The sequence below is a fragment of the Henckelia pumila genome, chromosome 2 (genome assembly GCF_033568475.1).
Source record: "Henckelia pumila isolate YLH828 chromosome 2, ASM3356847v2, whole genome shotgun sequence".
NCBI lineage: Eukaryota > Viridiplantae > Streptophyta > Magnoliopsida > Lamiales > Gesneriaceae > Henckelia > Henckelia pumila.
Window position 1 is genome coordinate 8,067,221 of NC_133121.1, and position 72,089 is coordinate 8,139,309.

At 35.0% G+C, this 72,089-nt stretch overlaps 1 long non-coding RNA gene and 1 pseudogene across 1 annotated transcript; one reads left to right on the forward strand and one right to left on the reverse strand.

The window, feature by feature from the left end:
• Positions 1-2,258: 2,258 nt before the first annotated feature.
• On the forward strand, positions 2,259-4,523 carry LOC140879620 (uncharacterized). Its single transcript, XR_012149473.1, has 3 exons — positions 2,259-2,393; positions 3,051-3,285; positions 4,387-4,523. It is a non-coding gene; the product is annotated as an uncharacterized lncRNA (long non-coding RNA).
• Positions 4,524-18,657: 14,134 nt separating this feature from the next.
• Positions 18,658-21,537, reverse strand: LOC140877160 (uncharacterized; annotated as a pseudogene).
• Between the last annotated feature and the right edge of the window lie 50,552 nt (positions 21,538-72,089).

Below are 72,089 nucleotides of genomic sequence, written 5' to 3' on the forward strand. Positions count from 1 at the left end.
TTAAATCTTCAATTCCATAAATATTCAAATCGAATATTTATTCTTTTAATTTAAGAATTCTCGGAATTTAATTCTCAAAATCCACATATTCTCAAATTAAATATTTTCAGCTCGGAAATTAAATCTATCATTTTCATAACTCCTCAAATCAATGTTAGCCCATAATATGGAGTTTAATTCTCAAATTCCATAATTACTAATTGACTATTTTCGGGCCTTACATTATGAATGCATATTTAATGGAAAAATTTGAAGCACGAAGTATGTTTAATAAAATAATGATATCAAGATAAATTAATAATATTTTTTTGAAACAAATTAATTAATAATAATAAATTTAAAATAAAAATAAAAATAAATATAAATATAAATATAAATATAAATATAAATATAAATATAAATATAAAAATAAAAATAAAATATAAATGTTTGATAAGTATTTTATAATTGGATATTATGAATTGAAAAGATTTAAATCAAGAATCAAATATATAATTTTAATATTTCACAGGGGTATTTGGTGCAAAAAAAATCAAAATGTTTGTTCAGTCGCATGAGGGGCGCGTTTGCAACAATCTCTCATATAAAGGGGCATGTGTGCTAATTTTATAAAAGGACAGGGTTGAAGATGCCTATTAAAATTTCACAGGGGAGAAATGTGCATTTTCAATATTTCACAGGAGTATTTGGTGCAAATAAATCTTTAATTATATGAATTTAATTTTGTAATCAAGATCGGGAATGTTTTATATTTTGTTATATTTTATAATATTTAATTAATTACGTGCTGAGAAATAATTAGTGATTTTTATTTACGAAATTTTATATATATATATATATATATATATATATATATATGTTTACATCTATATTAAATATTTTTTGAAGCTTTGGATTTTTTTTAATTATTCATGATTTTCAATTTATTTTGGAAAAAAAAATGTAAATGTATATATATGTATATAAAAAGATGCATAGATTATGGAATTTTTAATATATATATATATATGTATGTATGTATATATATGTGTGTGTGTGTCTTTGTGTGTGTGTGTGTAAAAAATACACAAATCTTATGCAATTTTTTAATTAAATGAATATCGTGGTTTAATTATGGAATTTTTTATTTTCGTTTTTAGCAATACGATTTTGGCAAAATTTTGCCAAAAATGGCGAAAATTCAGTTATTATATATATATATGTATATATATATTATCATATTGCAAAAATAGAATTCTTGGCGTAAAATTATATATAGTGGTCCGACAAATAAAAACCATGAGTTAAGACAAATATTGCCAACAACCACTCTTATTTATGGTTGTTTCTTAATTTCTAAGGTGAGTTATGCCCTTATTTACCATATTTAATTATAATTTTTGGATCATAAACTTATCCACCTTTGTGGATTTTATATTTAATAATTTCATAATCCAATAATAATAAATGAATTTGAGTGACAATGATAAAAATGGTGGCATGAAATTTTGGCTCCGTGTAAATGTAATTAAGAAATGACATACCATCATATCTTCATGAAATAGAACTGAAAGATAGAAAAATAAAATAAAATAAAATAAAACGAGATCAAATTTTATTTATTTATTTATTTATTGACAGCAAGATCAAATATTCAAAACCTATGGCCCTTTTTTTTTATATGCTTGATTATTTCTTGATTGTTTTGGAATCTCATGTTTGAAGTAATTATTGATCAAGATTGATTAAAAGTCACTCTAGCACATCGGCACCGATGAACACTTGAAATCTTTGGACAATGAATCGCTACCCATCAACCATCTGAGGTTACATTGGTGTTTGAGAGAATATATCTGAACATAGTTGTGTTGTCCATGAAGGTAATCGAACTGGAATAGATGCTATATGTTTATGTTCGTTATGCAATTTCATGTCTGATTCATTGTCTGAATTTGTTTTCTATTAGACCGAATTGTTTGTCTTTGTCCTCTTTCTCGTTAAAATTGTCATTGCCCGAGAAATAATTTAATTTTCGCAGATTCACCAGAAAATCGATTTTCTTCTAAATTAAGATTCTGTAATAAAGATTAATTAATTGCAAAAATTTATTGAAGATATTGTAATCAAGCATAATCCGCGAATATATTTTCATATAATTGTTTCAATATTATAAACATATTCATGGTGATAGTAAATATGGTTATTCATAGATATAATATCATTTATATATTTCGGATTCACGGATTTGAAAAGATCTGTGTCATTAATTTCACAAATAAATTTTTTTTGCTATATGACATGCTATTCTTTAACAACACACTCATGTAAGAAAAATGACTAACAAAAAATTTTATTTGCTTTGTGTTTCGATCTTTTTCGCCTTGATTGGACATAGATGTTATGCCGATGAACTAGTAAGTTTTTATTGTTTATTGGCAGTTTATTATGAATCCACCAAAGCCAAAAACTCGTTGATATGCCAAAAGATTCTTCTTATCTCAAAAAACATGAACAAAATTAATCCCTTTTTTTTTATTTCATTTCTTTCTATACTTTAACTATTAGCTTCTTTATATAAATAGTGGGTATGTGTGTGTATGTATATATATTAGTTTTGATCTCACGCACCTTAGGCTACGGGGGATCCACGTGCAACCCATGTCAAAACACAATTCCGATTATCTTGAAATTTTCATGGTATGGTTGTTTTAAAAATACGAATCCAACGATATATATATCATATGATATATATTTCAACCTCAGTGGTCGGAGATTTGAAGATGACCAAAAATTAGGTTAAATGTGCAATTTTTGGCCATCTTCACATTTTCGACCACCGATATTAAAATTTGTATCATATGATATATCGTTGAATTCACATTTTCGAGACGACCCTATCTTGAAGAAATTTACAATCGGAGTTGTTTTAAATATGGGTGCACGTGGATCCCCGCACCCTAGGTGCGTGATATCAAAACTAATATATATATATATATATATATATATATATATATATATATATAATCAGTTTATGGTGGTAATAATAATATTTATTTAAATTTTTATTTCAGCCACAAAAATATTGGTGCATTGTGTACGAATTTGGCCCTGATCAAAAAGGTGATGTGTTGAAATTTATGAATTTCGCATGTTCTACAATTGTCGATTGTGGACCGATTAAGCCTGGAGGTGGGTGCTATGCGGCCGGTAACGTAGGCTGGGCAGCATCGTTCGTTCTCAATTCCTACTATCGTTTGACGGGCAATTGTTGGAATGAGTTGGCGATTCTGTGGCCAGATGATCCATGTAAGAAAACAATTTTTTTAAAGTTATTTTTGTATACAGTATATACATACGTATACTGGATTTATTTTTAAAATATATAGTGGATATAAAAAAATTATAATAACGCATACATTTTATATCGTTACTTTTTAAATATATGAAAATTTGAATATTTTAATGGTTAAATTTTTTAGTTTTAAAAAAATATTTTTAAATTTATCATAAATATTAAACATATATTTAAAAATAAAATTTTTTATTTTTAATTTAGAAAAAAAATTGATAAACTATGTATAAAAAATGAACAGAGAATGTTGCGATAATTTAATAAAAATATAAGGATAATATAGGAAAAAAATATCAAAATAAGATATTTTTAAAAAAAAATTAGGGCTGAACTTACCTTTTTAAAAACAACTTATATCAAACAGATTATTTGGCAGCTTATAACATGTTTGACAAAAAAAATTGTCAAACAAACTTAAAGAGCTTACCAACTCTGAAACAGTTTATAAGCTGTTTTCAAGAGTTTGTAAGCTTTTCCAAACACCCGTATATAATTATATATGGTATTTGTACAAATTTTTTGTCTAACTGATTTGGAAATTTCTTGAATTTGAATAGTTCTGTACGTACAATTTTTTTAAAAAAGATTTTCTCTCTATTTTGTTAATGTATTTGATATCATATAGTGCGATTTTAAAATGATTATTATATTGCATACATTTTATATTATTATTTTTTTCTTGAACATTTTTTTATCATTATTTTTAAATATAAAGAAAATGAAAAAACTTGAATTCAAGAGTTTTATAAAATTTATTTTCATGGACCTTAGTATATGTTTGTGAATTAGTATATATAGTATTTATACTAAATTTTCGTTAAGTGAATTGAAAATTTCTTGAGTTTGAATAATGTGATTGCCAAATTTTTTTTGGAAAAAAAGATATTTAGGGTATATTAAATATATTGTGAAAATTAGCATATATTGTATTTGCATCATGAATAACACAATTTTTTTTACTAATTTTATATATATATTATGAGTTTTTTTATTTAAGTTATATATTATTAGTTTTTCAGAGATCCTAATTTTATCTTTATGTTTCTGTGTTGCAGCTTACGGAAGTTGTCATTATTTGTAAAGGTGAGATGTAATTTAATTGTTTCCATATAATAATATGAATCTTTAAATTTGGATATTCAATTAAAAACTTTTTAAAAAAATTTAATGACAAGTGATGTTGTTTGAAGTTTTTCATTAATTCTCAATTATTTATTTTTCTATTTCTATATGTATGGTTTATAATCAATTTTTAGGTTTTATTTGTATTAGATAGAGGCGAAGCCAGGATTCCAAACTAGGTGGGGCTGGCTCCTTCCCGTGTTAGTAATAATTATAGTGAATATTATATTCAAATCGAGCAAAACATTCTAAAATCTAATTATCGAAAAATTAAACCGAATACACAGAATTTTACTACAAAATGGAACAAAGTAGTCCAAATTTTTTTTATTTCAATAAAAAACTGAATTAACTGAAATTATAAAGTTTTTTTTAAAAAAAAATCAAGCTTTTACAAACAAAATTTCATATAAAAACTTAACTAAATAAATTTAAAATTTATTTTTAAAAAATATATATATACAAGTCTAGTTATATTAATTATATCCAATAAAATTTTATTAAAAATTCATAAAATTTATATCCTAATAAACTTTGTTAAAAATTTAATAATATTTTTTATATAAAATTTCGATTTCTCAGTTAACCAAATTAAAGTTTTATGTTAAAAATCGAAACGAAACTGAATTAATAGATATTTTAAAACTAAAATTAATTAAAATTTCGAATAAACACAAACCAAAATTTCAAATTAATTCAGTTAGTATATTATTTCGATTCAAACAGATATTTTTTCACGTTTATACTGTAATAGATGTCTGCTATATTGGTTAAATAACTTGATATTTTGTTAGTTTCTTCATTCCCTAAGTTAACTAATAGAAATCTAATCATCCCAAAAATTTTCAACAAAGAATTATTTTTCAAATCTCATAATTATTTAGTTTTTGGTTATTCTAAATCAAAAATAGCAATACATCAATAATTCTCAAATATTTCAAACAATTGATTATATTTCCCAAAATTCGCGACAATAAATTTTTAGGGTAAAAATTCAAACTCATGTACATCATTAGTCAATATTATGACAATTGAAATAATTGCAATTAAATATGCAACATAATTTTAGATATGTCAATTTTACCTCAAAATCGCATAATTTTGAAAGCTAGAATAATAAACCAAACAATAAATTGGAATGAATTGTGATTTGAGAGAGTTTTTTTATTTTTAATTTTTTAATAGCTAAAGCTTTTTTTTTTTTAAAGCATGGGGCTGCAAAAAAAATAAAAAATTAAACTATTTTTTTTTTGAAAAAATAGGTGGGACTAGAGCCCACCCTAGCCCAAGGGTGGTTCCGCCCCTGGTATTAGATCATTTGAAATCTATTACATTTGAATTTACTTTTTTTTTTTTAAAAAAAAAACACCGCCTGTTGTGACGGGGGGTTTGGCAGACCCCTACCAGTTTATTGAAAAAAAAAGAAGGAAATACAAGAGAGGGGGACTAGGCCAAGACCTCTCAAGAAATCATTACAACTCAAGAAATTTTCGATCTAGTTCTAATGTAAGGATAACTAGACTTATCTAATTTACAAATGCCCCGTAATCTACCACTAAACTGTCCCTGAGATATAGTAGTTGATCCCTGCAATCCCATATTAGCGAGCTCATCCGCTGCCGTGTTCGCTTCCCTGTAGATATGAGACTTGACAACTTGGAATCTTGACAAGATCTTCTTAATATGAACCAAAATATTTGTAAGATTCCAGCAGGTAGTATCCGCCTCAATAATCTTGAGCGAAACCATCAAATCAACCTCTAACCATAGAGGAAAATAATTCTTCTCCTGACAGATAATAAGACCCCTGTAAATCGCAGTCAACTCCGCTCTCATGTTAGAACCCAATTGAATATTATCATGAAAAGCCAGAATTGAGCGACGAATGCATGAATTGAGTTTATACCAACCCACCGGCGGTGGTAACCACTTAACAACAGTAATAATTGAGCGACGAATGCACGAATATTGCACCCCAAACACAATTACATTTGAATTTACTTTTGTTGTTAAATAAATTTAACAATAGAAACTTTAAACATCTTACTTATTTTCACTTCCACAATGATTTTCAAATTATTCAAATATTTTAAGGATTTTAAATTTATTGTTTTTAGCGCTCAATTATAGAGTAAATAAATGTAAATATGAATTTGATTTTCTTTTTTGTAAGTTATTTAAACTATGAAAATATAATATTTTCATTCAAACTCAATCTTAGTTTAATTGAATTTTAATTATTTATTAAAATGCTTATATTACTAATCTTTAATATTAATTACATTAAAATAAAATCTCATGCATCGCACAGGTGAAATACTAATTTATTTTCTAAAGATTGATATGATTACGTTATTTATTTATTTTTTTAATGTTTTTTAGAAGCTATTTCGTACACACACACACACACACATATATATATAGACACATTAATACTAGAATGCGCGCGTTGCATGTTTTACTAGTCCATATATTAACAAAAAATAAAAAAAATATTGAAAAAAGACAATATATAGAGGCATCTGTAGTAATAAACCACTACAAATGGTTTATTTTGTGCGATGTCACTGTCACATTAAAGGTTTTTTTAAAGGAAACACCGCCGAAAGTGGGGGGAGGGGGGGGGGCGCTGGTTAGACAGACCCCTACCTGTATATAAACTTAAATAAACAATACAAATAAATTCTAAAGGGGGAGGGGCACTAGGCCAAGACCACACCAAAAGGCTATACAATGGTAAAAGTCACAACAGAACAACTAGGGGATCAAATAAAATATAACAAAAACAACCCTAGGATATAAATGAATATAGACAAAAAAATCATAGAAAACTAACTAAATCATCGTCAACAGTCATCCTGTGCAACAAAAAGCCAGCAGAAATCCACAACTCGAGCTCAGCAAAAGCAAAATCAGACCTGAGGCACGAGAGGAGAGCTGACACTATCCTGATCTGGACTAGAGATCAGGCTACACTAGAAATATGTCCAGAAAATCACGATCAGCTGTAGAGTCACTGTACATTAGAGGTCTCCTAGTGATAGGCATGTCGTCAGCCAACAAAATTAAAAATTCCTACTCCCTAACAAAATGAGTATAATAGGGAGCATGATCGAATCCACAGGGAACATATATTTATGTCTTTCAAGGAATAACAAATAAAAGGGGGGTTTTTGGTTTTGAAATAAACGATACAAATAAATTCTAAAAGGGGAGGGGCACTAGGCCAAGACCACACCAAAAGGCTATACAATGGTAAAAGTCACAACAGAACAACTAGGGGATCAAATAAAATATAACAAAAACAACCCTAGGATATAAATGAATATAGACAAAAAAATCATAGACAACTAACTAAATCATCGTCAACAGTCATCCTGTGCAACAAAAAGCCAGCAGAAATCCACAACTCGAGCTCAGCAAAAGCAAAATCAGACCTGAGGCACGAGAGGAGAGCTGACACCATCCTGATCTGGACTAGAGATCAGGCTACGCTAGAAATATGTCCAGAAAATCACGATCAGCTGTAGAGTCACTGTACATTAGAGGTCTCCTAGTGATAGGCCTGTCGTCAGCCAACAAAATTAAAAATTCCTACTCCCTAACAAAATGAGTATAATAGTGAGCATGATCGAATCCACAGGGAACATATATTTATTTCTTTCAAGGAATAACAAATAAAATGGGGGTTTTTGGTTTTGAAATAAAAATAACAAATTAAAAAAAAAAGTGAGAATTTAATAAATGAAAAGAGCAAATAATTAAAAGAGAAATTCAAATATTTTACCAACCTCTGATTCAAGGAATTTCCGTATTTCAATTATATCATTGGTCATTGGCTAACAAATAATTTATTCATGCAGTTCTAGCAATTAACCTTAAAATCATAGGGATAGCCACTAAGATTTTTGTGTTCTCCTATTTTAATTAACCAAACCCAGCATCCAGTCAAAACTTATCAATAACCAACTGGGCACGATAGCGTTCCATATTGATTAAAAATAGCCTTTCGATTTGTGAAAACAGTTAATCCTAAAATCTAGCTAACAATCGAGATAGCTGCAACTATTAAATCTAGTTCCGTTAATTTATTTAGATCAAACATGCTATGATATCACAACACATCTAATCTATCGCTACTCAAGTACCAATCATTCATGACAAATACGGATCACTGAACTCATGATTAGCAATAGAAAATTATAAATCAAATTAATTTGTCAGATTAATCGACCCACAACTTTCATGAAATAAATCATAAATTAACAAATACTAGAAACAGACAAGAATATCAATTCAAACTTAAAACCTCACAGTGATAAATCGAAATACAAGAAATATTCCTTGAATCAGAACTAAAAACTTAGCCAAGCATTATTGGCTTCATAATTCTCTAGAAAAAAATAAAAGATTAAATCTAAAAATTATGAAGAAAAAAGAAGAAGAAAATTTTTCTCTGCCTGGCCGTTTCGAGCATGCAGAAGAACAAGAGCAGAAATCTGTCTCCTAAAAAAAACTAAAATTAACGTGTAACTCAGAAAAAGGTGAAAATAAAATCCCAAAATTTTTAAAAAGAGATAAAGTCTAACTAAAAAGATAATGTAGAGATATTGTTTTTAAATAGAGAATCTCCAACTATCTTTATTTATCTAAAAATCTTCTCTTCAAAATTCTTCCATAAACTAAATACCATATTTATAATTCCTAAAATATGGTATTTTCTTCTCAAATTCTGAAATCTTCAACTCCCACAAAACAGTAACATCGTAGTAACTCAGCGCGTCCACGCCTTGCTTCAGCACCTCTTCTAGTTTGCTCAATTTCTCAAATTTCTCTTGGCAACTCTAAATATGATAGAATTCAACTTTTTAGCCCAAATTTTGTCTAAGATCATCAAAATTACTCTAACTACAAAACACAACAAAAATGCACCAATTAACATATGCAACAAAAAAAAAAAACCCGAGAAATATGATACTAAAAATATAAATATTATGAGCTTATCAAAATCTCCCACACCTAAACCATGCTTGTCCTCAAGCATATAATAGTTCAGTCTATCATCCCAACTCATCATCCTCCTTTCTCTTCCTCAACCAATCCCAAACAAATATTAATGCATCTCATGTATCACTCATTGCACTCAACAAAAATATTTTTGGTTTATATCAAAGAAAACGCTCATGTCAAAACATAGAAGATTTTTAACTATAAGCTTGCAAATATATCACGTCTTTCCCACCAAATGAATGAATTAAAATGCATGATCAAAGGACATAAAGATGGTTGTAACGGGGCTAGGGGTAAGGTAGGATAAAAAGGATAAAATGGCTAATAGAATTGAAATAATCATATAAAACCTTCCACAAACACCAATCCACCCAATTATTCATCTGCAATCCATAAAAATCTTAACATAAAAAAAAATCATTCATCACTCTTCATTTTTTCTTCTTTCATTCTCTTCTCTTTTTTTTTTGTCTCTTTTTTTTTGTTCCCGTAATTTTTTTTCTTTTTTTTTATTTTTTCAGCATTCTTTTTTTCGGGAATTTGAAATGTAAAAAAGAGAATTATAAGACTCAGAGCATGAGTAACTAAGTCTCCACACTTTTTCACAGCTTTTGCTTCAAATAGTGTCTTATGTGAAAAGTTTACATGATTTTTCAATTCAAGGTTCAAAAAAAATGGGATAATCAATAAAGAAAGGATGTTCATGGTTTATAGTGTGGGTAATTTTCAAAGAAAAGGATCAGGCTCAAAATTGGCTCACTAAGGGTATATGCATAAAGGTAGGCTCAAAACAGGGGCATATGAAAAAAAAATTAGTTTTAACATAGGGCCCTTAATTTATGAACAATGCATTCGATCCACCAAAGGGGTTAATGAGAACATGTATAACAATGCAAGTTCTAGAAAAATCAACAATGCATGACAAACACACAATCAAGAAATCAGAGCATGATATACTGATTGTTCCTTGGCTCAAATCTCACCACAGAAGATGGTTATGTGTTAGACCCATACATTTGTCCTTTCAACAAATTATCAAGAGCAACTACCCACAATGCAGCAAAGAGAATACAAAAAGGATTTTTTTTTCCAAAGGGGATGAGTGTCAAAAGTATCTAGGATTCAGAAAAGAGAAACAATAATCATGAACTAAATACCTCTTGGACATGGACTCACAAAATGAATTAAAAGAATAGAAAAACAACAATAATTAACCACCGATAAGAATGACACAAACAACGTAAACCCTCCCATACCTAAATCAGGCATTGTGCTCAATGACATAAATAAATGCTCAAATAAAACAAGAAAAAACGTAAGGAAAAGTAAAGAACTCCTCTGAAAATTTTTGAGCATCGACGAAAGTGTCATCTACTGCTGAGGTGGGGGAAACGGCGGATCAAAACCCATGTGTCGATAAAATTCCAGAAGATTTTTCTCCATCCTTGTGAATTGCTGACGGAGATAAGAAATTTCCTCGATGAAGGGCCTGGTAGAAGGTCGAAAACCGGATGGTGGTGTAGAATTTGGTGATGGTGGACGAATGTCCAATGGGTCGAGCGAGATATCGGGATTAAAATTGGTCTGGCTGGACTTCGCTGTAGCAGGACCTGGTGGAAAAAACGAGAAAACTCCCTACACTTGGTTTATGAGTCCCATACTCTCTAAACAACGCAAATCCAAAGGATACATAGGACAAGCCACATGCAAATTATTATCATTCAAATCAAGCAATTTGGCATTAACAGCTAGTGTAGTAATCAAAGAACCAAGAATCAAATGACGTTTATTTTTTACTACACTAGCAAATTGTGAAACCAACCAATAACCCAAATTAACTTTTTTCTGGCCTTCCATGCACCAAAGGAAGAAAAGTTCAGATTTTGTTAGCACACCTGCTGAATCTGTTCGACCCGGAAAATTAAAAGCCAAGAACCTATAAATGTATTTCCAAGCTAGATCATAAAGGTACGAGTCCTTGGACTTACTTGGGTCATAATCTTTTTGGTTCGATGTAGCTCGATAAACAAGAATGGGAGTAAATTTGTCATCATAGTCACATGCACTAGTCAAATAATCATCAGTCTTAGCAAATTCTTCGGTGATAAACCAAAGGTCAGATTAAATTCAGTGATTGATAATTTGAAAGTGCGCCCCATCAAACGAAAACGAACTACTCCCGGGCTCGAGAGTGTAAAATTTTCAGGTTTGACAAATTCAAAAGTAGTATAAAAGTCTCGCACCAGCTCGATATATGCAGGACATGAAACAGAAAAATAAGACTCCCACCCAATGTTATGAATTAATTTCAACACTTTATCCTTAATATTCAAAGTCTCCAAGGTGGGGTGATCAATATACTTACAGGGAATTATTTGTTTTTGACAAATCAATTTGTACCTACACTTTTCCGCCTTTTTAGTAAAAACTAAATTACCATTCAAATCAAATTCAGAAGGCGGCGGTAAGACATTCATTCTCTTTCCCATTCGAGCCTTTTTATACGCTGGAGATGAACTAGATTCACCGACTCTCTTTTTTGTAGCACTAGACTCTCGACTCATGGTACCAAAAATATTTTTTTAACAATTAATACCCATATCACAACAACTAAACGATCAATTAGTGAGCAAACAAAAGGGGAGAGATATCACCGATTTGTTATTGGCGGAGGCGCTGGAGGCTGGATAAGATAAGAAGCAGCAGCAGCAGCGGCAGCGGTGATAATAAACAAGCGACAGCCGGTGGTGGTATTGAGAAGGTAAGGCAGGTGGCAGCCCGGCTGTATGGATGTGCCGATGGAGAAGAACAGCAGAGAATCCTTTCTATTATGAAAATTGGCGGAGTGAAAAAACTGTGAAGAGGCAGCAGCGTTCGGCTATATGGAGAAGTGATGCAGATAGGTGGCGACGGGGTATCAGACGGCTGGAGATGATGGAGAGAAACACGGTTCCTGGTGGTTGTTCGACGCGAGATATGAACAGAGAAAGCTGCAGGACATTCGTGTTGTGCAAGAGGAGAACAGCGGTCGGCGATGAAGATGGGCTTCGCTGGAGAAATAGAGACAGGCGGTGTTGTGGTTAAAACGAGAAGAGAAGGAAGGTGTGAAAACCCGGAACTTGGCCTCCAAGTTTTTTTCAATTTAGGAATGATCTCCCAAACTTGGAAGAGGTAATATTTCCTTTTCTTCGAGATTGAACAACTTGGATACAAATCAACTTATTTCAAAAATTAAATCAAGTTGATTTAATGACAGAATTTTTATTATCTATCAAACTGATTTTATTTTCGTAATCGGAGCAACAAATCACTCTATTTTCAACCCCATATCTCGTCAACCTTTCCTATATAAAGCCACAAGACCTCTTCAAAAATCTCACACAAAAATACTATTTTTCACTCTATATTTTCGAGAAGCAGTTAGCCATTAGGGTCAAAAATTTTTCCACTATTCTCTTTTTATTTTCGAAATTAAGGTTTCCAATTTGTGTCAGATCCATTTTCGAGAATTTTGATTAGAATTAAGAGAAGAAAAATATATGTAGGTTGGTCATAGGCCTTCGTGACATAGGAATAAAATAAAGGAAAAGAGTGTTCTTATTGGCCAAGGGATTAAGCTCTCTCGAAAGTGATTTCTGAACTTTTCTTTCGGAATTGTCGAAGTTGCTGTACACCTTCAAGTTATTTGATTTCTCATGCGTACCAAGGTAAGTGGGCTTATGCTTTAAAATTATATGTATGATTTAAAATTCGATCGCTCATGTTAATCGTTGGAATTTTGCTATTTAATATTGTTCATGATAATGCTTTGCTGGAAAAATGTTTTGACACTGTTATGAATCGAATTAGGAGTGGAAAGGGAATTTCCGAACCATGTTATGTTATGGCCCTGATACGGTGGGTAATAATAATCGTTCTATGACCTCACCCCTTAGAGGGATTACATATAGGGGACTGATCAGTTAGCCACGATTAATGAGAGGAATTTCAGTGTCTGACCAAAATATGTAAATCATGTTGATTTTGTTATGATGATGATGTTTATGTTATGTTATGATGAGACATGTTATGATATGATATGTTTTGAAATATGACATGCTTGAAATCCAAGTATGAGTTTTCTCAAATGAATATATCTAAATATATATATTTTGGTATGATCGATCGGCCCCCACTTGCTGAGTGTTTCTCAAAACACTCACCCCTTACCTTTTCCCTCCCAGATGATACAGAAGAAGAATTAGAGGATCGAGAACAAGACCAGTTTTGGGGTTGGTGAAAGAAAGAACTTTAGGATTTAATTTTGTTATTTCTTTTGGGATTGTTGCATTTAATATTTTGATATTTAAGTCTTTTAGTCGCTTTCACAATTATGTATTAGTTTTTGGGTTAACGAGTTGTAAAGATAATTTTTTTGGAGCTTTTATTTATGAGAAAATACTAGTTTGCATATATTGTATTAAGAGCCTTGTTGTTTTCGAATTTTATTTGAAAGCAATGGCGATGTCACCCGACCCCGGGATCGGGGCGTGACAGAAATGGTATCAGAGCAAAACCAGGCTCATGGTCTTGATGCGAAATTAGAATTTAGAATTTATGATCTTGATGGAAAGGAACCACTTGGGTGTAGTATTTATATTGCATAGGCAATATAAAATTTGAAATTAATTTTGTTGGTGAATTCTTGGTTTAAGTTAGATTGAATTATTTAAGTCGTTATTTTTGGGATTCATAAGGAATCATTGGGGTATTGGATTAAGTTTTGATTGTTGAGACTTAAGTTGACATTTGAGATTTAAGTTTGATATTTGGACTTTAATTATGATTTTTTTAGATTTAAGTTTGAACATTATTATTGAAATAATTTAGTCTTATGTTTTTAGACAACTAAGTTAATTCAAGTTTCGAGGACGAAACTTTTCATAAGGAGGGAAGGATGTGAAAACCCGAAACTTGGCCTCCAAGTTTTTTTCAATTTAGGAATGATCTCCCAAACTTGGAATAGGTAATCTTTCCTTTTCTTCGAGATTGAACAACTTGGATACAAATCAACTTATTTCAGAAATTAAATCAAGTTGATTTATTGACAGAATTTTTATTATCTATCAAACTTATTTTATTTTCGTAATCGGAGCAACAAATCACTCTATTTTCAACCCCATATCTCGTCAACCTTTCCTATATAAAGCCACAAGACCTCTTCAAAAATCTCACAAAAAAATTCTATTTTTCACTCTATATTTTCGAGAAGCAGTTAGCCATTAGGGTCAAAAATTTGTCCACTATTCTCTTTTTATTTTCGAAATTAAGGTTTCCAATTTGTGTCAGATCCATTTTCCAGAATTTTGATTAGAATTAAGAGAAGAAAAATATATGTAGGTTGGTCATAGGCCTTCGTGACATAGGAATAAAAATAAAGGAAAAGAGTGTTCTTATTGGCCAAGGGATTAAGCTCTCTCGAAAGTGATTTCTGAACTTTTCTTTCGGAATTGTCGAAGTTGCTGTACACCTTCAAGTTATTTGATTTCTCATGCATACCAAGGTAAGTGGGCTTATGTTTTAAAATTATATGTATGATTTAAAATTCGATCGCTCATGTTAATCGTTGGAATTTTGCTATTTAATATTGTTCATGGTAATGCTTTGCTGGAAAAATGTTTTGACACTGTTATGAATCGAATTAGGAGTGGAAAGGGAATTTCCGAACCATGTTATGTTATGGCCCTGATACGGTGGGTAATAATAATCGTTTTATGACCTCACCCCTTAGAGGGATTACATATAGGGGACTGATCAGTTAGCCACGATTAATGAGAGGAATTTCAGTGTCTGACCAAAATATGTAAATCATGTTGATTTTGTTATGATGATGATGTTTATGTTATGTTATGATGAGACATGTTATGAGATGATATGTTTTGAAATATGACATGCTTGAAATCCAAGTATGAGTTTTCTCAAATGAATATATCTAAATATATATATTTTGGTATGATCGATCGGCCCCCACTTGCTGAGTGTTTCTCAAAACACTCACCCCTTACCTTTTCCCTCCCAGATGATACAGAAGAAGAATTAGAGGATCGAGAACAAGACCAGTTTTGGGGTTGGTGAAAGAAAGAACTTAGGATTTAATTTTGTTATTTCTTTTGGGATTGTTGCATTTAATATTTTGATATTTAAGTCTTTTATTCGCTTTCGCAATTATGTATTAGTTTTTGGGTTAACGAGTTGTAAAGATAATTTTTTTGGAGCTTTTATTTATGAGAAAATACTAGTTTGCATATACTGTATTAAGAGACTTGTTGTTTTCGAATTTTATTTGAAAGCAATGGTGATGTCACCCGACCCCAGGATCGGGGCGTGAAAGAAATGGTATCAGAGCAAAACCAGGTTCATGGTCTTGATGGGAAATTAGAATTTAGAATTTATGATCTTGATGGAAAGGAACCACTTGGGTGTAGTATTTATATTGAATAGGCAATATAAAATTTGAAATTAATTTTGTTGGTGAATTCTTGGTTTAAGTTAGATTGAATTATTTAAGTCGTTATTTTTGGGATTCATAAGGAATCATCGGGGTATTGGATTATGTTTTGATTGTTGAGACTTAAGTTGACATTTGAAATTTAAGTTTGATATTTGGACTTTAATTATGATTTTTTTAGATTTAAGTTTGAACATTATTATTGAAATAATTTAGTCTTATGTTTTTAGACAATTAAGTTAATTCAAGTTTCGAGGACGAAACTTTTCATAAGGAGGGAAGGATGTGAAAACCCGGAACTTGGCCTCCAAGTTTTTTTCAATTTAGGAATGATCTCCCAAACTTGGAAGAGGTAATCTTTCCTTTTCTTCGAGATTGAACAACTTGGATACAAATCAACTTATTTCAGAAATTAAATCAAGTTGATTTATTGACAAAATTTTTATTATCTATCAAACTGATTTTATTTTCGTAATCGGAGCAACAAATCACTCTATTTTCAACCCCATATCTCGTCAACCTTTCCTATATAAAGCCACAAGACCTCTTCAAAAATCTCACACAAAAATACTATTTTTCACTCTATATTTTTGAGAAGTAGTTAGCCATTAGGGTCAAAAAATTTTTCACTATTCTCTTTTTATTTTCAAAATTAAGGTTTCCAATTTGTGTCAGATCCATTTTCGAGAATTGTGATTAGAATTAAGAGAAGAAAAATATATGTAGGTTGGTCATAGGCCTTCGTGACATAGGAATAAAATAAAGGAAAAGAGTGTTCTTATTGGCCAAGGGATTAAGCTCTTTCGAAAGTGATTTCTGAACTTTTCTTTCGGAATTGTCGAAGTTGCTGTACACCTTCAAGTTATTTAATTTCTCATGCATACCAAGGTAAGTGGGCTTATGCTTTAAAATTATATGTATGATTTAAAATTCGATCGCTCATGTTAATCATTGGAATTTTGCTATTTAATATTGTTCATGATAATGCTTTGCTGGAAAAATGTTTTGACACTGTTATGAATCGAATTAGGAGTGGAAAGGGAATTTCCGAACCATGTTATGTTATGGCCCTGATACGGTGGGTAATAATAATCGTTCTATGACCTCACCCCTTAGAGGGATTACATATAGGGGACTGATCAGTTAGCCACGATTAATGAGAGGAATATCAGTGTCTGACCAAAATATGTAAATCATGTTGATTTTGTTATGATGATGATGTTTATGTTATGTTATGATGAGACATGTTATGAGATGATATGTTTTGAAATATGACATGATTGAAATCCAAGTATGAGTTTTCTCAAATGAATATATCTAAATATATATATTTTGGTATGATCGATCGGCCCCCACTTGCTGAGTGTTTCTCAAAACACTCACCCCTTACCTTTTCCCTCCCAGATGATACAGAAGAAGAATTAGAGGATCGAGAACAAGACCAGTTTTGGGGTTGGTGAAAGAAAGAACTTTAGGATTTAATTTTGTTATTTCTTTTGGGATTGTTGCATTTAATATTTTGATATTTAAGTCTTTTAGTCGCTTTCGCAATTATGTATTAGTTTTTGGGTTAACGAGTTGTAAAGATAATTTTTTTGGAGCTTTTATTTATGAGAAAATACTAGTTTGCATATACTGTATTAAGAGCCTTGTTGTTTTCGAATTTTATTTGAAAGCAATGGCGATGTCACCCGACCCCGGGATCGGGGCGTGACAGAAGGTGGCTGGAGAAGATGGGTAGCAGCAGCGCTGCTGTTCCGTGACGACGAAGGTGATACGATGGAGAAAGCGGTAAGCGCACGGACTGGAGATCGGCAGTTCGCAGGCGGTAGGCGGTGATGAGGGACAAGCAGCGGCGGCCTGTGATGGTGGTGTACAGCGTTGCCGACTTGCTTGGAGATGAAGGAGAAAAAGATACGGTCCTTTAAGAGAAACGAGAAGGAGATAAATTGAGCAGGGAGGAAGAGGCCTGCAGAAGATAAGAAAAAAAAAAGATAAGACGATAAACCCTTATATTTTTATTATTATTATTATTATTATTATTATTAATTAAATAAAACTTAAGCAAATTCGATTTTTTGTAACAGAAAATAATTTTTCATAGGGCGTGGGCACGACTTGTAGAAAATTATTTTCTGAAAATTTTAAAGATGTAAAGAAGAAATTTTGATTTTTTGTACAAAAAATGATTTTTCATAGGGCGTGGGCACGCCTTGTAGAAAAATATTTTCTGAATTTTTTTTTTCAAAAGCAAGCATAAACTAAAATAATAATAATAATAATAATAATAATAATGAGAAAAAAATGTCGGGTTGCCTCCCAAAAGCGCAATTTTTTAGCGTCTTTATGCTCGACGTTACCAATCCCCTCAAGTTGTGGAATAATCAGGATTTGTTAACTCGATCTCCATGTACGACACACTTTCATCTTTACAAAACACCTTCAGTCGATGTCCATTCACTTTGAAAATTTTCTCTGTATCCAAACTCTTAATTTCTACTGCACCATAAGGAAACACGTGAGTAACAACAAATGGACAAATCCATTGAGAACGTAGCTTACCTGGCATGAATTTCAACCGAGAATTAAAGAGTAGTACTTTTTGGCCAACAGTAAATTGCTTCCTCAAGATAGAGTTATCATGAAACAACTTCGTTTTCTCTTTATAAATCCTTGAGTTCTCATAAGCCTCCAAACGTAGTTCCTCTTACTCTTGCACGTGCAGCTTCCTAGTCTCTCCTGCCTCATCCAAGTCCATGTTACAGCGTTTCACCGCCCAATATGCTTTATGCTCAATCTCAAACGGTAGATGACACGCCTTCCCAAACACTAATCTGTAAGGGGACATCCCAATAAGAGTTTTGTATGCGGTTCGGTAAGCCCAAAGTGCATCATCCAGACGAATACTCCAATATTTCCTCCCTGGATTTACCGTTTTTGCAGGAATAGACTTGATCTCCCTATTGGAAACTTCTGCGTGACCATTCGTTTGTGGATGGTAAGCGGTGGCTACCCTGTGATACACTCCATATTTTTTCAGTAAAGCCTCAACAGTTCTATTGCAAAAATGAGTCCCTTGGTCGCTGATTAGCGCTCTAGGTATTCCAAACCTGCTGAAAATGTTAGACTTGAGGAAACCTACAACAACCTGTGAATCATTAGTCCTGGTGGGTTTCGCTTCCACCCACTTTGATACATAATCAACAGCCAAAAGTATATAAACATAACCACATGATGAAGGAAACGGACCCATAAAATCTATACCCCAAATGTCAAAAATTTCACAAACGAGAATGGGAGTTTGGGGCATTTGATTTCTATGAGATAAAGAACCCGTTCTTTGGCACTTTTCACAGTTTTTATAAAATAGATAAGCATCTTTAAACAGAGTTTCTTAGTACAAACCACTATCCAAAATTTTTATAGCAGTTCTTTTCGGTCCAAAACGACCACCACATGCATAATTATGACAGAAAACCAAAATTGACTTTTACTCATTCTCAGGCACACATCTCCTAATGACTTGATCAGCACAAAATTTCCATAAATCAGGTTCCTCCCACACGTAATACTTTTCCTCACATCGAATCTTATTCTTATGGGATTTACTAAGGGAAGAGGGAAAAATTCCACTAACCAAATAGTTTACTATATCCGTATACCAAGGAACCATACCTTTAACATGGAATAACTGTTCATCAGGAAAGAATTCAGAAATAGGCATGTATTCCTCTTCTTTCACCAATCTGCTCAGGTGATCGACTACTGCATTCTCGGTTCCCTTCCGATCTTTGATTTCAAAGTCAAACTCTTGGAGCAAAAGTATCCACCGTATCAACCTCGGTTTCGACTCCTTTTTCGCCAATAGATACTTCAACGCTACATGATCAGAATACACCAACACTTTAGAACCAAGTAAATATGTTCTGAATTTATTTAAAGCAAAAACAATTGCTAAAAGCTCCTTTTCAGTAGTTGTGTAGTTGCACTGTGCAGGGTCCAACGTCTTTGATGCATAATATATGACATGACTCTTATTATCAACCCATTGGCCTAAAACTGCTCCCACGGCATAGTTACTGGCATCACACATGATTTCGAAAGGCAAGGTCCAGTCAGGAGGCTGGATTATAGGTGCAGTAGTCAACATGTTCTTGAGTTTGTCAAAAGCCTCCTTGCATTTCTCTCCAAACTCGAATGGCACATCCTTTTGCAATAACTTGGACATTGGCAAAGAAATCTTTGAAAAATCTTTAATATACCTGCGATAAAACCCTGCATGCCCAAGAAAAGCTCGAACTTCCTTAACGTTAGTGGGGAATGACAAGTGTCATGAAAAGACACTTTTCATAATTCATAACCAAGTTGGTTTCCATACATCTTTTCAAAATCTTGGATAAATGATCCAGACAAACCTCAAATGAGTTTCCATAAACAGTGAAATCATCCATAAATACTTTAATGTAGTTCTCAATATATTCAGAAAAAATACTTAGCATACACCTTTGGAACGTACCTGGGGCATTACAAAGTCCGAATGGCATGCGTCTGTAGGCGAATGTTCCAAAAGGGCACGTGAATGTTTTTTTCTCCTGATCTTCCTGAGCAATGACTATCTGGTAGTAACCTGAAAATCCATCAAGAAAACAAAAATAAGTTTTCCCGCTAGTCTATCCAATGTTTGATCAATAAAAGGTAAGGGAAAGTGATCTTTTCTGGTGGCTAAATTCAGCCTTCGAAAATCAATAACCATTCTCCAACCATTCTGCACCCGTGTTGGTACCAAATCATCATTTTGATTTCTTACCACAGTAAATCCTGTTTTCTTTGGTACAACATGGATCGGGCTCACCCATTTTCTATCCGAGATAGGATAGATTATTCCTTCATCTAAGAGCTTGATGATTTCTTTCATTACCACTTCCTTCATTACTGGATTCATTTTCATTTGGAACTCTCTTACCGGCTTGGCATCATCCTCCAAAAGAATCCTATGCATGCAAATTGACGGACTTATGCCTTTGATATCAGCTAAAGTCCACCCGATTGCAGTTTTGTGCTCTTTGAGTACTGTGACCAACCTATCTTCCTGCTCCTCGGTTAATTTCTTTGAGATGATCATCGGTAAAGTCTCTTCATCACCCAGATATATATATTTCAAATGATCTGGCAAACTCTTCAACTCTACTTTGGGTGCCTGCAAAACGGAAGGTAGCAATTTTTTATGAGAGAATGGAATTTCAACCTTTGAATTTGTTACCCTTGTTTGATCAATTTCTTGTTGTCAAATTTCATAAGCTTCAGCTAATTCTTCTTCCAACTCCAATTGTGCATAAATTTGAAAATTTTCAGTCTCACATTCTTCCTCAAAAACTTTCTGCACAATTGAATCAACGACATAAATAGAGCAAATAGAATGATTTTCACTTGGGTACTTCATAGCATCAAAAATATTAAATTTTACAATCTCTCCGTCAAATTCGACGGAGAGGGTACCATCATCGACATCAATTTTTGTCCTAGCTGTCTTCATGAATGGTCTTCTCAACAGAATTGGAGGTGAATTCGACATGGAATCCTCTTCCATTTGCAAGATATAGAAATCTGCGGGAAATATCAATTCCTTAACCTGCACCAAGACATCTTCAACAACCCTGATAACTACATTTTGTATGTATTAGTTTGTGATATTTTTATATATATTTTTGTGTGCATTCATATTGGTTTTATGTGTTTTTATGTGTATTAGTTCATGTGTGTGTATTTCACTCTCCCGGTTAATTTTGTAGGAAAATGGATTTTTGAAGAGTTAATTACGGAGTAGCCTTGATCGAAAAATCATATTTAATTTTAGAGAAATCCAAATCCAATCTTCACCGTTCAGAATAAATTTCAAGATGTTTTGAAGCTGCTGTCCAAATTTCAGGTCAATCCGACGGCTAGAACTTAAGATATGAATTTTTCAAGATAACTGCGCGCTGAAAACTGGAGGCAGAACTTTTCAGGCTATGACGTGATTTTTCCTGCGCCGTGGCGTGAACCGAGGATTTTGAAGAAGTGAAAACAGAACTTTTCACGCTATGGCGTGAATTTTCTGTGCCATGGCGTGATGCAAACTGAAAAAATATTAATTTTCTAACATTAAAAGTTGCGATTTTTTTGGGGCTTTATTGGATGGGCTTTCAACCACATATAAAAGGGGACATATCAGACGTGAGAAAGGGTTCGAAAATTGAGATTTTCACACGGAAGGCAGCTACGACTACACGCTTGGGAGAAGATTTTCTCTTCTCTTTTCTTTTATTTTTCTTTTACAATTCATGATTAAACTTTTGTTTTGATTTATGAATTGTGAGTAGTTTTTATTATTCGACCATGTCCACGTGATTGGGCCAGACAGATTTTTGTAGAAAACTGGTTTATTGATTTGAGATTTTCAGATATTGATTCTAGTTTATTGATTATCGAATTTATTTTGTCTTGTGAATTTCTCGGCCAGTGATTTGCTTGCATTTTAATTGATTCCAATTCGACAGAGGAGGTTTCAATTTTGATCACTTCGATAATTATCATATTGTAAAACTGACTAGAAATAGAATTCGGTTTCAATATGAGGTTTAGGTGTCAACTGAATTTTCACCATTCTTCATGCATTCAAATTTGATTAGAATTACGAAATATTGATCCGTCAAATTTGAATAGGTTTGATTGTTCTAGAAATAGTCCTTCAAACAAATTAGGAGAATTCCTGTGAATTATGATTAAATCTGAATCTTGAATAGATTGCTTGTTACTTAAATTGTCTGGTGCCTACGTGCGTCCTTGATCGAAGCTTTCCTTTATTTGAATAAATCCAGTTCTTTGCTGCGTTTTTATTTCCTTTCAATTTAATTTAGTAGTTAAAGATCTGAATCAAAAGCTTTTTAAGTAGTCTAGATTAAGTAGAAATAGATATATTTTGGTATTCAATTTTACAGTCCCTGTGGGTTCGACATCTAGACCTTAGTCCACTATATTATTACTTGACCTGGTACGCTTGCCAGTTAAATTTATTCACACCGATTAACGCGGTCAAGTTTTTGGCCCCGTTGCCGGGGACTGTTTTGATATCAGAATTTTTGTTTCTCTTGAGATTAGACTTTATTTTAATTTTTTTTAATTAAATTCTGAATTCCTCTCTTTTCTTTGTAACTTTCAGGTGCTAGGATAGATGGCGGACAATCGTACTGTTTGGGATATTATTAGGCCGCCAGTTGAAGGTTATGGATCTAGCATCGTTCGCCCCGCTGTTGAGGCGAACAATTTTGAACTGAAGCCCTCTACAATTCAGCTGATCCAATTACAAGCTAGATTTGGGGGTACGTCTGTGGAAGACCCCTATGCTCATCTGGAGCATTTTCTGTCGATCTGCGACACGTTCAAAGTTAATAGGGTAACATCTGATGCAGTGCGACTGCGGTTATTCCCATTCTCTCTTCAAGGCGAAGCTGTTGAGTGGTTAGATGATTTACCTGCGGGTTCCATCACTACATGGAACCAACTTGTTCAGACATTTTTGAACAAGTATTTCCCTCCTACTAAGATGGCAAAGTTGTTCTCAGATATTATATCTTTCAAGCAGAAGGAGGGAGAATCTCTACATGCGGCATGGACCAGGTTCAAAAAGATGTTGAGGACATGTCCTCAGCATAATCTTACTCAAAGCCAGCAGACCCAAACATTCGATAATGGAGCCGATCAGTCGGTTCGATCTATGCTGGATGATGCGGCTAATGGATGCTTGTTCAGGAAGACGCCAGCTGAATCCTGGGAGATCATTGGCAACATGGCAGAGAGTAACATTGGGTGGCCGGATGTGAAGAGAGAGAAGAAGGCTGGAGTTCTAGAGGTTGATGCTTTAATGGCCCTAAATGTGAGGATTGACGCGCTGACACACCAAGTGGCTCATGAAAACAGCGCCGGTCAATCAAGCACAAGAGAATATGCAACAAGACCAGCAGTTATTTGAAGTAGAGGTTGTTAATTTTATGGGCAATCAAGGAAGGCAGCCATACAACTCCAACAACAGCTACAGTCAGAACTGGCAGCCCAAGAAAGAGGAGAAAAAGCCGAGTTTTGAGGAGATCATGATGAAGTACGTGGTGGGTACTGAGGCTCGCTTGCAGAATCAGGAGAGCATGCTGCAGAAGCTGGAAATTCAGATGGGCCAGATTGCAACCCAACTGTCCACACGTCCTGTTGGAGTTCTGTCGAGCAACACTGAACCAAATCCCAAAGGCATGAATGCAATTATGGTAGTGACGAGACCACAATCTGAACAGTCTGAGAAGCAACCGAAAGAAGAGAAGGCTATGGAAGGGCCAAAAATTGATGAAGAAAAAGAGGAGTTGTGTCCAGAAAAATCTTCCAAGGCAGGTAAGAAAGGTAATACTTCAAAATTTGAAGTTAAAAAAAATATTGATTTATCTACTTTACCTTTCCCCCTTAGAGCTAAGCAACTGCTGTTTGATTCTCAATTTAAAAAGTTTCTTGAAATTTTCAAGAAACTGCAAATTAACATACCTTTTGCAGATGCTATAGCTCAGATGCCGAGATATGCAAAGTTTCTAAAAGACCTGCTGAAAAATAAGAAGAAGTTGAACGATTTTACACAGGTTACACTGAAGGAGGAGTGTTCGGCAGTGCTGAAAAAGAAGCTTCCAACAAAGTCTGAAGATCCAGGGAGTTTTTCTATTCCCTGTTCAATTGGAAGTCTTTCTTTTACTAATGTCTTGTGTGATCTTGGGTCGAGCATTAATTTAATGCCATATTATATTGCTCGAAAACTAGGAGTAGAAAATATTGAGCCAGCAAATATTTCTCTGAAATTTGCTGATGGATCAATTAAGAACCCAAGAGGAGTGGTAGAGAATGTCCTAGTAAAGATAGAACACTTTATATATCCTGTTGATTTTGTTATTCTTGACATGGAGGAGGATTTAGAGGTTCCGTTGATTTTAGGACGTCCTTTTCTTGCTGCGAGTAGGGCCCTGGTTGATGTTGAGAGAGGAGAGTTGGTATTGAGGTTGAATGATGAGCAAGTTGTATTTAAAATGTTTAAATCAGCTACTGAGAGCCCAATTTTAAAAACTTGCTCTGCTGTTTATTTGATTGATGTGATTCATGATGGTGATGAATTTCTGCAGGTGCAGCTGCCTATAGGAATTGGTCCAATGCACAAAATTTTTGATGATGTAGCATGCAAGTGCAGGACTGATTCGAGTTTCTCAAAGATGGTGGATAAACCACCTTGCATTTCGCCACTCACAAGAGGAGTATAGTCGGGCTATAGACTATAAATTTAGCGCTGACTGGGAGGCAACCCAATGTTTTTGCTTTTGTTTTTTATTTTGTTTTTGTTTTGTTTTTATTTGAGTTTTGTTTTTTTGTCCTATGCCAGTTGGTCGTGCCTGCTGATATATCTAGAATGCTGATACCGTCCCGAAGGATTCTGTCAAGAAGGAAGAGAATGAATCGAAAACCAGGGGAGTGTTATTTTTGTTTTATTTGTGTTTTTGTTTTTCATTGCATTGTGTGTTTGTTTGCATTCTGTTCATTGTCCTGAAGCATTGAGGGCAATGCTTTGGGATAAGTATGGGGGGGGGGGGGGGGTAGACTAGTATTGCATTGTCTATGTGTTTGTGTTGCATCTGTCGTGTTACGTATTTGTTTTCTTACAGTTTGTGTTTGTTGTTGTTTGCATTGTTATGAGTGAGATGAGTCATAATAGCCAATGATAATGAAGTTTATGTTGAAAAAAATTTATTTTTGAAAAATTTTGCTCTTGACTTGACATGAAAAACTGTAGGTTGAATCGTGAATATTTATAAGCATTTGTGTTAGACCAGTGGAGTGTAACGAAAGATTTGATGAAGTTTCTGTCTGTTTGACCATTGCACGACAATAGGTGGTTTGTGGATCTTGATTGTGTTCTATGAATTTTTATGAGGCTCTAGTTTACACTTATGATCTTGGGCGCACCTAGAAAAAAAAATTTTGTATACAATTCCATCCGGGCCTTGAAAGGATTAAAATCCTGTAAAAAATTAAATTTAAGGCTAAGTATGCGGGTTAAATGAGATTGATGCTCCATCCTGGTTATAGATGAGAGGATTAGAAAGAAAAAATAGAATGATTTTTCGTATCCTAGCCAGTTATAGCTAAGTCAGCGGGTAATTATTGGGGCTAAAGAAATACCGGATGCAAAATCCGGAGGTGTGTAATTCATTATCTCAAGGGAGGTGGGTATGTCTAGAGGTAGTTGGAAGGAGTGGACACTTGAAAAGTGAAACTTGCACTAAATTGTCATAGGTTGCTAAGAAGTTTTGAGATGAATTCGGTCTAAGTTGCATGAAACCGGAATGACATTTCACACACAGACGTTCACGTTAAACCGAATGTGTATTATGAAAAGTTGAGAGCATGTCTGTGTTTTTGGTTTTGTGATTGAACTTATCGGAAGCTGTGCACATTAATGACTTGTCCTTACTTATGTTGTGTTTGCATTTTGTTTTTGCATGTCTTGCTCGAGGGCGAGCAAGAGTTAAGTATGGGGGTGTTGATAACTACATTTTGTATGCATTAGTTTGTGATATTTTTATATATATTTTTGTGTGCATTCATATTGTTTTTATGTGTTTTTATGTGTTTTAGTTCATGTGTGTGTATTTCACTCTCCCGGTTAATTTTGTAGGAAAATGGATTTTTGAAGAGTTAATTACGGAGCAGCCTTGATTGAAAAATCATATTTAATTTTAGAGAGATCCAAATCCGATCTCTACTGTTCAGAATAGAGTTCAAAATGTTTTGAAGCTGCTGTACAAATTTCAGGTCAATCCGATGGCTAGAACTTAAGATATGAATTTTTCAAGATAACTGCGCGCTGAAAACTAGAGGCAGAACTTTTCAGGCTATGGCGTGATTTTTCCTGCGCCGTGGCGTGAACCGAGGATTTTGAAGAAGTGAAAACATAACTTTTCACGCTATGGCATGACATTGTCTGCGCCATGGCGTGAACTGGTAAAAATTTGAGAATCGAGACAAAACTTTTCACGCTATGGCGTGACTTTTCTGCGCCATGGCGCGACGCGGATTGAAAAATTATTAATTTTCTAACATTAAAAGTTGCAATTTTTTTGGGGCTTTATTGGATGGGCTTTCAACCACATATAAAAGGGGACATATCAGACGTGAGAAAGGGTTCGAAAATTGAGATTTTCACACAGAAGGCGGCTATGACTACACGCTTGGGAGAAGATTTTCTCTTCTCTTCTCTTTTCTTTTATTTTTCTTTTACAATTCATGATTAAACTTTTGTTTTGATTTATGAATTGTGAGTAGTTTTTATTATTCGATCAAGGCCACGTGATTGGGCCAGACAGATTTTTGTAGAAAACTGGTTTATTGATTTGAGATTTTCAGATATTGATTCTAGTTTATTGATTATCGAATTTATTTTGTCTTGTGAATTTCTTGGCCAGTGATTTGCTTGCATGTTAATTGATTCCAAGTCGACAGAGGAGGTTTCAATTCTGATCACTTCGATAATTATCATATTGTAAAACTGACTAGAAATAGAATTCGGTTTGAATATGTGGTTTATGTGTCAACTGAATTTTCACCGTTCTTCATGCATTCAAATTTGATTAGAATTACGAAATATTGATCATCCGTCAAATTTGAATAGGTTTGATTGTTCTAGAAATAGTCCTTCAAACAAATTAGGAGAATTCCTGTGAATTATGATTAAATCTGAATCTTGAATAGATTGCTTGTTACTTAAATTGTCTGGTGCCTACGTGCATCCTTGATCGAAGCTTTCCTTTATTTGAATAAATCCAGTTCTTTGCTGCGTTTTTATTTCCTTTCAATTTAATTTAGTAGTTAAAGATATGAATCAAAAGCTTTTTAAGTAGTCTAGATTAAGTAGAAATAGATATATTTTAGTATTCAATTTTACAATCCCTGTGGGTTCGACATCTGGACCTTAGTCCACTATATTATTACTTGACCTGGCACGCTTGCCAGTTGAATTTATTCACACCGATTAACGCGGTCAAACCCCTTTCGGGTAAGCATTAGAACGATCACCTAGTTGAATCACCACTCTAGTTTCTTTCAAAGGACCCAGATTTAGAGCACAATAAATCGAATATGGCATGACATTTATGGATGCACCTAAATCTAACATGGAACGCTCAATCTTCAAATTCCAAATAACACAAGGCATAGTAAACATACCTGGATCCTTGCACTTATTTGGTAATGACTTTTTTTATCACAGCCGATACATTTTCTCCCACACTCACTTTTTCATCACCTCTCAGCCTCCTCTTGTTAGTACACAAATCCTTCAAAAATTTAGCATAACTTGGAATTTGCTTAATTGCATCAATCAAGGGTATGTTAATTTTCACCTTTCTAAACATCTCCAACACTTCATTCTCATAGTCAATCTTCTTAGATTTTTCCAACCTAGAGGGAAACGGAGGAACAACCACATTACATATATCAGATGAAGGGGATGTGGGTTTTACCTTTGTTTGCTCCTTGGATGTGTTTTCAGCCTCCTTGTCCATGTCCTTTCCTTCATTAGTCTTCATAGGGGAGGTAGACTCAATTTCTATCTTCTTTCCACTTCTCAACACCATTGCACTTGCATTTTCTCTTGGATTTACTACCGTTTGTGATGGTAGTTTTCCAGAATTTTGAGCCTCCAAATTGTTGACCGCAGTAGCTAACTGAGTTATTTGATTTCCTAAATTTTGAATGCTGACCCTCGTTTCCTGTTGGAATTTTTTAGTGTTAGTTGCAAGGGCCTTAACAATTTCATCTAGAGACATACCTGAGTCAGAGGATTGTGCAGGTGCTGGTTGTTTGTTGTAATTCTGTTGTGGAAATCCTTGTTGTCCTCCTGGGTTCTTGTAGCTTAAATTCGGGTGATATCTCCATCCCGGATTGTAGGTATTGGAATATGGGTCATATCGACGATGTGGTTGTCCAGGAAAACCGCCAATTGCATTGGTTTGCTGCGTTGGATCTTCTTGTAATGTTGGACACATATCCGTTGGATGTCCAACAACCGAACATATACCACAAGTTTTGACCTGTTGTGCTTGTCCTACAACCAGTTTTTCCAAACGAGATGTTAAAGAATCTGATTTTTGATCAATGGGACTAACACTTACCTCTTTAACATGTCGTGAAGCATTGTCTTCTCTTGTTCCGAACTGTTGAGCATTAGCTGCCATGTTGGCGATCAAATCACTTGCTTCTTGAGGTGTTTTGTTCACTAATGCTCCTCCACTTGCAGCATCAATCATGTTCTTATCAAAAACTGAGAGTCCCTCATAAAAATACTGAACCAAAAGTTGTTCAAAAATTTGATGTTGCGGGCAACTCGCACACAGTTTCTTGAATCTTTCCCAGTACTCATACAAAGTCTCTCCCTGTAACTGCCGGATCCCACAAATTTCCTTCCTAATGTTTGCTGCCCTCGAAGCTGGGAAGAAATTTTCCAGAAATTGCTGCTTCATTCCATTCCAAGTTGTTATTGTTCCAGATGGCAAATAGTAGAGCCAATCCTTAGCCTTGTCAGCCAGAGAGAATGAAAAGCTCGCAGTGAAATTTGTTCCTCTGTAATCCCTTGAGGTTTCATGGCAGTGCAAACAATATGGAACTCCTTTAAATGCTTATGCGGGTCTTCACCTGCAAGACCACGAAAAGTTGGCAATAAATGAATCAAACCAGAATTTAATTCAAAATTGGCTTCAGTAGTAGGAAATTGAATGCATAATGGTTGTTGAGTAACATTAGGATTAGCCAACTCCCTGAGGGTTCTTTGTGCTGGTTCTGCCATTGTTTCTTCTTGTTCACTTTCTTCAGTTTCAAACTCGGGGTCAGATTCCCTTTCAGATTCGCTCGAGTTCAATTCCGCTTTCAAACTAGGAGATGGAATCGATGCTTGATTACGTCGTAGCCTCGCCTCTTTTCTCAACCTCTTAGCTGTCTTCTCGATTTCTGGAATATATTCTAATTCACCTGTACGAGAAGAACGAGGCATAAAAAAATAAATAACAAGAACTCGAAATAAATAATTATAAACACCGTTCCCCGGCAACGGCGCCAAAATTTGATAGGCCTGTCGTCAGCCAACAAAATTAAAAATTCCTACTCCCTAACAAAATGAGTATAATAGTGAGCAGGGTCGAATCCACAGGGAACAGATATTTATTTCTTTCAAGGAATAACAAATAAAAAGGGGGGTTTTGGTTTTGAAATAAAAATAACAAATTAAAAATAAAGTGAGAATTTAATAAATGAAAAGAGCAAATAATTAAAAGAGAAATTCAAATATTTTACCAACCTCTGATTCAAGGAATTTCCGTATTTCAATTATATCACTGGTCATTGGCTAACAAATAATTTATTCATGCAGTTCTAGCAATTAACCTTAAGATCATAGGGATAGCCACTAAGATTTTTGTGTTCTCCTATTTTAATTGACCAAACCCAGCATCCAGTCAAAACTTATCAATAACCAACTGGGCACGATAGCGTTCCATATTGATTAAAAATAGCCTTTCGATTTGTGAAAACAATTAATCTTAAATCTAACAATCGAGATAGCTGCAACTGTTAAATCTAGTTTCGTTAATTTATTTAGATCAAACATGCTATGATAGCACAACACATCTAATCTATCGCTACTCAAGTACCAATCATTCATGACAATTACGGATCACTGAACTCATGATTAGCAATAGAAAATCATAAATCAAATTAATTTGTCAAATTAATCGACCCACAACTTTCATGAAATAAATCATAAATTAACAAATACTAGAAACAGACAAGAATATCAATTCAAACTTAAAACCTCACAGTGATAAATCGAAATACCAGAAATATTCCTTGAATCAGAACTAAAAACATAGCCAAGCATTATTGGCTTCATAATTCTCTAGAAAAAAAATAAAAGATTAAACCTAAAAATTATGAAGAAAAAAGAAGAAAAAATTTTTTCTCTTCCTGGCCGTTTCGAGCGTGCAGAAGAACAAGAGCAGAAATCTGTCTCCTAAAAAAAACTAAAACTAACGTGTAACTCAGAAAAAGGGAAAAATAAAATCCCAAAAAATTTAAAAAGAGATAAAGTCTAACTAAAAAGATAATGTAGAGATATTATTTTTTAAATAGAGAATCTCCAACTATCTTTATTTATCTAAAAATCTTCTCTTCAAAATTCTTCCATAAATTAAATACCATATTTATAATTCCTAAAATATGGTATTTTTTTCTCAAATTCTGAAATCTTCAACTCCCACAAAACAGTAACATCGTAGTAACTCAGCACGCCCACGCCTTGCTTCAGCACCTCTTCTAGTTTGCTCAATTTCTCAAAATTTCTCTTGGCAACTCCAAATATGATAGAATTCAACTTTTTAGCCCAAATTTTGTCTAATATCATCAAAATTCCTCCAACTACAAAACATAACAAAAATGCACCAATTAACATATGCAACAAAAAAAAAACCCCGAGAAATATGATACTAAAAATATAAATATTATGAGCTTATCACCTCGAAAAGGAGGAGCTACTGCAAACTAGCAGACCTGGAGCAAAAAGTATCAGGGATATGGCGAAGGGAACTCAAACCATATCCAGAAACCCAAGTAGACTGGAAAATTCAAAAATCAAGGGCGAGTGAGGCCACCCCCGTCTACCACCATCCAGAAGCAAAATCCAGGCAAGGGGAAGCCACAGTGAACGCCTGGAAAATCCATCTCCCTGAAGAGAGAAAGCGAATAGGCAGGGAGACAAACTAACTCCAAAAACTCCGGAAAGAGGCCGGAGAGCTGTACCTACAAAGAAAAATAGATATCTACATATATAAATAAAATAAGGTATAGGCGAACCTAGAGTAATGGGAGAAATAAAAAGAAGCCCAAAAGAAGCGGCCAAAAGGGAGCAAAAAGCTCTAGGTGAACCTAGATCTAAGATAGGGGAGCCCGGATAAATCAGAACGGGCCAGAGCAGCGATGTGAGTGGTTAAAGGAACACCAATCTCCAACAAACACTGCCTATGATCGTGAACCTACCACGCCAGCGCATCTGCAACCGAATTCCCTTCCCAATAGATATGCGAGAAATGAACCGGCCTATTCCGCACCAAAACACGCGTCCTCGGGACAATATAGTCCAAATCCAAACGACACCTCCGAGATCGAAGAATCTGAATGGCTATCTGGGAGTCTGTCTCAATCCAAAGGGGAAAATATTAAAAAATGAACAAAATACGGGGAGAATACATCGAGTTTGGTTTTCAAATAGAACAAAAGACGATCAAAACAATCTCTCTACAAACCAATTAACATTCTAGAATCGTTTGAAAAGAATGCATGTTGAAATGATAAAAGCACTTTGGTGGAAGCATTTTTATCAAATAATTTATATGAAATATTTTACAATGCAATCCAAAACAACAACAAAAATTAATGCAATCCAAAACAACAACAAAAATTAAGTTCAATACAAAAAAGAGACGCAAATTTTTTTTTATGGAATTTCCAAGGTTAAATCCTTCTAGATCTCCCTCTTCCCAATTTTCGTAAGGATTTCACTAGAAAACTTTGAATTATACAAACTCGTTTTACAATCTGGATCCAACCAGTGTTACTCTCTCGATTAGAACTCCTAGCACAATCTCAATGTTCTTGAAAAATCAACAACCAATTACAAATTCTTTAATTGTTTTGTGCAAAGCTCTTACTCAACTAATCTATAAAAATTATCATTTGTGTATGATTGAGCTCTCTTCAATTGAGAATGATTTATGACCTTGTTTTTGCGTGAAGAGGTTGATTGTGAATGCTCAAGACTGTTTGTTCTTCATAATTTGGGCCTTGCTCTTAACTTAGCTGAATAATTTGTTTCGTCTCCCTCTCCCCTTTGCTTTTCTTCATGATGTTGTGTTTATAGCCTTCAAGAAAAATATGAACTTTAGATCCAAGAAAATTACGTTTGTAAAGTTTTTGTACAATTTTTGGTGTTGAAACGGTCATATTGAGTTGATGGAAATTTTATTAAATTGAACTAATTTTAATGTTCATCGGACTGGTTTGACTGAGATAGTTTTGGTTAGTTCAAATTTTGATCTAGTATATTCGACTAATCTGGTCCATTCAAACTGGTTTGGTCCATAGTTGAGCTGGTCAATTTGAACTTGAACCTTGTCTGATTCAGATTGAGTGGATCTGTTTACTTTATTATAGCTCTTGATTCATTGATATGGGCAAATTATGGAAAAAAAAATTTGTAGCACTTTGTCTTGTCTTTCCAAATAATCAAGAATCACTAGACTTGATTAAACATTAGTTTTGTTTTATAAACCATTTAAAGTGGAAAGCATTATTTATTATATATGAATATATCACAATAAAAAAAAAAATTGTACCATTTAAATGCTTGCCATTTGTTACCAGTATTTTAAAATGGAACCTTGGTTTGGTGTTGATAAGTGCAATTTATGCACCACATTGATATATGATTTTAACTTGGTTTTTGTGATGAATCGAGTCGTATTATGTGTATTTCACTATTGTTTTGTGGAATGCATAAGTGGACACGATATATGAATTATATGAAAAAAAGCTGTTTAGGTTAAAAAAAAAGTCGAATAAGAAATAAGGTATGGTTTTGGAGCACAAAAAAATAGTATAGCTACCGAGAAGAGGGGCCTAAGCGCTAGAAAAAAAAAGATGAAAAAGCAGCAATTGTCCAGAACTAATTGGCAACCCTGGATAGATCGAATCCAATCTCCAGCGTTCAGAATGTAGCATAAAATGTGATAAACAAGTTGTCCAAAGTTCAGCCAGATCCAACGACTAGAACTTTGGATTTGATTTTTACAAGTATTTTGCACATACATAGAAACAAGGGGCTGAAGGTGGTGTCTAGGCGTTGATGGTTCGAAAGAGAGGTGCCTTGTATTAAGGGATAATCTGTAACGCCCGAAAATTCATTGTATGAACCCACATGCATAACTAGAAATTTAATGATTTAAAAATAAAGACAAAAGAGGTTAAATGATTTTTATGTGCTATTATGTGAATTATGTGACTTATTTGTATGTTTTAAATTTATTATAACTATTTAACCCGGTATTTATAAAATTTATGAATATTTTGAAAAGGTTATTTGAGGTAGCGTAGACGAGACCGTAGACGAACGAGATAGAAGTTTTTCATTGAAAACATTAACAATGGTTTTCAAGAGCCATAAATTATATATATATATATATATATATATATATATATATATATATATATATCTGTGTGTGTGTGTGTGTGTGCGCGCGCATGTAGAAGCTCAATTTTCACTAAAATAAGTCATTTTAGGGGGTTTTAAAAGGTTTTAAAAAGCCCATAAGCAATATTACGGAAATTAGAGATTTATATCAGTTATATTTGTGAGCTTAAAGTGTTTAACTTATTTTTATTTATTTAACAAAGACCCAGCCCATTATTCATACAAATATATTCATGATTTTAGCCCCATTCTTCCCCTTCATCACGTTAAACATCTCCAAGCCGCCTCCATCAGAAACAACAACCCCTTCCCCCTTCAAGCACACACACTACACGATTCCCTTGAAGAAAAAGCAAGGTTTTGACGTCCCGTTCGTCCCTGAGAGAAATCTACACGACGGTAATGTAAATTCGAGCGTATAAAATTCAAAGACACGTTTGAATCCCTTCTTGGCCACCATTTAAGTCATGGTACACTGATTTTGTCATGAAATGATTGATCTTGCATGTGTATGTTTTTTTTATTGTAGATCATGCATGAGTTTTTGAGCAGTCCACGTTTATGGCTTGATTCTCAGATTTTTCTCATGTTTTTATGTTAAGCATGTTCTTGGTTTCTAAACTATGGTTTGGGTGTTGCGTTAGGGTCCCTAGGGTTGATTTATGTGGTGGCTTGAACCTGATATAGCCTGGAAACGAATCAAATCTCAAAAAGTTGACAATGGGGTTTGGTTTTAACAGTTCTGGAAAAATGGTACGTGTAAACCGTAGGTTGCGAGTTAGAGTATGATTATAGTTGGGTTAGAACCCCAAGACCTTGGGGAATGATGTGTCGGTAGTGCTTTGGCCGATGGTGTCCGGATCTAGGCGCTCAAAGCCGCTCAAGTCAGCTGTCGCGCACAGGGGGCGAGCTTGAGTTAGGGTTATTGGAAGAATCGAGCGTGCATGCTGTGTATATAAACCATGCTTCAAGCTCAAGTTGGTCTTGTTAGGACTGCCCAGATGTTGGCTAGGTCTGGGCGGTGATGCTCCAACCGGAGGTGGTCGGAGTCAGGAGGCCGCAGTTGATCTTTGGCTCCTGGTCGGGGTAGGGGTTGCATGGGTTAGGGTTTTTGATCTTTTTGGGATTTGGCGGGTTGGGCTCAGGTTCTTGGGTCTGGTTCGAGTCTAAAATGTAGCGGGTCATGTTACTTGGATCTGGGTCTTGGTTATGTTAAGTGCAAATTGCTCAAAAATCCCCAATGCAAACATGTTTTGCTATGCACTCCCTAGCCACTTTTTTGTACCACAATTTTTGTTAATTTGTACCACATTTTGTATGATTTTGTACCACATCTTGTATTGTTTTGTACCACATTTTATGACTAGGGACCCCAAAGCAAAACATGTTTGGATTTGGGGATTTTTGAGCAAATTTCCCTTATGTTAATTGGGGTTGGGTATTTTTAATTTAATTTAATTAAGAGTTTAATTTGTAATTAATGAGCTTGAATTAGTTTTAAATAATTGTTTGGGCTATTAAATTTTATATATCAGACTTAATTAATTATTTAAGTGAGTCCATTAGTTTTCATGGGCCTGGTGGTCCGTGGAAATATTGGGCCAGATCATGTTGGGTTAAGTTTATTGGGCCAAATTAGATGTTAATTGGCTAGATTAAGCCTAATGGGTAGTCTCAGAATTTATGGGTTTAAATTAGTGGTCAACATCTCGAAAAAGTCCTAAAAAAAATAATTAGTACGTAAATGTATATCTAATTTGTTGGAAATCGGTGTTCAGATCAATTAGAATTGATACCCGGTGCAGCAGAAGTTTAAAAATTTATTTTTATTAATATGGAACGATTCCATATCTGGGTATCAAAACTTTTACGATTAAATTCATACAAGTAAAAACAAATAATCACAATTAATGTTTTACCTTAAATCTCGAAACGAGATAATGGACTCCAACAGAATTTAATCTGCTCTTCTTGTAAATCCCGGGAACTGATGGCGTCACGATCAATCATCGGAATAAGGTCCACGAACAGAAAACAGAAACCCTCTGATTGACTGCACTAGAAATCAATCAGAAGTTTTGCGTAGAGAATAAACAGATATGATCTGTTAATTCAGAATTGTAATTTTTCACAAAAATCACAATCCGAATTTTCTCAAAAAGGAGCAAGGATTTTCGAAAAATCCTTAGAAAATAATATGCAGTGTTCGAAAATTAAGACTGAATCATACACAATTTTCGAACCCACTACATGTATTTATAGATAATTTCTAGACTAGGTTAAGTTATAATTGTGTTAGGACTCTAACTCCTTAAAGCCCACAATCCATAACTTAAGCCCAACAAGCCAAGCCCGTTGTTCTAAAAATTAATATAAAATTCATCGTGACTCCGATTGATAAACTGATTTCACCAATGTGCACAGAAACCATTTCTGCATCTTTTAGAGTCAAGATAATTTTTTTGAATCCGAATTCAATGATTTCCAAAAAATGCCCATCCCTATGTCATTTTAGAAAATCTCACTCCCTTTAGTTAAGAAGTCCAACTTCTCTTTCATTAAATTTAACTCTTTAAATTTAACTATCTCTACGGGGTTTTAGTAATCCATTACTTGTGTAACCCTCAATGGTTCAGGAATACAGCTAGCTGTGGGCTCACAACTCCTTGTGACTCGGAACAACAATTTCCGACTTACCCATCGAATCATGGTAAGAGCGCCTAGAAACATCGCCCCATGATTCCCTAGGTATTACTGATAGTGCCTGCAAGAAACAGTAGATTTTGGTTAGCGTACAGTACGGTCCCTTCATCCATATATCCCGATCGAATCAACAACCATTGGTATATCGAGAGTCGTTCGAGATTCGATAACTATGCATTACATCTTGGAGATCAAATAGTGACATCGCATGTGTTACTAGGATAACCAATTAACCTAAAACACATCATGTACTCTGGCCAGAGATTCGTCACACTAATATCTCCTCAGATCGCATAGGATATCCACACTCGCAAGTATGTGGTGAATCCTTGACAACAAAGCATCGACTCCTATATGTGTCGTAACTGTACCCAATCACGACACCTGATGACCCCAATAGAGTCGGTAAACGAGTCAAAGTACAGTACTAGCATATAGAGTCTCAATGATGTTTCAAGTAATAAGGACTAATGGTGTACAACCAAAACCACGGACTTTATCCACTCGATAAGTGATAACCACTTGGAAAGTCCGAATAGGGTAGTTCGATCATTCATCATATGAATATCCATTTTCATGCTTTGAACATCTCTATGTTCCATACCAATGAAACGTGGTACTCGGCATCGCAAATGCTAGTCTCAATCTCGAGCGATCCTTATCCTTATTTGCGGACGGCTCAATTGACTAGGAACAGTTTAGAATATACAGTGACTATAAGATGTGTTTCATGATAGACATCCCCATGTGCTACCACATCGTACATACACTATAGTATATTCAAGGTCTTTACCAAAACAACAATATTATATCATAATATAACAATATGAAGAAAGATAAAGTCAATACCATTATAAAAGTGTAAATTATATTAAACAAAAGATTGTTTTACATAGAGTCATCAAAGCCCTTAGCCACAAGTTGGCTAACCGGGCACCCACTCTTTCAATCTCCCACTTGCCCTAAAGCCAACTAGTCATACTACGTAATCCCATTGCTTCGCGATGTTTGTCAAACAATGGTCCTGGCAAGGGCTTAGTAAGCAGATCAGCGATATTGTCTGTAGAGGCCACTCTCTCGACACTGATGTCTCCTCTTTCCACAATCTCCCGGATGATATGGTATTTCCTCAGTGTTTGGACTTCTGATGAGACCTTGGCTCCTTTGACTGAGCAACGGCACCCGTGTTGTCACAGTACACCGGGACTGGACCAACAGCTTCAGGAATTACACCCAACTCTTGGATGAATTTCCTTATCCAAACCGCCTCTTTAGCAGAAGCTGATGCTGCAATGTATTCTGCTTCAGTGGTGGAATCCGCTGTGGTGTCTTGCTTGGAACTCTTCCAAGAGACAGCACCGCCATTGAGCACGAATACAAATCCAGAGGTTGATTTCGAGTCATCCACGTCACATTGGAAGCTAGAGTCGGTATAGCCTTCCAACTTCAATTCTCTTCCTCCATAAACCATGAATATATTCTTAGTCCTTCGCAAGTACTTAAGAATATCCTTCACGGCTTTCCAATGCATTTGACCGGGATTGGCTTGATATCTGCTCGTGACGCTCAGAGCATAGGCCACATCCGGTCTGGTAGATATCATCCCATACATGATACTACCAATGGCTGATGCATATGGTATGTGTGTCATCTTCTCTATCTCTTCGTCAGTCTTGGGACACATAGACTTGGATAAAGAAACTCCATGACACATAGGTAGATGTCCTCTCTTGGACCCATCCATTGAAAACCTTTTCAATATGGTTTCGATGTAGGTTGATTGAGTAAGTCCTATCATTCTCTTAGATCTATCTCTATAGATCTGTATCCCTAGAATATAGGAGGCCTCACCCAAATCCTTCATCGAGAATCTTGATAACCATATCTTTGTTGACTGCAACATCCCTACGTCATTCCCCATGAGTAGGATGTCATCAACATAAAGTACTAAGAATGTTACCGCATCCTTAACTACTTTCTTGTACACGCATGGTTCCTCCGGGTTCTTGATGAAACCAAAATCCTTTATTGTTTCATCAAATTTCTGGTTCCAACTTCTTGATGCTTGTTTGAGACCAGAAATTGATCTCTGAAGCTTGCATACCTTATGCTCGCTTCCCATGGATGTGTATCCCTCAGGCTGCATCATATAGATCTCTTCCTTAATGTTTCCATTAAGAAAAGCAGTCTTTACATCCATTTGCCATATCTCATAGTCATACCATGCTGCTATGGCAATAAGGATTCTTATGGACTTGAACATTGCGACTGGTGAAAAGGTTTCATCATAGTCAACTTCTTGTCTTTGAGTATAACCTTTTGCCACCAATCGTGCCTTGTAGGTCAATATCTTTCCGTCAGGCCCAAGCTTTCTCTTGTAGATCCATTTGCACCCTATTGGAACAATTCCATCGGGAGGATCTACTATTGACCAAACTTGGTTAGAATGCATCGAATCTATTTCTGATTGCATAGCTTCAAGCCATAAATTTGAATCCGCATCAGAAATTGCTTCCTTGAAGTTTCTTGGATCACATCCAATGTCGGGTTCACTTTGATCCCCTTCAAGAAGAAGACCATATCTAATCGGAGGCCTAGAAGTCCTCTCGGATCTCCTAGTAATAGGCGTGTCTTGTGATGATTCTTAAGGTGTAGGATCGCTATTTTGTATCTCGGGTTCTTCTCGAATTTCTTCAAGTTCCATCATCTTGCCTTTCTTATCCAATAAGAACTCCTTCTCCAAGAAGGTGGCATTCCTTGAAACAAACACTTTTGCTTCATTAGGATGATAGAAATAATATCCGATTGAATTCTTCGGATACCCCACAAAATAACATAAGGAGGATCGACTATCCAACTTATCTCCCACTATCTGCTTCACGTAAGCAGGACATCCCCAAATCCTCAAGTACGAATACTTAGGAGCTTTGCCATTCCATAACTCGTATGGTGTTTTATTTACTGCTTTAGTGTGGATGTTGTTTAACAACAATAGCGCCGTTTCAAGCGCGTAGCCCCAAAACGAAGGTGGGAGCTCAATGAAGCTCATCATGGATCGAACCATGTCCAACAAAGTTCGATTACGACGCTCCGAAACACCATTAAGCTGAGGTGTCATAGGAGGAGTCCACTGTGAGAGAATCCCATTCTCTTTTAGATAGTCCAAAAACTCGGTACTTAAGTATTCTCCACCTCGATCCGATCGAATTGCCTTAATACTTTTACCTAGTTTGTTTTCTACTTCAGCCTTGAATTCTTTGAACCTTTCAAATGCTTCAGACTTATATTTCATTAAATATAAATACCCATACCTAGAATGATCATCAGTAAAGGTAATGAAGTAGGTGTTGCCACATTTAGTACCAATCCTAAATGGACCGCAAACATCTGTATGAATCAAATCCAACAGATTTTGACTACGCTCAGGTTTCCCTTTGAAAGGAGATTTAGTCATTTTTCCCTTTAGGTAGGACTCACAAGTAGGTAGAGAGTTAATATCAGACATATCAAACATGCCCTCTCCCACTAGCTTGTTCATCCTCCTTGAGGAAATATGACCTAGCCTAGCATGCCAAAGGTTTGCCGGGTTTTGACTATCGTCCTTCCTTTTAATTGTTGTTACCGGTTTATCAACATAATTAATTGGAACGTCTTTTAATTTTAAGCTATATAGATCGTTTTCAAGTTGTCCATTTCCAATCAAACATTCATTCTTGTAAATATTGCAAATCCCATTTACAAAATTGCAAGAAAAACCATCTCTATCAAGCATAGAAATAGATATAATGTTTTTGACCAAATCCGGAACATATAAAACATCTCTCAAAAATAACTTAAAATTGTTCTGCAAAACTAAATAAATGTCTCCTATAGCTTTGGCTTCGACTCTAGAACCATTCCCGAGCCTTAGCTGGGTCTCACCCATCCTTAGCTTACGACTTCTTGTCATTACCTGCAAATCATTACAAATATGAGATCCACATCCGGTATCCAATACCCAAGAAGAAGTATTAAGCGAAACATGTATTTCAATGTAAAACATACCCTTTGCAGTTCGCAACTGTTCGAGGTATTCCTTGCAGTTACGTTTCCAATGACCAGGTTTCTTGCAGTAATGGCAAACGTTTTCATCTTTTATCTCAATTGAAGCCTTGGCCTTTCCCTTCTTATTTGGTACAATCTTCTTGGGCGGGGCAGAACGTTTCTTACCCTTTCCACTTGGTCCTTTCTTAGAGTTAGAAGAGGAGCCAACCAAGAGTACCGGTTTGTCCTTCTTTAGTGTGGCTTCATAAGTCACAAGCATATTGACCATCTCTTCAAGGGTGGCCTCTATCTTGTTCATATTGAAGTTCATCACAAAGCCGTCAAACGACGAAGGAAGTGAAAGAAGTAACAAGTCCACATTGAGTTCATGCTCTAATGTCAGTTCGAGTTTTACCAACTTTTCAATGAGCCCAATCATGTGTACCCCATGCTCACGGACCGAAGTTCCATCTCGCATGCGGCAAGTCATGAGCTCTTTGACAGTCGCAAATTTCTCGGCCCTTGACTGAGCTCCAAAAAGTTCCTTGAGTGCGCTGTGAATGTCAGCAGCATTCACCGCATCCTCAAATCGCCTCTGGAGTTCATCAGACATTGATGCTAGCATATAACTCTTTGCCTTGACATCATGGTCCCACCAATCGTCAAGCTTTTTCAACTCTTCCGGACTAGTGTTAGCCGGGGCTTCCTTCGGAGGATGCTTCTCTAACACGTAGAAAGCCTTCTCCGAATTTAGAATGATTTTTAACTTACGGAACCATTCCGTATAGTTAGCGCCAGTCAACTTGTTTTGATCGAGAATTGAGAGTAGTGGATTACGCGAATTCATAGTAATGAAATACTGAAAAGGAAACAGAAAATAATCAGTGATTTGTTCAATTAATTTACTAAGACATAAAATATGGCGAATTTCATTTTATGAATTACACTCCCACTATTTTGACGATTTCACTACCCTCTAGTGAAAACGAGAAACATTTTCTTTAGTGGGAACATGGAGTCCAATTGACAAACTATAGTCCCGAATAATATCAGCCAACTATAATTTTCAAAAGGTAGAGCCCAATTGCTTCCAAAGCAACCTCCATGTTTTTACCTCATGTCCAATAAGGGCCCAATAATATGACGCCGTTTATTGTGACATGTCAAGATGACCCATCAATATTAAGTTGTGATGGACGGTCGCCATGTGGATCCCCAATAATATGAGCCAATCCCATGGGAGTTCCACCCAACTTACAACATGTGTCGATCCAATGTACAACTTCCGACGAACGGGCCCCCCCAATAATATGAGCCGGACCATATCCGCGGGTAGCATCACATACATTGATCGTTGATGGAAGGTAGGAATATTTAAACAATATTTAAAATTCCCTTTTGTTTATCTTGATATCAATTTTAAATCATATTTAAAATGAGGGATTTTATTTTGAAAATTTGTCTCATCATGCAATTTATGTATGCTTGCGGGATTCATACAATTTATGTCTAAACATGCATACATCAATAATATCATATATTATTTAAGGATGATCGATCCCATTTACTAATCGACCAGTGGTTGCCAATCACGAGTCTAAGTCTAATCCTACGTGATATGCAAGTATGCAATGCAATCCTATTACATTGAGCTTCCAATTTACATTTCTTCGTCTTCATTGTCTGCTGGGCCCACCATTTCTTCAAAACATTATCTCCCACTAAGTCTAATAAATTTACAATAAATTTCGATGACAAAAATGGGATACATTTTAGGGGTGGGAACGGGCCATAAACCAGGCCCACTTTTATTACATATGACAATCATATTGGGCTATAAACCAAGCCCATTAATAAACACCAACAACAATAGGACAAATGTAAATCACCTAACATACACCTAAAATATTGGTCATGGCAATCGATCATCCTTTTATCCAATAATTAATTCAATAATTAAAATAATTGGATAAACATGCAATGGCATCATAATTAAAAGATAAAATCATATTTTATCTTATCCATCCATAAGATCATATCTTATCATCAATTGTACCAAAATAATTAATTTTATAAAATTTAATTTAACGGATAAAATTTATAAATTTTCCAAAATTTCAAATTTATCCAAAAATCAATTTTAAAAATTTCGGACTCGAACAATTCGATCTGATGCCTTGTGATCTAATCAAAAACAATTTTCGATCGGATCAAACACTCGAATTTCAATAATTCAAAATTTTTTAAAAATTAAAATTTTAATTTTCCGGGCTGCCCGAGACAATCCCGGGCAGCCCGTGCCCCGACCGGGGCTCGGGCTGGGCAGCCCGTCGCTGCCCATTAATCGCTGCCCGTGTTTTGCCCGTCAAAAATTTAATTTTAAAAATTTGTTTTGTTTCAAAAACCGAGGCTTAAAAATTTTGTACAATCGATTAATTTAATCGTTTGATCTGAGCAACCTGGCTCTGATACCACTGTTGGAAATCGGTGTTCAGATCAATTAGAATTGATACCCGGTGCAGCGGAAGTTTAAAAATTTATTTTTATTAATATGAAACGATTCCATATCTGGGTATCAAAACTTTTACGATTAAATTCATACAAGTAAAAACAAATAATCACAATTAATGTTTTACCTTAAATCTCGAAACGAGATAATGGACTCCAACAGAATTTAATCTGCTCTTCTTGTAAATCCCGAGAACTGATGGCGTCACGATCAATCACCGGAATAAGGTCCATGAACAGAAAACAGAAACCCTCTGATTGACTGCACTAGAAATTAATCAGAAGTTTTGCGTAGAGAATAAACAGATATGATCTGTTAATTCAGAATTGTAATTTTTCACAAAAATCACAATCCGAAATTTCTCAAAAAGGAGCAAGGATTTTCGAAAAATCCTTAGAAAATAATATGCATTGTTCGAAAATTAAGACTGAATCATACACAATTTTCGAACCCACTACATGTATTTATAGATAATTTCTAGACTAGGTTAAGTTATAATTGTGTTAGGACTCTAACTCCTTAAAGCCCACAATCCATAACTTAAGCCCAACAAGCCAAACCCGTTGTTCTAAAAATTAATATAAAATTCATCGTGACTCCGATTGATAAACTGATTTCACCAATGTGCACAGAAACCATTTCTGCATCTTTTAGAGTCAAGATAATTTTTCTGAATCCGAATTCAGTGATTTCCAAAAAATGTCCATCCCTATGTCATTTTAGGAAATCTCACTCCCTTTAGTTAAGAAGTCCAACTTCTCTTTCATTAAATTTAACTCTTTAAATTTAACTATCTCTACGGGGTTTTAGTAATCCATTACTTGTGTAACCCTCAATGGTTCAGGAATACAGCTAGCCGTGGGCTCACAACTCCTTGTGACTCGGAACAACAATTTCCGACTTACCCATCGAATCATGGTAAGAGCGCCTAGCAACATCTCCCCATGATTCCCTAGGTATTACTGATAGTGCCTGCAAGAACCAGTAGATTTTGGTTAGCGTACAGTACGGTCCCTTCATCCATATATCCCGATCGAATCAACAACCATTGGTATATCGAGAGTCGTTCGAGATTCGATAACTATGCATTACATCTTGGAGATCAAATAGTGACATCGCATGTGTTACTAGGATAACCAATTAACCTAAAACACATCATGTACTCTGGTCAGAGATTCGTCACACTAATATCTCCTCAGATCGCATAGGATATCCACACTCGCAAGTATGTGGTGAATCCTTGACAACAAAGCATCGACTCCTATATGTGTCGTAACTGTACCCAATCCCGACACCTGATGACCCCAATAGAGTCGGTAAACGAGTCAAAGTACAGTACTAGCATATAGAGTCTCAATGATGTTTCAAGTAATAAGGACTAATGGTGTACAACCAAAACCGCGGTCTTTATCCACTCGATAAGTGATAACCACTTGGAAAGTCCGAATAGGGTAGTTCGATCATTCATCATATGAATATCCATTTGCATGCTTTGAACATCTCTATGTTCCATACCAATGAAACGTGGTACTCGGCATCGCAAATGCTAATCTCAATCTCGAGCGATCCTTATCCTTATTTGCGGACGGCTCAATTGACTAGGAACAGTTTAGAATATACAGTGACTATAAGATGTGTTTCATGATAGACATCCCCATGTGCTACCACATCGTACATACACTATAGTATATTCAAGGTCTTTATCAAAACAACAATATTATATCATAATATAACAATATGAAGAAAGATAAAGTCAATACCATTATAAAAGTGTAAATTATATTAAACAAAAGATTGTTTTACATAGAGTCATCAAAGCCCTTAGCCACAAGTTGGCTAACCGGGCACCCACTCTTTCATAATTATTGCATTTTTAACTATATAAGTATGTTTTTAAGAAAATAAATTTAATATATATTTACGGGCAAATTTTCATGAAATAAAGAAATAATGATGATTTTTAATTTCATGCATCATGAAAGAATTTTAATGAGAAATTTAAGGGCATGTAATAAAAATAAAGTTTTTATGGACGTTGAAGTGAATGTGAAAAGTGATGTGGTTGGAGGCCAGGATACCTAGACTCGGTGACCTTCCTGTTTAAGATTAAGATGAGCTTATGGATCAATCGTGTAAGATAAGGTCACCGACATGAATACAACCTTTAAAGTTTAAAGAATTTAAGGCATGCCATATTATGTTAAGTAATAAGTATGAAGCATAAAGTTTATGATGATGATGTTTAAGATGCATCTTATGTAGTGTTTTTAAGATCGTGCATGTATAAATATATTAACAATATTTTATATAATGTGTTCTTTCATGTGGTTTTATGTTGTTAGATAAGGATAAAACATGTTGAGCCTCTAAGCTTACTAGATTTAAATGATGCCGGTGAGCATGATTATATGGATGATGATGTGTTCCCAACTAGCTATGAGGACATCTGAGTAGCCCGGAGCAGCTAGTTCACCCATGACCATTGGATGATACTGTTTGGAGAGGATATTTTAAACAATATTTATTTTTTCGCGCACGTTAGAATTTATTAAAGTTTTATTTCATGGTTTTGCATGATTATGAGAAATTTTACATATGCATGAAATTTTATGTTAGATTGTGATTTTTACGTATTATGTTATGAGGTTTTCATGCATGAATATAAAATTATGTTTAAGTATTTAATTTAATGTTTTTAATAGCATGTAATATATTTATATATTGTATATTATTTTATGGAAAATTATTTTATATATAGTATATATATATATGGGCGTATATATATATATATAGTATTATTATTTTTAAAGTAAAGAAATAAAATAAAGTATTTAAAAAAAATCCAGTAGAAGTATCGAGTCGTTTCAATTGGTATCAGATTCATGGTCCTTGGAGGGTGACTAGCCTACTACGTGGAGCTTAGAAGTTGCACTGTCAGTCTGTAAGTTTTAAATGTTTTAATTATGTTTTTACGTATGAGACACATGATTTATGTTATGAAAAATTTAAGTTATGAAAATTTTAAGTTAAAATACTTAGTTATGCATAACAGTTACGTGAGAGAATTATAAAACATACAGTATACCTTCGAGACATGTTATACGACAAGATGATCGCGAGGACTTTTGAAATTTGGAAATTAGGTTATATTTGTTTGAAACTAAGTTTGATGATTTATGATATATGCATTTAATTTTACTTTTGAATTTTTGTAGTATATTTATTTTAAGCTAGCATTATTTTATGGGTGAATTAATTGTTTAAGTAGATTGATTTTGGGATTGGTAGTTAGAGAACATTATAGATGTAATTATTTAATTTTATGATTTTGAGGTGTATAGGAAATTATTTGGGAATTATGGTCTACACGTATAGGTTATGATAATGGGATTTATAAAAAAAATCATGAGAACTATAGTTTTCACTAAGTGAAAAAAAATATTGGAAATAAATTATGATTTTTTTGAGTTTAAGTTTGACATTTATATTTGTAGATTAGGTTATGGTTTTTAGATTTAAGTTTGTCAAGTTAGGATTTTTTATATAAGTTAACTTTTAGTTTTCAAATGAATTTATGTTTTTGAGATTTAAGTTGTTGGAGATCAAACCCAAATAGTTTCGGTGATAGCAAGTCAAGACAAAACCAAGTAATAAAATAATTTAAGGGCTAAAACCATTCGGACTTTTCCAAATCAAATATCCGAGAATTCAAGCGAATCAAGTATTATGTCAGATCGTTGGAGTATAAATAGCCAGAACAAAGTGCCCGATATCCAGATCAATTAAGAAGACTCTCAACGGACTTTTACAGATCAATCAACAAGATCAAAAGCTTGACTTCAAAGTAACCGTTGCTGAGTTTGTTGAAGAAAAGACAAAATCATTTAATGATATCTTTGAACGATGATCTGCCTCCATCAAAGTCAAGATTTGTGTGCTATATTTTAAAGATATGTTGGCGGCTATTTATCACAGATCTGTTGGCGGCTCATCTTCAGAAGTTGTTGGTGGCTCAACGGCTACCTATGATGATTATAAATACTCAAACACTTTGAAGATTCAAACAAGAGAGACCAAGAGTGAAAAACACAAGCTATCAAAATCGAAGTTCATTCAAAAAGCCTTTCACTCAATATAACTCAGATACCCATTTCATCATATGAAAACCTCGACATTCTGAGTTAGATAATATCTCCAGATCGATCAAACTTCAAAGGAAGCATATACAGAATCGATCCAGATCAAAGTCATTCACAGCCAACCAAATCAAAACACAAAAACACATTCTATAGTTGTTTTGTATAACTCAAAGCAGAAAGTTCGATCTGCTTCGAGAGGAAGTATTGCTAGGAGTTCTTGTTTAGGCATTGGATAAGTCCTAGATTAGATTGGATTTGTACAAAGCCTTTTATAAATCAAAGTCTTCTAGTGGAATCCTTCTGGAAATAGAAGAAGGGGTGACGTAGGAGAATTCATCTCCGAACATCCAGAAACAACTCTATCTATTTATTTACTGCACTTACTTTACCTTATCTGCCTTAGTTATTCATATATTCAATCTGCGAGAAAGATTTCTTCCGCCTGATTATCCCTCAGATCTTTCGAGCAGATCAAAGTTTTAAGCAACAAAATTTCTGTCTGATTTTAACAAATCAGATCGAAGACTCTTTATTTTTTAAATAGTGTATTTACCCCCCCCCCCCCTCTACACATATTTTCGATCCTAACAAGTGGTATCAAAGTGGTTCTTTCTTATCACCTGAATCGTCTCTTAAACTATGGCATCTTTAGCTATGACATCGTTTAGTAAAATTCCTATGTTCTCAAAAGAAGATTATGATGACTGGAAAATTCGTATGCAGGCACATCTATCAGCACTGGATGATGACATGTGGTTCATAGTAATAGATGGACCAATGAAGATTATGAAAGTTAACACTGCAATTGCTATCACTGAAGGTGCTCCACAGATGATAGAAAAGCCTCGATCTGAATGGACTTCTGAAGATAAGCGGAAAGCCAATCTGGACAATGTAGCAAGAGATATACTATACAAAACTCTGGACAAGAACATGTTTAGCAAGATCAAAAGCTGCACCACTGCCAAAGAAATATGGGAAAAGCTCACTCAACTATGTGAAGGAAACGATCAAACAAAGGAAAACAAACTCATGGTGGCCATTCAAAAGTTTGATAACATAAAGATGAAACCAGGAGAAACAATGAATGAATTTGATGAAAGATTCAGCAGCATCATGATCGAGCTAAATGCACTTGGAAAAAGCTACAACAATCGTGAAGTAGCACTCAAAGTTATGAGAGCTCTACCACGAGAATGGGATGTAAAGACAGTAGCAATGAGAGAATCCAAAGACCTCAACAAGATCCAACTACATGATCTATTTGCATATCTCAAAGCCTATGAGTTCGAGCTGGGAGTTCGAACTGAGGAAGACACATCAACATCACAAGTCCATAAAGCTCTCACTGCAGCAGATGAAATCCCAGCAATGAAAACCGTAGAACAAATCAGTAGTGATGCAATGACACTATTTGTTAAGAAGTTTGGAAGATTCATGAGGAAGAATCAAAATAATTTCCAAAGAACAAACAGATCAAGCTTCAAACCAAAGGAACCAGCCGAAGAAAACCGAGCTTGCTACAATTGTGGAAAAGAAGTACACTTCATAGCCTATTGTACCAAACCTAAGAAAGATGAGAAAAGAACATCATACAAGAAGAATTCAAGAGAAGAAAGGAAGAGAGTCAGCAGGAAGAAAGAACAAAAGGCCCTATTAGCAGATGAAAGCAACATCAAATGGGCTGAATCGGACTCCACTTCACCTGATTCAGAAACATCATCAAGTGAAAGTGAAGATGAAGCCAAAAAATGTCTTATGGCTAATGACGCTGATATTTCAGATGATGGAGAGGTACTTGACTTTACTTCTGATGAATTTAGTAAGGAAGATCTTATTAATGCATTAAATGAGATGGTTAATGAATATCACATGCTATCTCATAAGTTTGATGAGGTCAGAACAAATAGAAAGAGCTCAACAGATAAGTCAGATCAAAGTAACTCAGATGAGTACACTGGATCAGACAGTCTAAAAGCTCAGATAAGTTTGTTAATGACTGAAAACAATAATATGAGAAGTCAGATTCAAGAAACTCTATCTGAAAAATCAGAGATTAACAGATTTAGTTAACTCTTGGAATAAAGCATCGATTTCTTTAGATAAACTTACCGGAATGCAAAAGCAAGCTGTAAATAAATCAGGTTTAGGCTACAGCATAAATGAAGGAAGTTCATCTATCTCAACTACTCAATCTTGCTTGGAAACAACTTTAAATCTATGAAGTTTGAATATCCATCACGATATATGAACCAGAGATTCCTATGACATATTCAATACCTCAACAGAGTAAACTCTTACATAGAGGGCTGGGATATTTTGAGCCAGACAAATCTAAGTCTCGATGGACTAAACCTAGTTCAAATTGGTCGGGATATGGTCTTGAAAGGCAAAGAACTTCATCAACTCAACATAAACCACATTCTAATAACTCTTATAGAAAGTATTGGAAGTCAAACAGGAACAATCAATATGATCATTATACTTGGCATACACATCACAATGCACAAAGATCATTAGATAAATCAGATATCCCAAAAGGAAGACATCACAGAAAGCCTGTAAGAATAATACAAGTGTGGATTCCAAAGGTATTAATCCAGCGTGGACCCAAGTATGAATGGGGACCAAAGTTATTTTAATTTACTTTTGCAGGTAAACAGAAACGAACTCATTAAGCAAGCAGTCTGGTATTTGGATAGTGGATACTCAAGGCATATGACGGGAGACAGAAGAATGCTATCTGACTATATTCCAGGATCAGGACCTAAGATTACCTTCGGAGATAACTCTAAAGGTACAACCATGGGTAAGGGTAATCTTATCCATGGAAATATTCGCATTAAAGATGTATTAATTGTAGAAAATTTAAAATATAATCTGATTAGTATTAGTAAATTGTGTGATTACGACTATTGTGTAGAATTCCAAAAGCACACTTGCATTGTAAAAGATCAATCTGGACTAATCATTATGACAGGTGAAAGAAATGGAAATACTTATAAGGTAAATTGGTCGGATCAACCACTCACTACAGTTTGTCTGGTAGCAACAAAGATGAACCAGAATTGGTTATGGCACAAGAGACTGAATCACTTGAACTTCAAAGCATTAGCCAATCTGAGTAAACATGAATTGGTTACAGGTCTGCCTAAAATCGAGTTTTCAAAAGATAAAGTGTGTTCTGCCTGCCAACTGGGTAAGCAGATCAGATCAACTTTTAAAAACAAAGGATGTAAATCTTCTTCCAAAAGCTTAGAACTATTGCACATGAATCTTTTTGGTCCTATACCAGTAACAAGCTTAGGGGGAATGAAGTGCACCCTAGTTATTGTTGATGATTTTTCGAGATTCACTTGGGTGATATTTTTAAAATCCAAAGATCAAACTGCCACCCAATTGATTAAACTTCTCTTAAGACTTCAAAATGAGAAATCTCAATCGATTGATAAAATTAGCAGTGACAGAGGAACCGAGTTTACAAATCAAACTCTATCTACTTATCTTGAAAATCATGGAATCAAGCATGAGTATTCAGCAGCTAGAACGCCACAACAAAATGGTGTTGCAGAAAGGAGAAATAAAACTCTTAAGGAAGCTGCTAGAACAATGATTGCTGATTCAGGTATTTCACAACAGTTTTGGGCAGAAGCTGTAAACACAGCTTGTTATACTCAGAACAGATCAATGATTAATAAGAAATTCGGAAAAACACCTTATGAGATCTGGTATGGTAAAGTTCCAGTGATATCTTATTTCAAAATATTTGGCTGTAAATGTTTCATACATAACAATGGTAAGACTCATCTGACTGCACTTGATGTCAGATCAGATGCTGGAATATTTCTTGGTTACTCATCTGTTAGTAAAGCATATAGAGCATTTAATACTAAATCTCTAACAGTTGAAGAATCAGTTCACATTGGGTTTGATGAAACATCTATCACTAATGAATCTTCAAGCTTAAATGATCTTAGTAACAGAACAGAAGATTCAAAGCTTGACACAGATGATGATGAAGAGATCCAGATCATACGGAACAAAGAAATTCAATATGAGCCAGATCAGGTTGAAGAACAGAGACCAGAAGAACCTCCAGTTGATAATGAGATACCAATTGACACAGATCATGTTGAACCTCACAATGATCAAACCCAACAAGGAAACACATATCACCTTGGTCCATATTACAGATGGTCCAAGACTCACCCACCAAGTTTGGTAATAGGTAATCCATCTGCACCGTTAAGAACCAGAGGTCAGATGATTAATGAATTCATGCATGCTGCTTTTATTTCTCACATAGAACCTAAGAAGATAGAAGAAGCTCTTCTTGATAGTAATTGGATAGAAGCTATGCAAGATGAATTGAACCAATTTGAAAGAAACTCTGTCTGGCACTTAGTTCCTAGGCCCTCAGATAAATCTATAATAGGAACTATATGGGTATTTAAAAATAAACTCAATGAAAGTGGTACGGTAATAAGAAATAAGGCTCGCTTAGTTGCACAGGGTTACAGACAAGAAGAAGGTATTGATTTTGATGAAACCTTTGTTTCCGTAGCTAGACTTGAAGCTATTATAATATTTCTTTCTTATGCTGCTTTCAAGGACTTTAAGGTATTCCAGATGGATGTTAAAAGTGCGTTTCTCAATGGTCTTCTTCAAGAAGAAGTATTTGTTGAACAACCCCCAGGTTTTGAAAGAAAAACTTATCCAGATCATGTGTTCAAACTGGATAAAGCTCTTTATGGGTTGAAACAAGCCCCGTGAGCTTGGTATGATACTCTCTCACTTTTTCTTAATGATCCTGGTTTTACTGTTGGCTCTGTAGATAAAACTCTTTTTAAATTTTTCAAAGGCGATCATACTTTATTAGTGAAAATATATGTTGATGACATCATATTTGGGTCAACTAACCCCAAATTATGTAAGAAATTTTCTAAGGTGATGCAGGATAAATTCGAGATGAGTATGATGGGAGAATTAACATTTTTCCTTGGATTACAAGTCAGACAGATGGACAAAGGAATATTTATCAATCAGGTTAAATATACAAAGGAACTCCTAAAGAAATTTGGAATGGAAAATTGCTCTGCTGCTAGTACGCCAATGAGCACCTCAATCAAATTGGACAAAGATGAAGCTGGACTATCAGTAGATCAAACCCTATTCAGAGGACTTATAGGTTCCTTACTTTATCTAAAAGCAAGCAGACCGTACATTATGTTTTCAGTCGGTCTGTGTGCAAGATTTCAATCCGATCTTAAGCAATCTCACTACATTGCTGCCAAAAGGATTCTTAAATATCTTAAAGGAACTCAGAACGTCGGATTATGGTATCCAAAGGATTCAAGTTTTAATATTACTGGTTATTCAGATGCAGATTATGCAGGTTGCAGAATTGATCATAAAAGCACAAGTGAGACTTGTCAATTTCTTGGAGACAGTCTTATTTCTTGGTTTAGTAAGAAACAAACTTATATTGCTACATCTACAGCTGAATCAGAATACTTAGCCGCAGGAAGTTGTTGTGCACAATTGCTATGGATTCAACAGCAACTCAGAGATTATGGTGTTGATTCATCTGAATCACCTATTTTCTGTGACAATTCAAGCAAAATTGCTATTACCTATAATCCTGTCTTGCATTCCAGAACAAAGTACATTGACATTCGTCATCACTTCATCCGAGACCATGTTCAAAATAAAGATGTTCGTCTGGAACATGTCTCAACTGATCTGCAAGTTGCTGATATCTTCACAAAGCCTTTACCCGGCGCTAAGTTTTCTTATTTTCGTAATGTTCTTGGTTTAATTGATATTAATTAGTTAAGCACTTGTTTAGGGGGAATATCTGTTATACACTAATAACTTTTCTGGCTCAAGAACAGAGAAACAGATGGAAAAACATAAAGATATTGCATTTCATTCATTGATCTGCATCATAAGTTACACGATCAAGATCTATTCTACTACGCATTTCTAGGCTCCAATTGATCATCCAAGCACTTAGGGAGCCTTGACCATTGCAGACGTCATATTCAAAACATATGTTCTGCATCTCATCTCGCTCCTTGAGAAGGATGAGAAGCCGAACCCCTGAAGACTTCAAGACATCTCGAGTATTTTGTGTACCAAGCATGAATTTGCACCATCGCATTATAGCATGATTACGGCGACGCCTTGCAGGAGTCAATGGAGGCAGGTTAGCACGGCGAGGACAGCGTAGAGAGTCAAGAAAATGTCATATCTTCATTCCTTTCTCGAAAACTCTTCTCCTGTACAAATCCTTTCGGATCTCATACTCTTGCTCAACAGATAAACCATTACTATTACTCATACTAGCTATTATCTTCTGAATGCTTTATCTTGAGATTCTAATATTTCTTTTAGCCTTGCTTTTATAGGTACATCTCAAGAAAATGAAGGGACATCGATTGTATCTACATCGCAACTGTCCAATCAATGTTGTTTATGAGCTGATAAAGATAATTTGCATATCTAGAGGATTGCAACAATCCTTCTTGAGATTCTCAAAAGCCTATCATATTTACCCTGCTTTCAATACCAAATTACATTCCATGCAGGAAATTAATTAGTTGCACAATTATTTCACAGACAGCATGTCCAATCACAAGTAGTTCTTTTTCTGTTTACGTATACAATATCTTGCTTTGAAACTTTCAAATATTATCATTACCTCATGCATTTAATTTATTGTCTATTCAGTTTTCTAAAAAATCCTTCTTCTGACTACTTAAATGATTCAATCTGCCTAAGATGAAGCGTTGGTAAACTTTCATCCGAGACAATCTCATCTGATTTTTTATTTATCTTTAGTAGTTTTTCACAGTCTTATTATGTATTATATGTTACTTCATTTCGTTTAAATTTACTGAACAGATAAAAGATTTTAGCAAATTATTTCATTTCATAAACTTCGGAAGCTTACAAGATACAACATCTTACACATACCTACCCTAATCACCTAGAGTATCTCGCATTGGACCCCAGGCTCTCTTTCTCACATCAGCATCAAGACGCCACAGATTCAACCACTCTATCAGGGCCGGATCAAATCGCCTACCCTTGTACTCACCTGCATTAATCAGATGAGTAAGGACTTTCACCTCCTTCCTGTACATCAGAAAGGACACCCCCTGATGAGTAAGAATCTCATCAACACTGAAGGCACCCAGCAACTCCATATACTTATCCTTGCGATCTTCCAATTTTCAATCATCCTCATACTTTCGTGGAGGGAACGAAGCTTGATGATACATCCGTATCTCCTCAACTTTGAACCAAAGCCTCATCACCCATTTCAGGATGAACTCTTGCAACTCTTCCTTGAACTCTTCAACAGATTGATCGGAACTCATGATTCACTTAGTTGCTCTCTATCTCTTGCCTTAAAATTGCGAAAGGTTATTCATATTTTTCATCCGAGTGTCCTATTTATAAGGGGATGTTTGTTTGTCGTTTTATATTCCCGAGAATTTATTAAAATATTATTTTATTTGTCGCGTGCATGACTTCTCTTATCAGCCGCATTTTATTTGAATTTGAATAGTTGCTTACGTCATGTGCCACATATTTAGGTTATTTAAACTTATTGGATTTATTCTTCTTCAAATCTCTACGAAGCTCTAAATTTGTTTTGCAAGAACAGAATACTCGCATTCGTATCTTTGATTTTTGCAGGAACAACATGACACCCATTACCCAAAATGTTCTTCTAGTTGATTTCCATACCATATTCGATCTTACAGATCAAGGAATGGTGGACATGTTCAGAACTATTGAAGCATCTGGGCTGAGGAAATTTCTTGAAGGAGGGAAATTGCTCTACAAGCAGGCTTTGCCCAAATTCTTTCAGATGGCCAAATTTGAAGACGGTGTTATTTTTGCAACCTTGGGTGGAGAATCAGTTCAAATTACATCCACTTTATTCACCACTTCATTCGATCTACCTCGACAGGGCATAACTGATTTTTCGACTATCTCTGCCGAAACAAAGCAACAGATGAAGAGGATGTACTCTTTGACAGACAAGCCAGTCCGCATTCCTTGCAAGAAGAAGGAATTAAAAATGGAATTCAGAATTCTGCACGACATTGTGGCCAAGTCTCTTCTGGCCAAAGCAGGTTCTTTTGACGCTATTACATCTGAAAATTTGATGTTATGGTTGCTATCTCTGCTGGTATTTCTGTAAACTGGTCTGTTGTTCTGTTCAATATCCTATCTGCTATGGTAACTGCTCCTGCAGAACAATCCCAGGGATTTGCAGTTCAGATCGAAGATATATTGAATGATCTGAATGTACATCTGGGACCCTCTTCTGCACTTCATCCGCACAAGACTCTAAATGAGAGGGCAATTGAAGTTTATAAGGCTACGCAATTAATAGTCTTCAAACATGGTTCACCTCACTCAGATGAAATTGAAGATCTTACTCTTCCAGATGAAAGCAAGCCTCTGTTAATCGAAGGTGCTAAAGAAATATCATCTCCCAAAAGGGCTACACCAAATAGAAGATCATCGGCAAAGAGAAAGGTGATAATCCACTCTTCTGACTCAGAGACCTCAGAATCAGATCAAATGATTCTTGCAGATATTATTGTGCCACATTTTCAAAAGAAACAAAGGACTTTTAGACTCCCCCCTCGGATACCTATGCCTACTCAGACTGAACCAGTTCCCGCAATACCTATTTCTATGGTTGAACATATAGCCCATCCGGTATCTCAGATGAATATCCCTGCTTTCTGCTCAGGATTTTTCAAACAGCCTGATGATTTCTCCAATCCACAGTCAAAGACTCAACGTCTAATTGATCTGACTGCTGATCGTATTGTCAAGCATGTCAATTTAAAGATGAAGATCTTTGATAAATGGGTATTTCATCGCACTGAATATCACTTCACCAATATCAAAAATTTGAACAAACTAGAGAGCATTGCATCTCTTGAAGAAAGAATTCTTGAATGGGCTGAGACTCAAGTAATCTCTCGAGCTCTGGAAAGAAGAGAGTTTATAAAACTTAGGCTTCAGGAAAGCATTCTTCGATCTCACATTCGAATCCAGAGAGCAAAGCTTCTTCCCACAAGTTTGAACATCTTTGATATATCTGCCGCACTTACTCAACTGGAGAAAGACGCTCATCTGCTCACTTCTAAGGCAAATTTAATGAGACAAGATTTTCCTCTGGAAGTTCCAATCAACGCACAGGCTTCTTCATCTGATAAGTGTCCTGAGATAGATGATTTAAACCTATCGGATGAACTCAGTCTGTCTGCTGATCAAACCTCACCAACTGTCTCACCTGTTAGAGCTACTTCTCCTCCACAGAAGTCATTAATCATTGATGTTGCTCCCTCAGATCAATCTGCCCAGAAATATCTGTCTAAGGAACCACTGACTTCTTCTCACCTTTTAGATGCGTCAAGTGATCAGTTTACATTACAGATCAGATAGACCACTCTGTACATCTTGAATTTGAAAGAGAAATAGAGGTACCACTGGCTACATCAGCTGTTCCCTCAGCCTTTCCAGATGAAACTCTTTTGTCTACAAAAGAACCAGTTGGATTTGAGTTGCCAGTTGACACCTCTGCTCAAGAAAATTCTTTTATTGAAGAAATGATCGTGGACCCTCAATAACGCTCGAAGATCTCTGATCCGGACTCAGCAATGGTACCGTTCATTCCAGTGGATGAACAAAGTCATCACTTATATGACGACTCTATGGAGATTGTCTCTTCTGAACGATTGGTAATGGATCTGCCTCCTATCTTTAAGGTAGTTAGGACTGATCTTATTCATAGTCTATTCAGGCCTATTACCATCATGTTCAAAGACAAGTTAAGCCTTCCATCTGCAACCCTCTCAGAGATTACAGATCCAGATGTATCGTCAAAGGTTATGGATGATGTTGTTCTTACACCTCCGGTTATCTCTGCTCCACTACTTCAAATATGTGCCTCATCTGAAGCTGCAACAACTTCATCTTCCCATCCAAATGAAGATAAGCCCGATAATTCTCTGTCTGTATCTTTGACTCAACTATCTACTATTTTCAGTGAATTGCACGTTAATCAGATCCATACATCTGCAGAATTTCGTGATTTCAAATCACACGTGCTGACAATAGTAAATAACATTAGTGAATCTGTTTTGAGTGTTCAGAAGCAACAAGCTAGAGAATATATAAATATTCTTTGGAAACTTGACAGACTCGAAGCCTCTACAGAAGCTCACAATAAACAGATTCATGACACCTTTGGTACTCAACTCACGGTTATCCTAGACCTTTTATCTGAGAGTAGTGATGCCAAAAAGGGGGAAAAGGCTATCTCATCTAAAGCCAAAGGCAAAGGAAAGAAGTAAGTACCACCAGATCAGAAGAAGAGCAGAGTAGATCAGATTAGCTTGGAAAATTAATTTTTGACATTTATTTTGTCTAAAAATTATTATTCGATCTATGATAAAATAATTTTGGAAAGCTCCTTGATCTATCATTCTTATCTAAATTTGATCCGAAAATGAACTTGGTTTTGACATCACCAAAAAGGGAAAATTGTTGGAGATCAAACCCAAATAGTTTCGGTGATAGCAAGTCAAAACAAAACCAAGTAATAAAATAATTTAAGGGCTAAAAACCATTCGGACTTTTCCAGATCAAATATCCGAGAATTCAAGCGAATCAAGTATTATGCCAGATCGTTGGAGTATAAATAGCCAGAACAAAGTGCCCGATATCCAGATCAATTAAGAAGACTCTCAACGAACTTTTAGAGATCAATCAACCAGATCAAAAGCTTGACTTCAAAGTAACCGTTGCTGAGTTTTTTGAAGAAAAGACAAAATAATTTAATGATATCTTTGAACGATGATATTCCTCCATCAAAGTCAAGATTTGTGTGCTATCTTTTAAAGATATGTTGGCGGCTATTTATCACAGATCTGTTGGCGTCTCATCTTCAGAAGTTGTTGGTGGCTCAACGGCTACCTATGATGATTATAAATACTCAAACACTTTGAAGATTCAAACAAGAGAGACCAAGAGTGAAAAACACAAGCTATCAAAATCGAAGTTCATTCAAAAGCCTTTCACTCAATATAACTAAGATACCCATTTCATCAGATGAAAGCCTCGACATTCTGAGTTAGATAATATCTCCAGATCGATCAAACTTCAAAGGAAGCATATACGAAATCGATCCAGATCAAAGTCATTCACAGCCAACCAGATCAAAACACAGAAACACATTCTATAGTTGTTTTGTATAACTCAAAGCAGAAAGTTCGATCTGCTTCGAGAGGAAGTATTGCTAGGAGTTCTTGTTTAGGCATTGGATAAGTCCTATATTGGATTGGATTAGTACAAAGCCTTGTATAAATCAAAGTCTTCTAGTGGAATCCTTCTGGAAACAGAAGAAGGGGTGACGTAGGAGAATTCATCTCCGAACATCCAGAAACAACTCTATCTATTTATTTACTGCACTTACTTTACCTTATCTGCCTTAGTTATTCATATATTCAATCTGCGAGAAAGATTTCTTCCGCCTGATTATCCCTCAGTTCTTTCGAGCAGATCAAAGTTTTAAGAAACAAAATTTCTGTCTGATTTTAACAAATCAGATCGAAGACTCTTTATTTTTTAAATAGTGTATTCACAACCCCCCCCCCCCCCCTCTACACATATTTTTTATCCTAACATAAGTTTGAAAATTATTTTTAAAATAGTTTATTCATGTATTATTAGACGATTAATCTCGCATGCATACCTAAAAAATTAAATGATTTAAAAATAAAGACATAAGGGGTTAAATTATTTTTATGTGCTATTATATATGTGAATTATGTGACTTATTTGCATGTTTTAAATTTATTATAACATTTAACCCGGTTTTTATAAAATTTATGAATATTTTGAGAAGGTTATTTAAGATCGATAAACGAGATCGTGGAAGAACGAGATAGAAGTTTTCATCGAAAACATTGACTAAGGTTTTCAAGAGTCATAAACTATTATTTTAAGATTTTATTTTTTTAAAATATGAGTTTTGATATATATATATATATATATATATATATATATATATATAAGCTCAATTTTAACTAAAATAAGCCATTTTATAGGTTTTAAAAAGGTTTTAAAAATCCCATAACTTGCTTTTAATTATTTAACAAAGACCCAGCCCATTATTCATACAAATATATACAAGATTTTAGCCTTACTCTTTTCCCTTCATCACGTTAAACATATCCAAGCCGCCTCTATTAGAAACAGCAGCCCGTTCCCCCTTCAAGCACACACACTACATGATTCCCTTGATGAAAAAGCAAGGTTTTGACGTCCCGTTCGTCCCAAAGAGCAATATACGCGATGGTAACGTAAATTCGAGCGTATATAACGCAAAGGCACATTATAATCCCTTCTTAGCCATCATTTAAGTCACATTACACTGATTTTGTCATGAAATGATTGATCCTGCATGCGTACGTGTTTTTGATTGAATATCATGCATGATTTTTTGAGCAATCCGCGTTTATGGCTTGATTCTCAGATTTTTCTCACGTTTTTCTGCTAAGGCACGTTCCTGGGTGCCAATATATGGTTTGTGGGTTGAGTTAGGGTCTCTAGGGTCAATTCATGTGGTGTTTTGAATCTGGTATAGGCTAGAAATAAAGCAAATCTCAAAAAGTTAACGTTTAAGCAGTTCTGGGAAAATGGTTCGTGTAAACTGTAAGGTGCGAGTTAGAGACTGATTCTAGTTGGGTTAAAATACCATGACCTTGGGAAAATATGTGCCAGTTGTGCTCCAACTGGTGATGGCTGGATCTCGGCGGCCGAAGCCGCTGAAGTCAACTGTCGTGCACAGGGGGCGAGCTTGAGTTAGGGTACTTTTCCCGGAAGAATCAAGCATGCAGGCTGTGCAGACCATGGTTCAGGCTTGGGTTGGCCTTGTTAGGACCGCCCATATGTTGGCTAGGTCTGGACAGTGGTGCTCCAGCCAGTGGTGGCCGGAATCAGAAGACCGCAATTGATCTTTGACTGCAGGTCGAGATGGGGGTTGCATGGGTTAGGGTTTCTGATCTTTTTGGGCTTTGGTAGGCCGGACTTGTGTTCTTGGGTCCGGGTCGGGTCTAAAATGTAGCGGATCAAGTTAGTTGGGTCCAGGTTTGGGCTATGTTAGTTGATCTCGGGAATTTTTAATTTAATTTAATTAAGAGTTTAAGTTGTAATTAATGAGCTTGAAATAGTTTTAAATAATTTTTTGGCTATTAAATTTTATATATTAGACTTAATTAATTATTTATGTGAGTTCGTTAGTCTTCATGAGCTTGATGGTCCGTGGGAGTTATTGAACATATCATGTTGGGTTAAGATATTGGGACAGATTAGATGTTAATGAGCTAGATTAAGCTTAATGAGTCAGTCTAAGAATTTATGAGTTTAAGTTAGTGGTCAGCAGCATGAACTAGTCCTTATAAAAATAATTAGTCCGTAAATGTATATTTAATTTTTGCATGTATTTTTAAGTATATAAGTATGATTTTTAAGAAAATAAATTAAATATATATTTACGAGCAAATATTCATGAAATAAAGAAATAATGATGATTTTTAAGTTCATGCATCATGAAAGAATTTTAATGAGAAATTTAAGGGCATATTAGAGAAATAAAGTTTTTATGGAAATTGAAGTGAAGGTGAAAAGTGATATGGTTGGATGTGGGGATACCTGGACCCGGTGACCTCCTGTTCAAAAATTAAGAAGAGCTTATGGATCCAGCAATGAGTGATGGTAAAGTGACAACCCATAGGTGGAAACTCCATCGCCGCGTACATTGATTTTTATGATTGATCAATCGTTTAAGATTAAAGCCACCGAAATGAATACAACCTTTAAAGTTTAAAGAATTTAAAACATGTCATCAGAGACAAAGCTAGAGGAGGAGGGCGATGGGGGCCGTCGCTCCCCCTCAATTTTTCCAAATTATATATATATATATATATATAATTAAATAAAAAACAATAAAAATGATATCAATGTATATTTTTCATTATTCCCGCAAGAACAAACTCTGATACAAAACTTCACATCATATGAATCATATTTAATTGCAAAATTTTTGAAACAAATGTATTCGACGATTTAACAAATACAAAACAGTTACCTTTAGATAAGTTTTATATTTTTTAATTTGATTTCTTGTACAATCATCAATTTTTGAATGTATCAAAATACAAAAATTATAATAACTATTCTAAAAAAACTAAAAAATATATATGTTAGTATGTCATAGATATATTAATTAGATTAATTTAAATATTTTAATTTTAATTTCATAGAGCGTGTAGTTTTAGGTGTTAAATTTGTAATTAAATATGGAAGATTAATGTTTTAACATTTATTCGTTGATATTACACTTATGCATATTTTGTTCAAAATTGAAAAATAAATTTAATCACTACTTAATTTGAAATTGAATAAAAAAAATCAGGCATTGTAATTTATTTAAATATAATATACACGTAAATAAAAAAATTACATATTATTTTAATTTTTAATCTGCATGTTAAATATTTTCTTTGTTGTGATTAAAGTTTTAATTTTAGCATTTTAATATTGAAAAACATTGAAAATAGTTGTTTTTAACTTTTACATAATTTAATATGAAACCACGTATACTAAGTTCGCCCCCCTCACATAAAAATTCATTATTTTTAAAAAAAATTAATAAAATTTTCTCAATAATATGAATAAAAAATTATGAAACCACATATACTAATGTAACTTTTACATAATTTAATAGCATTTAAATTTCATTATAAGAAATTCATTTGTTTTTTCAAAATTTTCATAAAAGTCGGATAACAGGAAAGGAAGGGAATGAGCCGAGGCCAGTAAGACAAGATTGTCAACAATGCCAACTTTTCTCAATGATATGAATCAAAAATTATTTTTTATTATATTGTATATATATATATATATTTTAAATTTTTTATTAATCAATATTTACATATACTAAGTTTGCCCCCCTCGCATAAAAATCCTAGCTCCGTCCCTGCATGTCATATTATGTTAAGTATGGAGTATAAAGTTTATGATGATGATTTTTAAGATGCAGCTTATGTAATGCTTTTAAGATCATGCATGTAAAAGTAAATTAACGATATTTTATATAATGTGTGCTTGCATGTGGTTTAATGTTGTTATATAAGGATAGAACATGTTGAGCCTAAATTTAATTGGTGCGGGTGAGCTGATTATATCGATGATGATGTCGTCCCTACTACAGATTAGGTTTGGGGATAGGCTTTATACAAGGGCCTGTTTATTGGGCTAGGAAATAATATGAAGAAGTTGGGTCAAAGCCCAACAAATCTCCACCTTTTGGCCCAACGCCGGTTCACTGGTTTTGGAGAGTCACCTAAAGTTATCATCATCGCCCCACAACAAAAACACAAAGTTAGTACAAATCAGTCGGAAGTATCAAAGTTTAAAATTTTCAAACACGATCTAAACTTTTCAATAGATAAACACTTAGTTCCCATATCGGCATGATTAAATTCAGAAGGAATCTTTTCACGATAGACAATATCTTTTGCTACAACATCATGAATGTAGTGGAACCTAACATCAATATGTTTAGTTCTATCATGAAAAACAGGATTCTTACATAGTTGGATGCCGGATTGATTATCAGAAAATACAACTTTACCTTCAAGAAAACCAATTTCAGAAATGAGTCCTTTCAACCAAATAGCTTCTTTTTAACGCTTCAGTTACAGCTACATAATCAGATTCGGTGGTTGAAAGGGCTAAAATGTGTTGTAATTGAGATTTCCAGCTAATACAAGCACCACTGTTGTGAAAAATGCTCGCAAGCGTAAGAGTGTCAAGTTTTAATATAGTGAAAAATCAAGTATCGTTTCCGCAGAGAGTAAAATGAAAATATTCAGTGCTTGTAATTAAAATAGTCTAAACTTTATCTAAAAAATCAAAATCTCAGAATTTTGCATAATAAAATAAATAATCAAACGAGTTCTTGATAGCACGAACACAACTTTCAGATAATATCAATCAGAGAAAAATAGTCTAGAGGTTTAGATTTCACCTGGTTTCAACAACAATCAATCCTAATTAATTAATCTTCATGAATTTCAATCAATTAATAGCCAAGAACACTTAAGTGTATTATTCCATCTCCCGAGTGCCGAATAAAATATATCAACTAAAGTTCAATTCCAATATCCCTATTAATAATCTACTTGCAGTGATCAATTCAAAACAATGTTCTTTTTACAAGCTCTGTTAAAATTATACACTCTCCCGAGCAATATAAATAATTAACAGTGTATTTTCTAATGGTCCTATTCAAAATCTCCTCTCCCGAGTGCCATATTTCAAATAAATATAACAAATCAATTATTGATCAGATAATTAAAAAGACTATCAATTCTAGAAAAAATAATTAATCTAGAAGAAACTCAATTCAATAAAATCAAAAATTCATGAAAGTGTTTACACCATGTTCCATCCGACCTCTAGACTCTAAAAATTAGTTCATAATAAAATTCTGAATAAAACAAAACATGTTAAAAAATATAGACATAAATTCAAAATTAAATAAATAAAAGATAAGAATCAAATCCGTCATCGACGCCGTGTCCGAACTATCGATCTCTGTCTTCGTTCTTCAAGTTAAGCTCCAGAATTCTTCCAAAAATCACACGATCAATTCTCTGATTTTTTTGAGTAAGTATTGTGGTGGCCTCCTCCTATGTGATGCTCAAGAATCCCTTTTATATCGCACAAAATAAAAGCCCAAAAATCAAGCCCAAGAATATCGCCCGAAATAATAATAAATATGAGATCTCACGAGGAGGGCGCTCAGTTGAAGGCGCGAGCGCGCCTTATTCTCGACCTCAATCTCAAATCTTCACAGCGCGTTTGCACTTCTTTAAGCGCTAAAGAAGCGCTAACATTAAGCCCAATAAGATGGCCCACTCCTTCCTTTTCTCGTTTCTTTTCTTTTCCTGTTTTCTTTTCTCAGCCTCGTTCTTTATTCTCTTAAATCATTCTTTTATTAATTTCTTCTTTTCTCCTAGTTCCCTACAAGCACAAAAACAACAAAGCAACGCATAAATATGCTCGAAACAAACATTTAACAATAAAACTCATAACTAAATTAAGTGTATAAAATACACTTATCAAATACCCCCAAACTTAGACTTTTGCTAGTCCCGAGCAAAACTAACAAAACAATATCTTCCAAAACTCAAATCACCAAAACCAACAAGAATAACCAAGAAATATCATGGAGCAATGGCTTCAGAGATAATTTTAAAAATTCAAATCCAATCTCATCCAACCTACTAACACTTGAAAATTTTAATCATAATCAAATAACCGCATAAACTCGCAATCTCCGCAACTCACATTTCAAAACGCTCTTATCTAAATTCAATTCAAACATTCATAGATCATGAGGACTTTTCAAGGTAGCATACGATCAAATATAGGAATATTAAATCAAAAACACTCACAATTAGGTAAATTCAAAGAATAATATTGTCTGCGTGTTTCGATCAAAAATTCATAATCATTAAAAGTATCAATCAACAGTCCATATGATAAATTCTTGCAACTCTTCTCCACTAGTATATTGGGCAACTGAGACTCAGTCAATAGGCCTTAATCGGATTTATAATGTAAGGCCTGACTCATGGCTACAAATGAAGGAATAAGAATTCAAAAGAAGGAGTAATGATGCTTAAACTCTAAATTCAACTCTTTTTTCATTCATACTTCACACTTTTCTTCACTTCATTGATTTTTTTTTCTTCATCATTCTTCTCTTTTTATACCAACAATTCTTTCACAACTTTTTGAACCACATTTTAACTACCACCTTCTTGATTTATTTTTCTTTTTCAATTCTTCCACCACACCATTCTATATTCACAAATATAAACTAGGAGCATAAAACATTTTAGCATTCAATTTACTCCCTTAAAGGTAGAAAATAGTGTTTAGGCTACTCATAGGTAGTCAATGTAGGACCTTGAAGCAATGACGAATGGAGGTTTATCAAACGTTTACATGCATGCCATTCGAATTTCAAAAAGGCTCAAACAAGGTACTAGGGATACAATATATAAATGGGTAGCTTGAAAGGCTCAAACGATTTCAGAAAAAATGTCTAAATCATTTCTAATCACAGTTATGCATGTATTTTGCCTCGAAGAGTGTCCGAACTAGTTCTAGACAAGTCTCAATCCACAATTAATTCATACAAATCTCAATCAGTGCAGAAAAACAATCATCAGCAGTAAACGATGATTTTCACAACAATTTTTCAGCATCTTCGTACCTCATAGTACTAATATATACGTGTAGGCTCAACTTGGCAACTAAGGATAAAATTTATTTCAATAAACATCAAGCCCAAAATTTCAAAGAATGCCTTAATCATCTCTATGTTTGTATGTTTCAAAAATCAGATTCAAGTATTAATCACAGAGTATATAAGAAATTGTTCATCTAATTGGTTCCATTTTCTCAAAAATATTTGTCAGATAGGTAGACAGTCATGGATTTCAGTTATAGCACAAAAAAAAAATTTCATCAGCCATGCATTCAATTATTTCTCGACTTCTTTTACACTCAAAACTTCAAATAACACTACTAAACATCAGGTGACCACTGTGGAGGTGGTGGATAAGGAACAACTGTGGGAGGATAATTCAGGGCGAGAGTTGCAGTGAAGTCATGCATATATGTCATATGCTCTCGCATCATCTTCCACTGCTTCTTCATCTGAGTAAGCACAGCCTTAGAATCATCACGAGTAGAATACTCAGTGGCCGGATGCGACGGTAGTGACATAGGTCCTTCCAAATGGGGAGGTGTTGGCTCAAAGTGTGGTAGTGGCTCAGATGGCTGTGTTGGTTCAGCTGACTGTTCAGAAGTACTAGCCGCCTTCTTCTTCTTATCTCGTTTCAATGCACCGGTAATTTTTATAGGACCCTGTATCTCAAGAAGCTGCTCAGTATCATCCCATACAACACCGGCTCTCTGGCAAAGTTCTGAATCAAAGAGGAATGGGGTAAACTGATAGTCGAGGATCCCCTAACAGCAGCAATGATAGAATCTTGAATCACCCTCCCAGCATCAACAAATTTTCCCGTCACAATGCAGTAAACAAGAGTAGCCTTAGTCTTTGTCACATTTGATGTATGCCCAGATGGCAACATCCTGGAAGCTACAAACTCATGCCAGTTATTCGCTTCTCGTCGAAGAAAAATAGATGGAAATGTAACAGGTTCTTGCCTTGCATTTTTCTTCCATTCCGCCCCCTCATGACACAAAGTCTGAAGTACAAGATCATCGGGAAATGGATCATTTTTGAATGTCTGATACTCATCATTTTCAATGTTTGGCATATCATAGAGATTCTTAATTGTGCTCTTGTCAAATGCCACCATTTTACCTCTAACTCTAACCTTGAAATTCACATCTTTGATCATTAGATTGGCGTAAAACTCACAAACCAAAGATATAACGATCTCTGTCGGACATTTAACAAAAGTTTCCCATCCTCTTATTCTTGCTTCAATTAATGCCGGAGCATCGTAATCTCTCTGACTCATCCCTCTTTCTTTCTTCATTCCCTTCTCCGTCAACTCAACATAATAAGATTAGGCTGTACCATTCCAAAACCGATAGTGATCATATGGGGCAGCATATGAAGAAGACAGTGCTCCCTTGCCCTTAGTTTTTGGCGGCATTGTAACTTAACAACTCAACACAAATCAATAGCAATAGCCGATCGAATCATCAAAGTCTCAAACACATGGCACAACACGTTCAAGCACAACCATTTCCCAGAAAATTCATCAAACACTTGGCGTGCACTACTTCAATGCTATTAAATTACACACGTATTATTGCTCTCAATACCACAAAAATCACAGAAATCAAATTCCTCAAATCACATAATGAGCACGGCTGAAATATAAGAGAGAACTTGAACTTTTTACCGAGCAAAGAAGAAATCTGCATAGACCCTCCACAAAGCTCCTGTTGTTGCAGCGTGAACGAAAGAGAAACCAGTGATGAAATCTGAGATGCTCTACTTGTGATCAAGATAAAATCCCAAAGATGTTAGTAATTTGGTGGACTCTAGGATTTTAGAGGTGAAGTCGTGCGATGGAGTGTGAGAGTTTTACAGATTGGGGCGAGCTTGCTATGGGATTTTGTAAAGCTTGGAAACAGATATAACACACGGCCCTATGGATGCACGATTGCGCTTGGGAACGCGCTGTTGGAATCTCGTCTACGCTTGGGTGTTGCGCGAATGAGGATGCGCGATTTCGCTAATCCTAGCACGGTTGGGAATCGTTGTTTGCGCTTGGGTGTTGCGCGGATGAGAAGCGCATTTGTGCTAGGGGAGGTGCAGTTGGGAATCGTTGTTTGTGCCTGGGTTAGCGCACTTGAGTAGCGCATTTGCGCATGGTTTGGCGCTATTAAGAGTCTCGTTTGTGCAAGGGAGGCTTGCTTGGAATTCAGTGGACCGCGAAGAGTGCGCGGGCGCTCGAGAGGACTAGCGCGGGCGCGCCTTTTGTTCGCACATCAACATCAGTTCTTCCAAAGATCGCGCGGGCGCTCAGATTAATGGGGCGGGCGCTCCGCTTGCTCGAATTTGAGAATTTTAAGCTTAAAAAAATTTAAAAAATGACAAGAATTAGGCTTCAAAAATTGATAATAAAATACTAAAAAATAAATAAATAACAATAATAAAATAAAAATATAAGCAAATGAAAATAAAATAAAAAGCTTGGGTTGCCTCCCAAGTAGCGCTTGGTTTAAAGTCATCAGCCCGAATTTCACCGGTATTAAGTCTTCCCTTTCTCTTTCACACGCCAAATAAATTCCACGAACCGCCTTTTAAATTGTGCTTTCTTGTTCTTTGTGGTTTTCTTCGTCGATGAACTTGGCGCTTTTCTCTTTGATTCAACCTCAATATCGGCTCTTTGACATCCATCTAGCTTCACAACCGGCTCAATTAAGCACAATTCTTCTATGGGTGGATTAGGTGCTTTCATAAATAGATTGAAAATCACTCGTTCGCCTTCCACACCCATCGATAATTCACCCTTCTTCACTTCAATTTCGGCATCCATCGTAGCTAAAAATGGTCTCCCAAAAATCAGTGAAGCACCATGACCCACTTCAATGTCCAAGATCACAAAATCCACTGGGAAGATGAATTTATCCACCTTAACTAGCACATCTTAAACAATATCCAATGGATATGTGATGCTTCTATCCGCCAACTGCAATGAAATCATAGTCGATTTCATCTCTCCCAACTCCAAGGCCCTGTAAATAGATAATGACATTAAATTAATACTGACCCCTAAATCACATAAGTGCAGTAGTAAAATAAGAACCACCAATAGAGGAAGGAATAATAAAACTCCCTGGATCTTTCAGCTTTTGTGGCATCTTCTTTTGTAGCACCGCACTGCAGTCTTCCATTAGATTGACCACCTCGTTCTCTAGCAGCTTCCTTTTCTTGGACATCACCTCCTTGATGAACTTTGCATAATTCGGCTACGTCTCCAAGCTATCTAGACGAGTCTCAGTCCTCGCCATCCTCTTACCAGATTCCTGCACAAAGTACTAACCACATCTTCCAAAGAAGGCTTACCCTCATCCTTGTTTGTATTGAACCCCGGAGGAGGATTCAACACATTTTTGTTGTTAGCATAAGAAAAATTTTCATGATTTCGCAAGCTAGGATGGTAAGTATTAGGGACAGGGTTACCTCGATAGCCTCCATAACCTCTTTGATTGATGTACTTGGCGTGTTCATGATAGTGAGATTCATTCATTGCACCCGGCACATCTGCTGCTGGTTCTGCAACACTCCCTTTATTCAACGCAGCTACCTGTGTAGTCAGTGCAGATAATTGGGCAGTGATAGATGTGAGAGGATCCACTGCATGCACTCCAACTGGCTTCTTGACTCCCATACGCTCAGATGGCCATTGAAAACTATTGATTGTCATCTGTTCCAGCATATCGTAGGCCCTACATGGTCCTTAGCAAAAATGGTACCTCCAGAAGAGTCCACAAACATCCTCGTAGGCACATTTAGTCCGTTGTAAAACCACTCGATCTGTTCCCAATCTGCAAAATTGTGGTTAGGACAACGTCTAAGTAAATCTTTGTACCTTTCCCATGCCTCGTAGAGCTGTTCAGAATCCATCTGCCTGAAAGTGCTAATTTTGATCTTCAATTGGGTGAATTTAGCAGATGGAAAATATTTCGCAAGAAATTTCACTGCCATATCCTCCCATGTAATAATGCTCTCTAAAGGCAGTGACTGCAACCAAATCCTTGCTTGATCCCTGAGAGAAAAAGAAAACAAGCGTAAACGTATAATATCCTCAGACGCACCATTAATTTTTACCGTATCGGTTATCTCCAAGAAAGTGCGTAGGTGTAGGTGAGGATCAGCAGTGGCGCTCCTATTAAATTGGTTCTGTTGAACCATGTTGATCAAGGCAGGCTTTAGCTCAAAATTGTTAGCATTGATAGTTCCACGAGCTATTCCAGAGTAGTGAGCCTGGATTACTGGCCTGAAGTGATCTCTGATTGGAACCAGGGGAGCTTGATTCACATTCTCTTCAGCCATGTTATTGACTTCTTCTCTTCTAATTCTTCTCAAAGCACGTGCAGTGCGCTCGATCTCCAGATCAAAAAGTAAAGAATTCGCACTTTGAGATCGTCGCATAAATTGCAATTAAAAATAAGAAAAAATCAATTAGTAACTTAAAAAAAAATCTCTAAATTAAAATCTAGAAATTTACTCCTCGGCAACGGCGCCAAAAACTTGTTGTGAAAAATGCTCGCAAGTGTACGAGTGTCAAGTTTTAATATAGTGAAAAATCAAGTATCGTTCCCACAGAGAGTAAAATGAAAATATTCAGTGCTTGTAATTAAAATAGTCTAAACATTATCTAAAAAATCAAAATCTCATAATTTTGCAGAATAAAATAAATAATCAAACGAGTTCTTGATAGCACGCACACAACTTTCAGATAATATCAATCAGAGAAAAATTGTCTAGAGGTTTAGATTTCACCTGGTTTCAACAACAATCAATCCTAATTAATTAATCTTTATGAATTTTAATCAATTAATAGCCAAGAACACTTAAGTGTATTATTCCCTCTCCCGAGTGCCGAATAAAATATATCAACTACAGTTCAATTCCAATATCCCTATTAAGAATCTACTTGCAGTGATCAATTCAAAACAATGTTCTTTTTACAATCTCTGTTAAAATTATACACTCTCCCGAGCAATATAAATAATTAACAGTGTATTTTCTAATGGTCCTATTCAAAATCTCCTATCCCGAGTGCCATATTTCAAATAAATATAACAAATCAATTATTGATCAAATAATTGAAAAGACTATCAATTCTAGAAAAACAATTAATCTAGAAGAAACTCAATTCAATAAAATCAAACATTCATGAAAGTGTCTACAACAGGTTCCATCCGACCTTTAGACTCTAAAAATTAGTTCATAATAAAATTTTGAATAAAACAAAACATTTTCAAAAATCCAAACATAAATTCAGAATTAAATAAATAAAATATAAGAATCAAATCCGTCGTCGACGCCGTGTCCAGACTATCGATCTCCATCTTCGTTCTTCAAGTTAAGCTCCAGAATTCTTCCAGAAATCACACGATCAATTCTCTGATTTTTCTGTGTAAGTATTGTGGTGGCCTCCTCCTATGTGATGCTCAAGAATCCCTTTTATATCGCACAAAATAAAAGCCCAAAAATCAAGCCCAAGAATATCGCCCGAAATAATAATAAATCTGAGATCTCACGGGGCGGGCGCTCAGTTGTAGGCGCGAGCGCGCCTTAGTATCGACCTCAATCTCAAATCTTTACAGCGCGTTTGCACTTCTTTAAGCGCTAAAGAGAAGCGCTAACATTAAGCCCAATAAGATGGCCCAATTCCTTCCTTTTCTCGTTTCTTTTCTTTTCATGTTTTCTTTTCTCAGCCTCTTTTGTTCTTCTCTTAAATCATTCTTCTATTAATTTCTTCTTTTCTCCATAATTCCCTACAAGCACAAAAACAACAAAACAACGCATAAATATGCTCGAAACAAACATTTAACAATAAAACTCATAACTAAATTAAGTGTATAAAATACATTTATCAACCACAAAACGTAAACACATAAGAAGTTGTTGATTTTCTATTGTTCCTATCATTGGCATAGTTAGAATCCACATATCCAACCAATTTAACACCATTTTCAGATCTGGAAAATTTTAAACCATGATTCATAGAACCATTCAAATA